The 58,838-nt window shown below is 38.9% G+C and overlaps 10 protein-coding genes across 10 annotated transcripts; 3 read left to right on the forward strand and 7 right to left on the reverse strand.

Moving 5' to 3' along the window:
* Positions 1–3,010: 3,010 nt before the first annotated feature.
* Positions 3,011–5,340, forward strand: CBG17633 (the record flags this gene model as incomplete). Its single annotated transcript, XM_045235970.1, has 9 exons — positions 3,011–3,014; positions 3,076–3,249; positions 3,308–3,362; positions 3,817–4,035; positions 4,082–4,212; positions 4,257–4,379; positions 4,426–4,538; positions 4,588–4,833; positions 5,152–5,340. The coding sequence occupies 9 exons, from the start codon at positions 3,011–3,013 to the stop codon at positions 5,338–5,340; spliced, it is 1,254 nt and encodes a 417-aa protein (XP_045096287.1).
* A 417-nt stretch (positions 5,341–5,757) lies between these two features.
* Positions 5,758–7,544, reverse strand: CBG17632 (the record flags this gene model as incomplete). Its single annotated transcript, XM_002634249.1, has 6 exons — positions 5,758–5,901; positions 5,954–6,052; positions 6,190–6,286; positions 6,336–6,609; positions 6,657–7,167; positions 7,215–7,544. 6 exons carry the CDS (start codon positions 7,542–7,544, stop codon positions 5,758–5,760), a joined length of 1,455 nt encoding a protein of 484 aa, XP_002634295.1.
* A 2,146-nt stretch (positions 7,545–9,690) lies between these two features.
* CBG17631 lies at positions 9,691–10,139 on the reverse strand (the record flags this gene model as incomplete). The annotated part of the gene is made up of 4 exons (XM_002634248.1): positions 9,691–9,810; positions 9,854–9,913; positions 9,971–10,012; positions 10,056–10,139. The coding sequence occupies 4 exons, from the start codon at positions 10,137–10,139 to the stop codon at positions 9,691–9,693; spliced, it is 306 nt and encodes a 101-aa protein (XP_002634294.1).
* Positions 10,140–10,248: 109 nt separating this feature from the next.
* Positions 10,249–11,290, reverse strand: CBG17630 (the record flags this gene model as incomplete). Its single annotated transcript, XM_002634247.2, has 4 exons — positions 10,249–10,332; positions 10,750–10,824; positions 11,149–11,208; positions 11,252–11,290. 4 exons carry the CDS (start codon positions 11,288–11,290, stop codon positions 10,249–10,251), a joined length of 258 nt encoding a protein of 85 aa, XP_002634293.2.
* Positions 11,291–11,458: 168 nt separating this feature from the next.
* On the reverse strand, positions 11,459–13,455 carry Cbr-ugt-54 (the record flags this gene model as incomplete). The annotated part of the gene is made up of 10 exons (XM_002634246.2): positions 11,459–11,623; positions 11,675–11,883; positions 11,940–12,065; positions 12,109–12,346; positions 12,400–12,576; positions 12,626–12,732; positions 12,777–12,851; positions 12,898–13,023; positions 13,069–13,267; positions 13,312–13,455. The coding sequence occupies 10 exons, from the start codon at positions 13,453–13,455 to the stop codon at positions 11,459–11,461; spliced, it is 1,566 nt and encodes a 521-aa protein (XP_002634292.2).
* Positions 13,456–15,959: 2,504 nt separating this feature from the next.
* Positions 15,960–18,295, forward strand: Cbr-npax-3 (the record flags this gene model as incomplete). Its single annotated transcript, XM_002634245.1, has 5 exons — positions 15,960–16,061; positions 17,249–17,482; positions 17,532–17,593; positions 18,027–18,147; positions 18,194–18,295. The coding sequence occupies 5 exons, from the start codon at positions 15,960–15,962 to the stop codon at positions 18,293–18,295; spliced, it is 621 nt and encodes a 206-aa protein (XP_002634291.1).
* Positions 18,296–19,400: 1,105 nt separating this feature from the next.
* Positions 19,401–31,735, reverse strand: CBG17627 (the record flags this gene model as incomplete). Its single annotated transcript, XM_002634244.2, has 13 exons — positions 19,401–19,538; positions 19,589–20,472; positions 20,522–20,835; positions 20,885–21,117; positions 21,171–21,255; positions 21,312–21,614; positions 25,478–25,487; positions 25,709–25,756; positions 29,925–29,926; positions 30,042–30,281; positions 31,224–31,333; positions 31,508–31,621; positions 31,670–31,735. The coding sequence occupies 13 exons, from the start codon at positions 31,733–31,735 to the stop codon at positions 19,401–19,403; spliced, it is 2,547 nt and encodes an 848-aa protein (XP_002634290.2).
* A 12,559-nt stretch (positions 31,736–44,294) lies between these two features.
* Positions 44,295–44,483, forward strand: CBG17621 (the record flags this gene model as incomplete). Its single annotated transcript, XM_002634242.2, has 1 exon — positions 44,295–44,483. The coding sequence occupies one exon, from the start codon at positions 44,295–44,297 to the stop codon at positions 44,481–44,483; it is 189 nt and encodes a 62-aa protein (XP_002634288.2).
* A 211-nt stretch (positions 44,484–44,694) lies between these two features.
* CBG17620 lies at positions 44,695–49,118 on the reverse strand (the record flags this gene model as incomplete). Its single annotated transcript, XM_045235972.1, has 14 exons — positions 44,695–45,078; positions 45,205–45,270; positions 45,535–45,638; positions 45,722–45,815; positions 46,129–46,207; positions 46,252–46,458; positions 46,512–46,660; positions 46,704–46,850; positions 46,898–46,993; positions 47,042–47,274; positions 47,320–47,486; positions 47,704–47,838; positions 47,884–47,966; positions 49,017–49,118. 14 exons carry the CDS (start codon positions 49,116–49,118, stop codon positions 44,695–44,697), a joined length of 2,046 nt encoding a protein of 681 aa, XP_045096288.1.
* A 3,203-nt stretch (positions 49,119–52,321) lies between these two features.
* On the reverse strand, positions 52,322–57,405 carry CBG26458 (the record flags this gene model as incomplete). Its single annotated transcript, XM_045235973.1, has 15 exons — positions 52,322–52,474; positions 52,593–52,927; positions 52,974–53,064; positions 53,111–53,290; positions 53,377–53,559; positions 53,606–53,813; positions 53,861–54,130; positions 54,185–55,044; positions 55,093–55,519; positions 55,568–55,803; positions 55,852–56,062; positions 56,110–56,232; positions 56,552–56,706; positions 56,750–57,091; positions 57,160–57,405. The coding sequence occupies 15 exons, from the start codon at positions 57,403–57,405 to the stop codon at positions 52,322–52,324; spliced, it is 4,020 nt and encodes a 1,339-aa protein (XP_045100034.1).
* Between the last annotated feature and the right edge of the window lie 1,433 nt (positions 57,406–58,838).

A 58,838-nucleotide genomic window follows, 5' to 3' on the forward strand; every position in this document is an offset into this window, starting at 1 on the left:
AGATATCCTTGAGGTGTGGCCGTGCTTCTAGATCTTCTTCTAGCAGCAACGATTGTCCATAACGAGCTTCTGAAGATAAAATTGCAATTTTTATTACTGATTACGAGTTTTCCCTGAATTTGCAAACAGATAAATTCCAGATTTTGTTTCCACCCACCAGGATTAACACAACATGATGCCATTCCGCCTTTTTTATAGATAAAATTTCCTTGCAAGGATATTTCATTTTCTTCTCGATCTTCCGGGGTACGCATACAATTTCCTAGTCAAAGACTATAATTTTCGTAGATGTTGTCTATATAAAATCCCCCGCACAGACTATCAGGAAGTTGCTATATAGTCGTTATTCATTTTATTTTCTAATTATGCCCAAAGAGAAAAAAAAAACAATCAAACGTCTGTGAAGGCTCTTCATCGTTTCCAATTTCCGCTTTTTTCTTCTTCTAATCAAAATGCGTATCAGCGGTGGGAAGGCGAAAAAAAGAAGAAAAAAGCGAAGAGGCGAGGGAATTGGCTCTCTCTGTCTACTAAAATTAGCAAGCTAGTCTCTCAAAGTAGACGCCATCGTCTGCTAGAAGAGTAGTAGTGAGTTTCTTCACTCCTTATTTTGAAATTTCCAATCGACTGGTTCTCTTTTTTTGTAAAAATTTGAGTTTGTCAGACAATTCTCGTCATCGTGACAGAGATTAAAACCCCCATAAATGTCTTTCTATTCCTCAAACAACCCATGACAATTCCATCCTAATCCGGTAAATGCTTCCTCTTGTCATTCTCTTTTTTCTTTCTATAAAGGTTTCCGTGTGCTGCTATTCGCATCTCATTTTGACATCCAGCTACCCTTTGATTCTCCGTTTCTACGAAGAGCCCAACATTTTTCTTCTCCAGATGTCTTCTTCTTCTTCTTTCTCTCGGGATTCGCCAAAACAATAAAAGCACCCTTCGTTTCGCTTTGTCTTTGAAGCGATAAACGTTTGGCAAGCGTTTGGAATTCTTCTGATACCAAGGTTTGAGGCTCGAGAGGCAAGATGAATACTCCAATGATGCGTCGTTTGTTCTTCAGAAGTTATACATTTGGTGAGTAATCACCCACAGTAGAAATTCGAACTGCAAATTCAAATTTGTTCTGCCATAAAAAAAGATTTGACGTGGCAGGTCTGGAGCATAATTTCAGCATTTTGAGAATCTAATCTTGTAGATACTCTAGAATCTAGAATGAAATTAATTAAAGGTGGTGTACGGTGAAATTTTTCATTGCATCAAAATGTGCAGAAATGCATGTAGATTGACATAAAAAATAAAGAAAACATTCAAAAAATTCCTTCATCGAGAAAAACGCATCGAAAAATACGATGAAAGCCCTTAGGAACGAGGTTTTTTCTAGGCCGCCCGGTGAGTCTATTTTTCCAAAAATGGTCATTAAAAATCGGTGAATTCTCTTTCAAAATGCATTTAAATCTGTCAATTTTACCAAAACTGAGCATGTTTTTGAGCAAAAAAGTGTTTCAACAAATTTCTGTGAAATTGTGAAATTTCCGGATTATTTTTTCCTGAAATCGTACGGAAATTTTTAAGTTCAAACCACTCATTCCGAAGGTGACCCTTCTATTTTCCAAACACCTCTTGGAGGGCCCTTCTATTAGAGGATCTCTTCTATTAAAGGGACCTTTCTAAAACAGGTCTTACGGTATTTTGAAGATTTGCCAAAAAATAAAAAGCCAGGCAGGATTATAGAATCATTAATTTATTTTTAAATGCATTGCATGTAGATTGAAATGCATGTAGATTGACTTAAAAATAAAGAAAAAGTTAAAAAAAAATTCCTTATTTTTTCAAGATTTGTTGAATGATGGAACATACAGGATTCTAGGATCACTAATTTGATTTCCAAAAACTTGTTTCATCTTGAATAATCATCTTGAATATTCACAAATTTCTATTGAAAATGATAAATTTGTCTCCAGACCTGACACACCAAATTATTCATTGTTGATTAAATCCAAATTTGTAGTTCCGATTTTAACAATCTACATCCATTATCAAACACTGTAGCGTCTTGTACAGCTCCGCGTCATCGCAAAATAACTACATAGCTACGCTCATAGCTACGCGTCATCCCCAACATCGCCATCTATTCTAAAATGCTCACTAACGGCTTCTTCTCCTTCCCCCCGAAACTCTTCCAAAATGCATCATCGCGCTCTTTTCAATTAGCCCATTTCTCTTCTCTTTTTCGAATATTCAATCATGCATGTTTGCGCCTATGCATATCTATAGGTATCTCATGACTTTGTTGCTCTGGCCCCACTTTTATTCTTTTTGATTTGATTCAGCCTTTTTCGTCTCCCACCGCTCTAGGGAGAGAGGGCTAGACCTTTCTGACATTCAATTCCGACTCCAAATTTTGAAGCTCCACTATACTTCTAGTGATACAAAATGTTCCGTGTCTTTCCTTGGAAAACTACACACTCATTTTATGGTGAGTCTTATTTTTTGATCCTTCTGATTTCAACAAAATACAAAGAGAGAGAAACTGGAGACGTCTGCCTTAGCAACAAATAACCAACAAACACACAACTTTAGAAATGATGAATTCAGAATACATACACTCCCTTTCACCTTTTTCCTTCTCTTTAGTTTCCCTAACTTCCTGCGTCTGGTTCCCTCTCTCTTCTATGTACTTCTCCCTTTTCCATGTGCACATTCAAAATCTACATATAACATTATATAGCACTCAAACAACACGAAAAGTGTGTGGCATCTACTAGCCAACGGGACTGTTCCTTTTAATTACTTCACCATTCTTTTTTGCTTTATCTACAACACTTCCATCCCTTCCACTTTTTCTCAAAGCCCTCCCAATCTCTCTTCTCCGTGACGAGAACGAGCGCCGGCCTTCGTCGCTGGGCGCTACAGCCTCGTTGTTTCTGTTCAATTTTCCCCCTGTCTCGAAAGAAAAAAAATAACAAGGCGTCTCCAATAAACCTTTCCTATTCTATGAACGCCATCAAAAATGGGTGAGAAATTTAGGGAAAAAATCACAATGTTCACTTCGAGTAGCAACCAAAATTATTTCAGATGCCAACTCGCCATCGGTCTCTTCCACATCATCTAACTCATCGTCCAATACTCCAGTCCGTCCACAGGCTTCCACTGAATCCACACAGGAGACTTCGTCACAAAAGCAAACAACCCGTCATCCAGCATGGAACCGCTCCTCTTCTCAACCTGCCGAGTTACGTAATGGCTCATGTAAGCTCATCTAATCCCTCCTAATCCTATAGTTCTTCTACTACCCCATTTTTTGCAGTCAACGAAATCAGCGACGGCAATTGGACATTCCTCATTGACACTCAACCCCCTCCGTAAGTGTTACATTGTATATTTTTCTGACCTGAATTATTTGATAGAAGCATATCCTTTACGTGCACTTTGAGCTCAATTATCTCGGTTCATTCAAAAGATATGAAAAATTTGTCAACTAGCAATGTGTTTACCATGATATGACCAGTATTTTATCAATTGACAAATTTTTTATATCTTTTGTAGGAACCTAGATAATTGAGCTCAAAGTGCACGTATAGGGTTGGCCTTTATTAGGAGAGACACAGAACTTTAAACTTTAAGTCAATTTATCTCAATTACTGTCGAAGATATCAAAAAGATGTCAACTGATAAATTGTTCATCATGATATCAAAAGTGTTTTATCAGTTGACAACTTTATGATATCTCTTGAAAGGACCCAGATAATTGTGTTCAAAATTCACATACAGCGTCGGCTTCTATTAGAGCACTTTTGGCATTACACCTCTTTCCAGAGCAGCTGTAAAGGGATTCGGAAATGTTCCGATTGTCAGCTACGATGTCGTTGAAACCATGGGAGATCGAAAACTGAAGGTGTGTGCGGTGACGTGGAATATCAACGAGAAGGGTGCCAAAGTGCTCAACCATCTTGCACAGAAAATTGTGGATCGAGGTGAAGAAATGGAGAGCGACTTGGTGTTCATTTCTCTTCAAGAAATCCCATCCACAGCTCCGTGAGTTTCATGGAACGGAATCTATGACAGATCATATATATTTCAGAACGTTCCACGAAGAAGCCCGTCGGATTCTGGAGCCACTTTTTAGTGGACATCGCATGTATCTCTCTCACCGTGCCTGGAGTCAAATGGTTATCGTTTTCATTCGACACAAACATATCGGTTATGCAATTCGTGAGCTATTATTCAAAATAAATAACAAAATCTACCGTTTTCAGAGCCACAAGTGTCTTTCATCGCTTCTGGAGCAATGGCAAAACCCGTCAGAACAAAAGGAGCAATTGCGATTTGTCTCCGTTTGTATCAACGATTCATAGTACTCATCGGATGTCATTTGTCCCGTAAGTGTCTTTGCTAAAATCTTCAAATTCCCATGTTTCTTTTTAGACGCCACACCACAGCTCCGTATCCAGGACTACGCGAAAGTGGTGCGCACTCTCCGTTTCCCTCAGCTCGCCAAGTTTCATGCGCATGCAAACGACGAGATTTTCGCCTCTGACGTAAGAGCCTTTTCCGGTAGTTGAGCCCTTCCTTTTTTCCTTTTTCCAGGCAGTTATATGGACTGGAGACTTGAATTTCCGAGTGACAGTTGAGAATACGGTGGATTGGAGTAAACCTGACAAGTTGACAGATACCGTATTCAATGAGGTTTTGGAGAGCGAAGAGTTGGCAAGTCATAAAATGAAGCAAGTCGCGTTCGCCGATTTTGCTGAACCTCCACTCAGATTCCCGCCAACTCATAAGTACGAACCGGAAACGGATTCATATGTGCCGAAAAAAATTCCATCATTCACAGTGAGTTTTTGATTTCCGGTCGGAGCTGTGGAATAAAAACCGGCAGCCGTGGCAAGAGGTCTTACAACGACAATTACCGTAACCTAGAAATATGTTTATTCTCTAGATTTATTATCTCGTTTTCATGGACTTGCATCGATTTTTCGGTTTTTTTTCCTCAAACAAGTCCGAAATTTAAAAAAAAATTGACTGAAAACGCCCGAAAATCGAGAAATTAAATTCTTAAATCATCAAATATTTTCAGCTTACGGTAATTGTCGTTGTGGGACACATCTCCGATCTTTTGTACCAGAATAATACATAATGATCATTTTCTAGGATCGCGTGCTCTTCTGGATGCGATGCCCAGAATATCTCGAACCGATCAAATACGACTGTATGCGAGGAACAACGCCTTCTGATCACAAAGCGGTCTTCGCGACGTTCTGGCTGAAAGTAATCAATAAACCAGTGCCAGAACGATACCGCTCTCAAAAATCCCTGGAAAATGGCACTAGCACCAACTAAAAGTGTTCTTGGTGTTTACTTGATAATCAATCTATCGTCATTTGTCTATTGCCCAGTGTTTCAAACAACCCAATGAATATTTGTTTTCTTTCCTCTCCTCCGGAAACTCCTAATATCAAAATTTTCGGTTGTGATGCTCATGAAGCCATCAGAGCAGTTCAAGTGATAACTATTTAGATAGAAAGAAGACAAACAATAGAACACTTTATTATTTCACACGAATACTGCAAAACTAGGGAAGTGGTGATGTTTATGGTGGGAATAAAACGATTAAAAAACTAATCAATCACAGAGGCAAAGAAAAATCTGAAAAAGTACTAAAAAGGAAAAGAATTCAGGGATTAATAACAGCAATCGAGTTTTTACGAAGAAGACGTTAACATAACGCATTGATAAAAATATAATAGGTTCTTCTGCTTATGCATTGTAGGTGTTTGAGGTGACACGTCCTCCTTTTCCAGTCCAGTTGGTATGGACCCAAGTGCCTGGTTGATCTAAAAGCTCGTAGGTGTGGGCTCCGAAGTAGTCTCTTAGAGCCTGAAGCAGGTTGGCTGGGAGGACCTGGAAAACAAGGATAGAGTTTAGATACTCGTATGCTATATAAAATCGCTACCTTTCTCTTGTACCCATCGTAGAATGCTAAAGCCGACGAGAAGGCTGGAACAGGGATTTCTAGACGAATGGCGGCACCGACCACGACGCGCCACGAATCCTGGAAATTTGAGATTACAAATGTGATTTGTGGCCTCAAAGAATCATAATTTTCTCTTGTTGGAATGCAATTTTTTTGTTTGCTACAACTTCTTTTTGTTTTTAGTGAAATCTTTCAAATTCATAGCAAATTCCTACATTCGCTTCAGAAATGGCCTTGGTGAAGAAAGCATCAAGAAGAAGGTTTGGAAGGTCCTTGTTGTTATCGAATGCCCGTTTGATGTCTCCGAGGAATCTGGAAGGTTCGGGCTTCATTTTTTATATCTTATACCTATATGTCTTACCTCGATCGAATGATGCATCCTCCTCTCCACATCAAGGCGATGGCTCCGAAATTCAAATCCCAGTTGAATTGCTTGGAAGTCTCGGCAAGGAGCATGAATCCTTGAGCGTAGCTGACGATTTTGGAAGCGTACAGAGCCTTGCTGATCTGCTTGATGAACACTCTCTTGTCCTGAATGACAGTTTCCGGGGCAACATGGGGACCTGAGAGATGCTCCGAAGCATAAACACGCTCTTCTTTGAGAGCAGAAAGACATCTGGCGAACACGGCTTCTCCTGGAGAAAAAATTTGATATATTTTGAAATTTTAAAGAGCTCCTTACCAATAAGAGTAACTGGAAGTCCATATTCCAACGCAGCGATACATGTCCACTTTCCGGTTCCTTTTTGTCCAGCAGAATCCCGAATCTTCGGCACAACTGGCTCTCCCTTCTCATCACGATACTTCAAAATATTGGCGGTGATTTCAATCAGGAATGACTCGAGTTCTCCCTTGTTCCAGTCATCCATCACTTCAGCCATTTGATCGTAATTGAGCTCGACAGCCTCGCTCAATAGATTGAAGGCCTCCGCAATCAGCTGCATATCTCCATACTCAATTCCGTTGTGGACCATCTTCACGAAATGTCCAGATCCGCCGTTTCCGACCCAATCACAGCATGGCTCTCCGTTCGATTTAGCAGCGATTTTCTGGAAGATATCCTTGATGTGTGGCCAGGCTTCTGGGTCGCCTCCTGGCATCAACGATGGTCCGAAACGAGCTCCTTCTTCTCCTCCGGAAACTCCGCATCCAACAAAACTAATTCCTTTTTCTTTGAGCTCTTGATAGCGTCTCTGCAAAATACTCGATTTAATTTAAAGCAGGAAAGCAAAGCTTTTACGTTCGAGTGATTATAATCGGAATTTCCTCCATCAATGATAATGTCGCCTTTCTCAAGGAATGGTAGAATCTGATTGATCATACTATCGACTGCGTCGCCGGCCTTGATGAGCATCATAACACGACGTGGTCTCTTCAACTTCTTGCACATCTCCTCGATCGAATGGGCTCCGATGATTTTGGTACCCTTCGCCTCGTTGGCAAGGAAGTCGTCGACCAACTTAGTGGTTCTGTTGAAGGCGCACACGGTGAATCCGTGATCATTCATGTTCAGAATCAGATTCTGGCCCATGACGGCCAATCCGATCACAGCGATGTCAGCCTCGGCCATTTTTCTGGAAGAACTAACGTGCGTGGGTAGGTATTGGGGAAAAAGTAAACAAAAAGAGCCGAAGAGAGGTTCGAAAGTTGGTGAAATCAGAGGAGAAAATTAGATTTAGCAATTTTTAAAGCTGTTAACCGCATTTTGTTAAAAGAAAAACACTGAAGCTGCCAGACGACATAAAACAAAAAGGTGAGAAAAGACGGAGCGCCTTTCCCGAAAAGAGACCTCCGTCTCGTTTTTTTTCATTTTCGGACAAACAAATCAATGTCATCATTTTCATTTTGTGGCCTACTCTCTCCTCCTCCTCTTCTGTCGCCGACTTATTTATATATTGCAGGAGCGTTTTTTTTATAGGTCGTTATATAAATATTCATATTACGGATAATTAGGTGAACACGAACTGGTTTCATCAAAGAAAAAACGGTATAAAGTGCAAGGGGGTTTTTATGCAAGAGACGATGTAGACAGCACTTGTGGTTTTTAGGAGAAAGCACAAGATCTAATGATGGTAATCTTGACCCAAGGAAACTGATGGCGGGTCAAGACCAAGATCTTATCAATTGGGTCGGAATAGATAGGAAATGTACCTTGACCCAAAGAAAACTTCTGGATACAAACGTCAAAAATCAATGAGAATGTGGTCTTTGAAGGGGACTCTGGCATTGAATTACTTTTTTTTCCGTACTCGTGTTACTTCTAGGCTGAGAGGCAAACATGTTTTAGGAAGAGAAAAAAGGTGATTTCTTTGCTTTTGTCAGCCTTTTTTTATTGAAACGATGACAATTGTATTAGAAATGGGTATAGACTTGGGACATACATTTGAGTGGGTTGGAAATTAGTTGCAAGTGTTAAAAAGAAGAGAAATCGAATTAATGGTTGATTTATTTGCCTGCCAAAGGACTAGGATGGAAAATTATGTTTATAGTTTTTAGTAAATATGTCATAATACAGAAAAAAATAAAGAATTTTGTTGTTTTTCAGTCAAAAAACAGCAAAAAAACAACTCTTTTTGAAAAATAATAGAACTCCTCGAGAAATACACGGCGCGGCGGCCACCGGATTTCTCGGTCGTCTCAGGAATCAAAGAAAAAAATGGGGTGTGCGCCTTTAAGATCGTAGTGAGAATCGACAGAAAAAGGCTAGTGGGGTTTTTCACCAACATGTAGAAAAATTCAGAGAAATGGAGAAAATTCCGCGAAACCGCGAAGAATGAACCAATCTAGCTGAAATTTCGGAGCAAATCGGAGAAAATTACAGAGAGAATATTCACAAAATTTGGGGTCGCAAAATTAATTTTGAAATTTTGGCTGGAATTTCAGACAAAATGGTCAAAGTGGATATTTTGACCCCAAATTTTGGGAATATGCTCTCTATAATTTTCTCCGAAAATTCAGCGAGATTGGTTCATTCTCCGCGGTTTTGCGAAATTTTCTCCATTTCTCCGGAATTTTCTACATTTTGGTGAATAACCCCATAGACAAAATTGAATGACAATTCAAGATAATTTTAAATGAAGAAATTTGATAAAATTCGGGAAAAAAAACGAACGAAGAATAGAATTATCAGCAATTTGAAGTCAAACAAGCGTTTTAGTACTAAAAGAAGGTTTTCGTTTATGCGCCTTTAATACAGTTGTTGCAATTTTTAGCAGAAAATACCAAAAAATCTGAACATTACGGATAATTAGGTGAACGAACTGGTTTTATTTTTTAAAAGTACAAAGTGCGAGGTTTCTTATGCAATAGACGATGTAGACAACACGGGTAGTCTTTATGGAGAAAGTACAAAAACTAAAGGGTTAGAAGAGATAGGAATCTTGACGCACAGGAAACTTCTGGATCAAGAACAAGATCTTATCAATTGGGTCGGAATAAATAATAAATGTCAGATTTTCAGCAGAAAATTACAATGAAATAGAAGGTTTGGAGACCAGGGAACTCTGAAAGAATCTCCCTGTACACAGTTCATTCACCGAATTCACGCCATGATCCCGAACATGCCATGAAGCAAGTGACAAAAAGTGACACGATGAATCGTGCCACCTTTTCTTATCAAACGAGACAAAGTTGCAAACACCGCAAAAATAAAACGAAAAAAACACATTTGAACATTGAGAATTGGAAAACGACTGGGCGGGCATCCCACAAAACGTTCATTCTTCTTCCTCTTCTTCTTTCTCCTCCTCTTTTTCATCTTTTTTCTTCTCCACATCAACGTTTTTCATCGTTTTCTGAACTGCCGAAATGCATTTGAAGATACTGTTCCAGTGACTCTGAAAGAAATTATTCAAATGAAGACTCTCCGATATTCCTTACCATTGCGAAACTTCGGTTACAGAATGGATCCTTCTTGTGGCATGTGCATTTCTCTTTCTCCTATAAAAATTTCAAGAATCTGAAAATGCTCTCTATTCAATTTCTCTATACTTTCACTTGATTGTGGCATTTTTCAATTGTCTCGATGCTGGGTTCATGCTGCAAAAAGACAGTGTTTTCTTCATTGAAAAGAATTCCTCACATATCCTCCTCCCGCCGCTCCAAAGACATTTTCAATCAACAAGAAGAAAATGCCGAGATTGCAAAAGAATATACTTGTTTTCATATAGAAAGAAGACAAAAAAATAGAATGGGTTGAAAATATAAAAACTCGATGTTATTGATGGTGATGATGATGAGGAAAAAAAAAGAATGTGCGGGGGCGACACAAATCCCTATAATTCTTCTGTGTGGGGAAGAGGAATCGTCCGGGGTCGACGGCTTCGCTCGATGCACGCATTCAGTTTGGGCATCATTTTCTGAAATTTTTAATTAACAGGAAACGGGAGAAAAAAACTCGAAAACAAGTTCGAAATTCGAGGTACCGTAAAACCGGTAATAGAATGGCCCCTATTTAACTTTTAACTTTGAGCAAATATATCTCGATTCCTATCAAAGATATGAAAAAGTTGCCAACAGATGAATTGTTTGGCGTATTATCACAAACGTTTGACACACTTTTGATATCTTGAATAGTAATTGAGATAAGTTAGCTCAAACTTGACAGCATGAGGACCCTTTCTATTACATGTTGGACGGTAATCAAATTTTTTTCAGGTTGTTAAAGTTAAGAAATTGGTAAAATATAGAAAAACACCAAATCTGTTTATTTTATCTTGAAAATTTACAGAAATTTACAGCATTTTTGCTTTTCAGAGCCTGCATTCTCCACCTACCTTTGTAAACTTTTCCACACATTCATCCTTTTCTTTTCCTAATTTTCCTTCACACATTTTCTTGAACTCCGGCTTCTGAAATACTCAAAGTCATCTTTATTATTCTGGTACGAAAAATCGAAGTCGTGGACCAGAAACGCCGGTGGCCGTTGCCAAAAGTCCCACAACGACAAATACCGTAACATAAAATATTTATATTTTTGGTTAATATTTTCTCGTTTTTCACTCCTTTTCCTCGAGTTTTCTGTTATTTTTCTCCCTAAAATTCAAAAAAAAAACTTTGACATTTGACCGAAAACCCACGAAAATCGAGATAAGAAATCCGGAAAATGAAAATATTTTTGGACGGTAGCTTCTACGGCTCCCATTTTTTGTACCAGAATAATACTAAATACTTACATCAATCAAATCAATACACTCCTTCAATCTTCGAATTGATTCAAAAGCTGTCATTCCACTCTGAAATGATTCAAAAAATTAGAAACAAAGTTCAAATAGTCACCTGCTCATCTTCTTGTCCAAATGTAGCTGATATCGTCATCAAAATACACAAAAAGCAAAATTTCATTTTTTCTCCAAGTTTGACAGTAATCCGTTTTCCTGTAGCTGTCATTCAGAGTAGACACTATCGAGAGGGATTAAACGATTTATTGAAAACAAAAAAGTTGTAACAGAAAACCCGATAAAACAACGAGAGGAGAAAAAGGAACTATTCAGATTTCGATTTGGAACGAATCGAGATTCGGCACCTCAAGAAATTTAAAATTCGCCAGAATATGAAAATTGAGAACATTGAGATAATGAAAATAACTACTAGAACATCACCGGAATAGTACCAGAATGGAGTGAGCTCTGCACCTGGAAGGTTGAGTATCTGAAAAAATAGGAACAAAAAAGATTTCTGGTACTCCCATTGCTAATTTACTTTATGAAGTCCCGGATTCCTTGCCGCATATTCCACCCAATCCACAAACAGCTTCTCAGACTGTTCTGGTTTTTCCAACATCATCTTCGATATCATTTTTGCATTTCTTTCGTATTTCGGATCAAATAACAGTTTTTGAAGAGCATCAACCATATTTTCCACAGTCACTTCATCCTTTTCTACGGTCACTCCTATTTCTCGGGCGGCTGCTGAAACATTCAAAACAAGATGTTCGATTTCAAAACAGGGAAAGCATAAGTCATACCGTTTAGTGCATTATGATGTTGATCAATGAATAGTGGAATTGAAAGAACTGGAACCCCAGCTGCGGCTAGTTCCAGGTAAGAATTGAGACCCATGTGACTGATGAAGGCTTTTACGCGGTGATCGCCTAAATTGGATTTTGAGAGCTATCAGAAAATCCAAAAACTCACCCAGCAAATCTGTCTGTGGCAACCACTCAACTCTATGAATATTCTGAACATTTTCGAACATTTCCGCATCATCCGTCAAATTATCATACTTCCAAAGAAACAGAAACTCTGGGAACTTTTTGAAAGCAGCTACACAATTTCTTCTAACCTCGATTGGAACTTTTTTCGTGGGCACTTGAGTTCCAAAAGAGAATAGAACCACTCCTTTCGGCGCAGAGTCCAGAATTCCGTTGAATTCCTGAAACTTGCTCTAGTGTACATTTGAGCATACTATGAACTTCAACAACTTGCCTTACTTAACGGTTGAGCCTTTTTCTTTCCCATCCCTCCAATATATTTGATTTTGTGAGAAATCGGACGAGGTTTTTCAATGATTTCATTACTATTCACTAGAACTAAATCCACATTTCTCTCGATTTCTTCAACTGTCGGAAACGTTGGACCAAATGTTTTAGAGAGTAAAGAATTCTGAGAATTCCAGAAATTATAAAAATTCATAAGAAGTAGAGAAACCTACATATCTGTTCATAAGTTTAGGAGTCACAAAGTAGATGTTGTAAGTGTGTCTTACAAGATGGAATAGTCGACTGAAGAAGGATTCGTCAGATTTTGGATACAGAACGGCTGAAAATAATTAGTTGAATTTATGGAGATCGGGAACAACTCACTTCCATAAAGACTAGCCAGGGTTGGAAGACCAGCACTATAGATTTGTGGTTGGAACATTGGAGTTGGTATCATGCCTCAAAATGAAGAGCAACATGAAGAAATTGTCTACCTAGAACTCACTAGCTTTGACTGGAACACCTCCCGCGTGCATGATAGTATTTGCACATGGATCATAGTCACTACTCAAGCCAATATCGTATTTCCCTTTTTTGATATACTCCAGCAAATTTGGATTCCTCACAACATCTGAATGGTTTATTTTAAAAACAAAATATAAACTAGAATTCTCACTTTCACAAAGTTGATAAGTCAAATCATCAAATGCCAAAAACTCCGCAATTGGTATGGGCTTTTTCTCAAAAATGTTGAATAAATGCAATGCATTTTTGCTCCAGAAATTGGGATCCTCATATCCAAAAGTGTAATTTTGACGGACTCCAGCAGGGAAATGTACTTTTACCATTTCGTTGAGATGAGCAACCACGAGGTCCTAAATGATAGTTTTGAAGAAGAAAGAGCAACAAAGCTTTATACCACAGTGTGTCCTCGATCCAATAAAATCTTGATGGCCGTATTATGAAACGGAATATGAGATTGTGCAATAACAGATACATAGAACAAGATGTTGAGACAATTTCCCAGAATGGGTAGTATCAAAAACAAAAGTGCTTTTTTCATGGTTCTGAAAATCACGAAATTGGGAAAGTATCAGTCAATCGGTGAGTTTTCGTCTCGTTATCAATTCTGATAATAATTGGAGCAAAATGAAAATAATATGGAGAAGATGTAGGCGGTGTTTATTTCAATTGATATGTGTGTTGTTGTACAAGTCACACGACCTGATCGTCATTATTTTTAGTCAAAACGGTATGTGCGGAAGTTTATTCTAATAAAAAAAGTTGGAAAACTCAATAGGTAAAATACATTCCTAAAATAAATTTAATTCTAGAATTCACAAATGGAAAACACTGTTTCCACAAAAAATTAAAGAGTTGCTTTATACACATTGTGGATTCATGTGAATAATTAAATGCAATATTACATAGTTTGAATAATTTATATCTAGACAATTCAAAAAGAAAAATCAATCAGAAAGACAACTTGGAGTGAGTCCAAAACTCATTTATCAGTATCAACCACTTTTATCAAGACAATTGTAGTTTGTAGTTCGGAATAGATAACAAGGCTGGAAGAAGTTCGAAGGTTGATTTCTGGTGTCTATAGGACTATTCGATAACTACTGAAACTACGAAACGTTTCTCAATTCTCACGCTTCTCGTCCAATTGTTTTCCTTACAATTAGAAGAGTAAAGACTACTTTGATGACGTCAGCACGATAATTTTATCACTTATCAGAGACTCACTTGCGCGGAGAATCGTCTGGAACTTTCAAGTGTACAAGAAGGAAAATATATGCACCCATTCTGCATCATACTCGATACATTCGTTGGTTCCCAAGTTTCATAGAACATGACGAGAACCTTATGACTGTGTAAAACTGTACAATGTTCTAGTATCACTTCAGTTTTTTGGCCAACTTGAGCTTCAATAATTCCGCTGCTGTCGGCTTGTAACTTTTGACCAGAAGTTGAGGGGAATTCGCCTTTCGGACTGGACAGATTCTGGTTGAAACTTGCCCAATGAGATTTTGGTCGGAGTTTGAAATTTGCAACATTACTAGGTCGGAACTTTGTCGGGGTATCCGAAACTATGCCTTCTGATTTCTGAAAAAATCTGCTTCCGGCTTCCAACTTTCGAAAAAAGGTGTTTCGAATTCCAACTACCGGCTTCCGAGATAAAAAATTGTTTCTTCTTCGAAATTTTGATTTCATGTTTACTATCATTAACTATTTCATTGAACAGAAGCACTGTTCAAACTTCTAATTGATATTCGTCAGGATACCGACCATTGACTAACACACAAGTTTGTTCTGATACATTGAGCATTTTTGAACTACAGTATTTGAACTTTAAATAATTGTAAACCACAGATCAGATATCTGATCGGAAAACTACGGTACTGTAAAAAAAGTACCATTTAAACGACTGGGAAGAGAAATACAAAGAAATCAATTTTTCTGAAACTCTTAAAATCAGAGAATGTGCATATTTCTTCCGATTTCTTCGTCGAACCAAAAGCTCCCAATAGTCTCCTGTTTTCCATAGGATCCCCTTACATACTCAGTTTAAACCTTTCATTTGAAATCTTTGTCTATTTGCTCAACTTGTCCTGATCATTAAATACTATTCAAATCAACTTTTATTATCCTTCCTTTGTTCTATTCCAAACTCAAATGTCATGTTTAGAGACTTTCATTGCCTTGTTATTGACCCACAAGACGATTTTTCAAAAGCTACAATAACCCAATATAGACACTTTCAAAAACGGTCATTCCAATTTTATAGACTTTTGCGTAATAGTCTAGCACGTGCAATAAGGTGTTCTTCGCCGTCGTCGTTTTCCCAGCTATCAGCTATTCCGTTGCGCAATTCCAACCCCTCCGTTCGTTCACTTTCTTTCTCTTCTCCTACCGACAATTATACCCTCTTTCGACCACTAAAAAATGGAAAAGAACTTTACAATTACTCTCAATTCTTATCGCCCTCTTCTTCTTTTCTATTTTTTTTTTCAGAGAAAAAGAAAAAGAAACACACACAAGTGATTTTCTTGTGTGGTGATGTCTCCTTTTCAGGTGTCCCATACTTGGCCGTTTTCATTTTCCAAAAGTCTTTCAAAAGGTCAAACTAGTGAACTTTTTCTTCTCCTGTTTCTCGATTTTGTTATTTTCTGATGCCATATTCATATTCAGATTTTCCCTTTTTTGCCACATCTTCAGAATTCCAGTTACAGTTCGGTCGGGGGTTGATGTTGCTTTCCCTTTTTTATTCAGAACCAAAGGGATCTGAAAAACAAGAAGCAACATTTGGAGGAAGCAGAAGGTGTATGTACAAATACATCTAGAATATATCTACTAATACCTTCGCTTTCATCTTCTATTCTCAAATCAAAACAACTTTCGATTTGTCGTTCTTCGTTCAGAACACATGAATCTCTATTCCCCTCCTTTTACTTCTTCATCTCATTTGAACCCCCCACCCGATGTTTCATTCGAGAATTTCAGTTTCATTTCGTTTTCATTCTCTTATTTTTTGGTTCCAGCTGAATCCAATAAGTTTTCAGAATGCTAGATGTACACTGTTGTGATCATGAGCAATGCGGATCCTCTGTCATTGATATTTCAACTCCACACACTTTACAAAGAGATTTCAATAATTGGTTGAATGTGAGTTTTTAACTATATACTCAACGAGATCTAAAATCTATAGCATTGTGTTGACATCGATTTTTAGAAGCTGTGAGCTAGAATATATGATATTTGACTTTAAATTTGTAGATTCTGACATTGAAAGAAATAAGAATCTCGTTGGGTGTGTTAATTTCTGAAGTAACTCTTGGGACATATTCTAAAGATCTACGTAATTTATGATGTTTGAATTCAATCATACTTTTCAACGGGCCGATTCCGGGCCGGCACGGACCGGCTGATAACTCTCTTCAAGATTGAAACGTGGGCAAAACATCATACCAGATGATGCTCTACATCTTCCAACAAGAGCTCTACAACTTCCAACAAGAATCAATCATCGTTAAAAACTAACCGAGCGTGATCCGACATTTAAGAGCCGACACGGGCAAAAATGTTTGGCCCGGACCACAATACCTATTTCGAAGCCGGTCAATTTTTATTGGAGGTTGTAGAGCTCGCCGAGCTCTATCATCTGGTATGCTTTCCTGCCCACAATTTCAATTCGGAAGCGAGTTATGAGCAGGCCCGTCGACAAGTAGGAATTTAACAAGATATGATAAGAATCCTTCGTACCAACAACTTCCGAAATCTTTGAACTCTTTCAAAATCTCCATAGATCAAAAACCAGTGTAGTTGTTCTAAAATCGTACTGTTACCCTTCATAAACCGCCGTATCCAATAAACTGCTATATGGCCACCGACCTCTGGTTTCGAGTGAAAAATTCTGCATTTTACGGTTTCCAATTTTTAGCTTCACACGTAAGCAATCTGGGTTCTTGAACATTGTGTTTTAGTTATCATGAATAGCTGAAAACTATATACAGTGATGTCATGTGATTCATGGCTTCAGTCAAGAGCAAAAACTAGTTTCAGAGTAGTCCTTTGACCTCATCATGACTCATTAATTGTGGAGGGACAGGAAGAAAATAACTGTTTCGAAATATGGTTCATATAAGCCCCTAGAGGAGTTGAGCTAGTAGGCCGAATATTGAAGGTTCGGCGCCGCATCCGACTAAGCCACGCGGGCGAAGCTATTCCCGTTGGCATACATGAAAGCATTGTACACTTTTACGTCTGAATGCATGCATACCGTAATTCCAAAATATCTCTGAAATTCTTTCCCCCCCCCCCCCCTCCTTTAATACAGAATAGTGCAATTTTAGGGCATCGAAGTTCCGAACTCCTATGAATCCCAACAAAGTGATTCTTCATCTTCTAACGAAGATTCCGGATCAAAGGCATCCTCTCCGAATACCATGCGACCCAATCCATCTCAAGATGGTCGGAAGAACAGGAAAAAAGGCACAAATCTCTATGGGCGACCGTATTGTCCTGGTCGACCGTTATCAATGGAAGAACGGACCCGAATTATTCAATTGCATAACAGTGGAATGAAAGTTAGTAGATGTGTGACCTGACAGCGTGCCCAGTTTTTCTTAATTTCAGGTCAACGCCATCTCGAAGTCTCTGTGCATATCTCATGGCTGTGTTAGCAAGATTATCAGCCGGTAAGGGGTCTAGCCTCGATGTTTCGTCATTTCTAAGAATAAGAATAAATCTTGTGATGTTCCTTTAAAAAAGAACATCAGTGAATTGCACTTGATTAGGTATTCAAAATGGAATGTCTGAATGATGTTCTTTGAAAAAAAAACGAATGTATTCAGCAAAAAAACCTACAAGTTTTGTATGGTTGGAGGTTAGATTGCAATAGGGCAGCAAAATGTATTTTTTTAGGTGAAAAGGGGTTTTGAGGAAAATATAGATTTAAAGGGGGCATCAAAATGCATCAAAATTTTGGAAACTCAAATCCTCGTTCCTCTTTCCACCTTTTTTCTAATTTTCACCGGCGTTTTTTGGGGATTTCAGATTTTTTTTCTGGAATTTTCCGCATTAATACAAGGAAAATGGACCACTTAAGAACTTGTTGAAAACTTTTTTCAGATTTCGAGCTACCGGAGTCCTCCTACCTGCGTGTTCTCCTGAGCAGCGGAAATCTCGAAAACGAAAATCATCAATGGAAGGATCTTCAATGGATCAGAGTTTCATACCAGTTTATGTGGCGGTGAGTTGAGGGAATTTTCGGAAAATGTATGGTTGTAAATTTTCAGATGCAAGACGCAAATGGAAATGAATATCTCAACGAATACTATAGCCTTCCAGTCGTTGTCAAATCCGAACCTTCAAGCTACGACTACACAGTTTCAATCTGAAAAGTTTCCTTTCTTTAAACTCATTGATCTCCAAAATTGTCACTTCATTTCTAGACCGGTGTTTTTGTGTTATCTTTAAAAATTACCACCAAATGAAAATTTAATATTTTTATTGTATTTTAGTCAGGATTTTGTTGTTGTGGTTGTGTATAAATGGGTAAACGAGGACCAAGATCAATTGGAAATGGGAGTTTTTGTGGGGTGGGTTGAAAGTGAGTGAGAAACGGAGAGAAAAGAAACATAAAGATTCGGGGGAGATGCTCCATAATATACATATAGAGTCTGGCCCAGCCAGACAGTTTATTTCACAGGTGCGTTCTGAAAATGATGGCCTAAAAAAAGAATTCTAGGTCAGCACATTTAGAATGGAGAGGAGAGGGCACAATTAAAAAGGAGGAGGGATTTGTTTGTATTTCAATCATTATTGTTTTTCAATGTAAAATCTACCCTACGCGAAAACTGGGAACGACAACGTTTGTGAGATGATGAATTGGGGTGGTTGGACGGAAAAAATACGGGATATTTTAGTGTTCTATTGGTTAAAAAGGGAGGACTCACTCGGGAAACAGGTACGAGGAGGCCACGTGGATTGGGGGTCAAAAGCAAATGGATGGGGGATCAACAGCGAAACAATGGAAAGGCTCAGCCTTGATGGGGATTCAAATTTTGATTATAAAAAAAACATTAATTATAGTTTTTGAGATGGATTGGAGGAGGGAAACTGGAAACAGATATAGATAGTACTATTGCATTTTTCCGAGTGAGAGATAGTGAATTTGGGGTGAGAGTAGAGATAATTTTATGGGGCGTCTAATCACAATGTAACGAGAAACAAGCATGATGACTACTGTAGATGACGTGGCAGAGGGAAAACGAACAAATGACTAGCGATTTTTGGGGGTGTGGAAGCAATATGGGTCAAACACTTGGCTGAAGAAAAAAACGAGAACGAGATTAACAAAAATTAATAATTGGGAATCGACAAGAATCGGTGTATGGTTTTTTGAAAAGAAGAGAAGAAGTCCAGTTTAGTATCATCCGGGATGGAGTTGAGTTGGGCACGGTATTCGTAAGGCACGCTATCAAAGAAAAAGAAGAGAATCATCTAATGAGATGGACGGTTTCCGAGATGAATATCATCAAATGGAGGTGTGAATGTTGAAGCATTCGATGAAGACGTGCTTCCTGGAGCCAGTAGAGTATGGGTATTCTCAGAGGGTTGAACCTCTTTTGGGGAGTTTTCCTGAAAAGAAAAATCAATAATATTAATAATCGAAACAATTTGAAACTTACAACTTCGTAAACCAGAATATCCTCAAAAATGACTTCCTTCGTTCCCTCGACATAGTGTGGGTACAGACGTGGATCATCAATAATGTTCTGTTCCGTAATGTACAATCCTTCAATGTTCATCAACAACTCATCGTTCTTATCATTTTTCACTGATTCCGGAGTGTATGGAGCGGATCCGGATCTCATGTGCATCGATGGATCGTGTGGAGGCATCATTGGATGATGTGGTGGAAGCATTGTTCCCCGTGGCGACGACATATTCAACATGGATCCAGCGGATGCGGGATTCTGGAACACCATTCCTGGAGTGGCTGGAGTGGCTGGTCCGAGTTGAATCTTATTTGGACTTTGCATTGAGAACGATGGACTTTGCAGTCTTGTCCAGTCTGGAGGAACACTTCCGGGCATTGGCATCGGACTGAATGGGATATTCCGTCCGTGCATATCAGGGAACATTCCTGGTTCTTGTTTCACATGACTCTCCGACTTGATTCTCTTGATCGGATGAGCTCCTCCGTCCATGGCGACCGCCGCCGCTGCTTCAGCCTTCTTCTTTCCTCTTTTTGGCTTGACCTCTTCAACATCTCCTGGTCGACATGCTCCATTCTTGTCCACAATGATTTCATTAACTCCGGCGGGACAAGCGGTGGTAAAGTTCATCAAGAACCAATCGATATTGATATCATCCAATTTGAAGTGTGCTTGACAAGATTGGCAGTAGTATCTCGTCTTGTTCTTGTTGATATTGATCAATTGAGCAAAGTCGAAAACGCATTTTTTGCAATCATGATGACGTGCAGGAGTGAGCATTCTCTTCTTCGTCAGGCCGCAGTTCAAACCGACAGTAACGATTCCAGCGTTCTTCTTGAGGGCGCTTTGTTGATCTAAAATGTGTTGCTTTGCATTTCTGAACTGATAATTTTCAAGACTTACGGATATTTTTCTGTTGATTGGCCAATAGATTTGCCTCAGCTCCTCTCTTCCTCATCACAAAACTTCGCATCTCACTAATACCTCTTTTGGTGACGAATTCACAAGCGAAACTGTGTATTTGTTGTGGTCCAGAGTATCCGAATTGAATCCTATTCGGACCAGATCTCAGGAGTGCTTTGACAGATACTACTTTGACTGGAGCCTCATCATTGAGCACGCATACATTGTTAACGTAGACTTGGAATCGAGTTTCTTGCTCATTTCCTCCTTTCACCGATGGCCAAACCGAAAGAATCACATCAGCCATTGGGTTTCTGGAAATGTATTGGTTTTGGAAAGATATATTAAAACTAGGAAACTTACGTTTCCAAAAATCCAAAGGCATCTGGAGTGATTATTGCATCTACACCAGTCGTTCCGAATGGAATCATTCCTTCTGAGCATAAATCCCTCTCAACCAAATATCCACATCCAGTTTCGTATAACGCTCGAACTTCTGGTAAAATGAACGGCGTGGCTGGATTCGGATGAGCCGTCACTGCGTACTGTTGAGCGTGTTGCATCTGACCGTATACCGAGACTGGTGGAGCTCTCATCTGAAACTAGTTGAATCGGGATTTAAAATGTTCTACTGAAGCCATCAACTTACCATTTGTCCGTATTGCATTTGGGGGTGTCCTGGCATTTGGGGGTGTCCAGGAGGATATTGAACTGGCATTCTCATCATTTGATTTCTGAAAAAACTTTGAAAATGGGTTAAGTGCTGATCTATCGGATGAGTGCAACTTACGGATTCTGTCCCATCGGCATTTGTGGATAATCAGGAGGCATCATGCCTTGAGGCCGTCCAGCGGCAGCAGCGGCAGCCGCAGCTCTTTGATTCGCCATCGCTCGTTGATCGTACATGGCATGGTTGCCTTCCATCTGTCCGTAAGGCAATTGCATCTGTCCAGCAGAATAAGCAGCGGGCATTCCTGGATGTGGCCCTTGGCCTTGTTGTCCAGGGTTCATTGGTCCCGGATAGGGAGTGGCGCCTCCCGGTTGCATGTGACCGGCTGAAGAGCCAGGGACCCCTGGTGGTGCCCACATTGATCTGACAAAAAAACGGAAGTTAAGAGAGATTTCGAGATAATTGTTGAGGTTAGAAAAAAAGAAAACACACAACATCTAGGACAGGTGGAAAAAAAAGAGGGAGGTTTACATAAGATAGGTTATTGATTTTTTTTAGGCCAAAAAATATTAGGACAGAGAATTTGATAATCAAGACCTGTTTCTAGTTTTTAAAATTTTTAATCAATACTCGAAAAAATTTCGTTGTCCACCGATTGTCCAAAAAATATATTTTTGTAGATCAAAACTTTTTTTTTGAAAAATTTTAGGTCCAAAAACTTCTAGAGTCTTTTTTTCGGTTCGTTGTAATTTTCAGTCCTAAAAGACAAGAATGACGTTTTAGGCCCAAAGATCATATGTGGCCTTTCTACAGTAGAAGGTTCTGATCCTAAAAAAAACGAGTGAGCAAAAAGGATACGTGAGGACTCTCACTCAGACTGACTAACACACTTTCTAGGTCAGTAGTGCATGAGCGTTCGGGCTCCGCCCCTCGAATGCCCTTGAGGCGCAGAGAAAAACGAAAAAAAAAGATACGGAGGGAAAAGAGAAAAGAGCATGGAAAGAAGAACATGGGGCGCGGGTGGAAAGGAAAAAAAACGAACAGGTGAGAAGTTATATATCAGAAAAAGGCGTCTTTTGCGGATTTGTGTGATAGGATAGTAAGGGCATATTGGAAGAGTAGTAGAATAAGAAGAAGGAGTAGGAGGAAAAGGAGGAGGAGTAAAGGGGAGAAGACGACGATGATGATGGTGACGATGGAGAAGAGATCAGGGAAAAAGAAGAGGGTGATGAGAAGTGTTGAGACAGTGTTGCAGTGCATCAGAGACGCAGAGAGTCGCACACTCAGATCCAATACAAGGGAAAAGAGAGAAAAGAGTGCCTGCGCGCGCACTCTCTGTCCCTCTACACACACACACACAACACAGCAAAAAGACTCGGGGTGGAAGAAGAAGAAGAAGAAGAAGAAGACATGTCTCTTCTTCTTCTACTGTCTCCCTGTTACCCCTTTCCCTTAAAACACGAGGAGGGAAGAGACCCCCAACGAGAGGCATATACTGGACGACGACGATGCTGGAGAATAGGAGGGTGGTGGTATGGTGTGGCGTCGTGCCTTCGTCTGTAGAAGTAGAAGTAGAAGAAGAAGACAAAATAAGTCACCCCTTTTTCTCCTTATTTTCGGAGCCAAAGTGCACAAGGAGATGGAGAGAGCGTCTTCGCGCATCTCGTGATACCGTTTTTTGCCATCCTCCTTCAAGAAGACGAATCCAGAAAATAAAAAAAAAACAGCAGCAGAAGAGACTCTTCTCTCTATGGGTCACATGGCTTTGGGTCAGTCGGTTAGTTGGAACAGAGAACAGGAGAGGGGGAAAAATATTTGGGAATGTTGTTCGTCAACAACGATGTGTTTGGGGATGTTGACGATCGATTCAAAGTTCCAGATGGTTCTAGAGTTTAGGGGAAAACTAGACTCAAATGAAGTTTGGACTTACGATACCTGGAATCAGTATTCATCCTAAAGATCGTAATCGACTTTGTTCTTCGAAAAGAGCATGCACCAAAAATTGACCCCGGTACCGTAATCTCACAAGGAACGCTTAGATAAAAATCTTTGTGTGGGAATTCTTGAGGAGTCGTGGGAGAACACGATGTTTCTGACAAGAATCTTCTCACGAAGGGTGACGGAAAAACCCTTGTGGACTAGGACCAGAACATGGTCTAGGAAAAATGATATGGATTTCAAAAAAGTAGGAATGCAGTGATACCTAGATTTTTATATAAAAACGAAAGTGCTAGTAGCCCAATAAATTCCCGATACCATGTTGTTATCCTAAAAATCCATCTAAAAGATCACACAGAATATTTTTTGGGCTTTTCGGGAGAAATGGAAATTCCGACGGTGTCTCTTCTAGTCTTCTCCACGTCTTCTTCATCTTTCGACCGGATAAATGTCATGTTCATTAGCGAAAGTCAAGTCATCGGCTGCGTGTCTTCCCCTCTCAAATGTGTTCTTTTTTTGTGGAATTCATACAGAGAAAAGAATTCCATTCCTTGTGTTTTTGCTTCTTCTCCATATACTGAATAAACTATTCTTATGCACTTTATGTGATCGTTGGAGAAGAGGAGAAGCTACAAACCAGAAAAAAGATAGTTTCGTTCAATTTTTTTCCATCTGGGAAATACTCCATATGATAAGAAAAGGAAAAAAAAAGAAGAGGAGGAAGACAGTTCGATTTGCGTAGGTCGCAGAGAGAGCAATTGATTATTGGAAAACGAAACAGAAAAGGAGAAGGCGAAAATACATATAAGAAAAAAATGAGTTGTGTGGATTTTCTAATTCCAATATTTTGAGTGTGTTTCTCTCTCGCTCCTTTTCTTTTTAGGTTTATTGCTGCTTCGAGTCTTTTTTTTTCCCGGTGTGTCCCCAGTCTTCTAGAAGTGGGCGGAGTCTTGGTCATATGGATGGAAAAGGCTAAGAACTAATATAGTTTCAGAACGATCGTAGTTAGAAAGGGAAACCAGTTTCAGAAGGTTGTGACCTCTCTGTATGTGGCCGTTTATGGTACAAAAAGTGAAATTTGGGGCAGACGGTCAAAAGATGGAAAAGGTAGATAGGGGATTCTGGGTTAGAAGGAACGCTTATTTTGAACTAAAACGTCTAGAAAATCCTAATTTAAAACTTTTAGGTCAACAAAAATAGACAGGGAAATAAGAACATCCCCACCCCATTCTTAGAATTTGGCTTCTGCTTGTCCGGATGACGTGGTGGCACAATACATACATATTACTTCTGAGACAACTGGACTAAGGAGGAAATGAAAAAAAATTGATTTGAGTCACACAATGTGTGTAAAACATGCTTTCAGCTGGCTGGTGGAGCCACGCCTCCTCTTCTCGAATGACATCCATTCCATCACGATTCCAAGAGTCTCCTAAACGGCAGAAGGCGTCGTCGTCGTGGTGGTGGTGTCTCCGGGATGACGTCACCATTAACGTCTTCTAGCACACCCTCTCCTTCAACGTCTTCTACTACGTGCGTTCTTCATTTTCAGCTCCAGCCGGCTGGCGGTCATGGAGAAAAGAAGTAAAAAAAGAAGAACGCTCTGAAGGAATAAAAAGCAAAAAAAGAAGGAAGAAGAAGAAGGCTTTTGCTTCTTGTTCAGCCCCGCACACCCAGTGAGAAAAAAACAAGTAAAATGGGAGACAAAGAAGCGGAAGATGATGACGACGGGATGAAAAAAAAAACACAAACATTCGGAAAAAAAAGAACTGGAGAAAGAGAGATAAAATTTATTGATTTGTGTAGCTTACTAAAAAGTCAAGATTCTTTCACATCGTCAGAATCAAAATCAGAAACAAAGAAGTTTCAATTTTCAGTCTTCTTACCTGAAAGCCTTTTTTGTCTGTCACAATGAGAACAATGAAGAACTGAACCCTCGCTCCTCACAGATAACAAAAGAGTGTATGAGATGAAGAGGATTAGAGAAAGCAGAAACACAAAACCAAAAAAGGGCAAAAAAAGGAGAAGAGTTTTGTTGGAGGCATGCATGCAGGGCGGGCATCAGAAAAAGGACGATCCGAGTGCGGATGCTCTTTTTGTTTTTTTTTTCTAGCTTTGGAAATGGAATCCGAAGGATCTGAGGAAGCTTCTGGAGATGTATACAAGGGAATGGGAGAGCAAATAGTTATCAATCAAAAAACCGGGTGTTAGAAGAACAGTGTGTACCCAAAAGTGGTCAAATACAGGACAGGTGGAAAGTAAGTCACTGCCCGAGGTAGCTTTGAAAAAAATTGAGTAGGCGGTAAATTCGAAATCTCTGGTAGGAACTAGAAGATAGGGCTGGGAACTGATAGCGAGCTTCAAGCTCCAACGCTCCCCCAGGTTTTCTAGGATTTAGGCAATAAAAGTTAGGCCAGTGTGAACATGAAGCCCACTACCTTAAGCTTCTGGAACTAGCCTAGCGGAATTCGTAATACATTCAACACATTAACCAAAGCTGTATAATAGTATAGTGGACCTGGCAATAAGTTAGATGCCAACCAAAAAAAAAGAAGCAAATGGACGAACAACACGCCAGCCGGGGGCTGAAAACGTGGGTTCCTTTGTATATTCAGGGTTCTCGTCCTCTACTCTTCCACATACTCACACCGCTTCTTCCTCTTCCCATTATTTACCGAATTCGGTTAGTGAGAAGACACAACTTCTGGCGAATGTCTTCTGGTGTGCTCTTCAGGAAGAAAAAGAAAGAGCACATAAACAAAAAAAGAAAGAAGCAAACACACAGATGATTTGGAGAAAATGGTGGCTGCTGCTGGAAGGATGGATAGAAAGGATATAGAAGAGGAAGAGGAAGAACACAAAATAGAAAAAGAGAAAAAAAACAAATCGAATGTCGAGACTGAAAATGTTGGGGAGGGATATATGTTGTCTGTAATCAAAAAAGGATCCAGTTAGTGTCAAACTATAGGATAGATAGAAAAAAGAGAGTCATAATATTAGGCTTTTTCGAAAAAGAGAAATGGATGAGGAATGTTTGGAGGAGGACAGGACACCGATGGACGAGAAGACGACCCAGCCATCCCACCCGAAAGCAATTCGGATGGAAACAGACACAAGATGAGGGAGGGAAGGAGAGTATGATCCGGACTAGAGAAGCAGACAATCTACTATCTGGAGTCTCTGTGTTGCGGGTCGTCGGGAGAGAGTGAGAGAGGAAAGCAAGAAGAAGAAGAGAAAGGAGAGGAGAGCTTTTGGGAGTGTTGTGCCCTCCTTGGACTGCTGTTGCCCGTGCGCGCGCGCGGTTGCGTTCAGAGGGGAGGTTGACAGTACGCGCTCTGCGTCTCCGACGAACTGTACGCTATTTTCGGCGTTGGGGCGAGTGAGGCTAGGCGAGAATGAAGAAGACAATTTTCCGTCGTGTTGAGAGGAGAAGGTGGAGAAAGAAACGGGTAGTGACAGGCATAGACCCACACCGGCTCATTCGAATCATGTTTATCTCGCCCGGGTCGTCGCGGATGCCAATAGAGGGGTGAATGAATTCGCTCTGGGAAGAACAGGGCATGAACGGTTAATCTGGGACTGCGAGAAAACGGGGTATCTGGAAGAGAGGGATGTAAGTGACTCAAGATACAGTAATCCCAAAGGTACATTGATCCCAGATATACAGCCATCTCAGAGGCATTTTAACTTCAGAAGTGATATCTGCATTTTTTCGTGATGATGCTCGCAACAACCCTAATAAGTTCGAATACCACTACAAAACCGTAATGTCAATTTTTAATTCAAGATAAAAGTGCAAGAAGCAAAATTATACTCAAATCTGAATCATCATCATTTTTATCATAAATAAAGGAAGTTGCGTCTCTTCATCAGTTTATCTATTCGCACAATTTTCGATAAGATTTGAAATAAACCAATCGCGCCAGAGGCGCGCCAGAGGCGAGGCAGATAAGATGGTTCATTATGAAAAACGAGAGAAATCAATTTTCAAGAGACTGTACTATTCCAGAAAAATCCGATTTTCCATGTTACAGTCAAAGAGAAAAGCGCTTTTTATCCAGCATACAAAATATGCTCATCTGTGATAATTTACTCTTTTCAACTTCTTACTGTACATAGCGAGATCTAGATCCTGGATGCCTACGTCAACCCAATCCAAAACACGAATAGCTGGTCACGGCTTCTCTACCATGCAACACCTTCTCATCCGTGCAACCAACTAGTCGTCAGAAGTGAAGAACATGATCAACGGAATGCATAAACCAGATTCTCAGGTATCCTCTATCGTCATCGATTTTCACTCGACTGGTAGATTTTCACCTTGTCCAGAAGAATTTTGTAGTGATCATTGATCAAGGTTATATGATCAATGAAACTAAAGGAAGCATGGCCTAGAAAACCCCAACTGTAAAAAGTTAGGCCAGTCACCCAAACTACAAACTCCGTCAAGACGAGAAGTGAAAGTGTTTCCTCTGTGACTTAGTTACTTTTGTCAGTTTAACCTTGAACCACGGTACATAGGCCAACGTCTTCTTCTCGGAACATTTCGGCGCGAAACTGAACTGTCTAATGGCTGTCAAGAAGGAATCGAAAGACAACGATGCGGTTATAAAACCAATTGTATTGGTACCCCTCTATATTCGGACACCTGGTTGTCTTCCTCTTTTCCTTCCGCTCAACGAAAACTATCGAAGAAGACGGATCAGAATGACCTTACACAGAAAAGGTGTGTTCCGTCGTCTTGTCATTCAATTATTCAATGTTCATATTTTTTGTGGGGAAGCCTATGTGCAGAAAACGTTTGGGTGTACTTTGTATGATTATGAGGAAATGGATACTTAACACTTTCCCGTGTTTTACTGTTTGCTCATGATCAGATCACTGTTTCTTCTGATCTGTGCCCATGGATTTAGAAGGAGAGCGAAAACAATAGGGGGATTAGATTGTGCTGAAAAAGATGTATGATGATGGACTCACTCATGATAATCTGGAATGAATTCTTCAGGAAAATCAGGAAAGGGAATAGAGGAATACATGTTTCGATTCCAGAGATTCGATTTCTAGCTTTTATACTTTTCGGGAGAAACGCAATAAAACTGTTTCGGTAAGTTAAACGATGGTGCTACCCGTGACGTAGAGAGCAGTGACAAAACGGAAAACAGTTTTCGCGGTTTAAAAAAAAAATTATATTTTCGAGCAAAATACAGTTGAGCTGCGATTATGTAGTCCCGAGGGTTTTTCGTTTCGAAATTCGAAATCTAATCTAGGTTTAACATTCATAAGCCATTTGCAAAACGGAGTATCATGTGAGAACTGGAAATCTTAAAGTTCCGAATTTAGAATTTTAGAGTTCTGAACTAAAAAGTGGCACATCTTCTAGATTGCGAAAAAAAAATTAAGATCCTGGTTGATTGGTCCTAGACACTAATCTTAAGGAGAGACCTAATATTTGACTGCTTGCAAAGATTATGACGTTTTGTGGATTTCCTCGTCTAGGAGGGTGTGTCGAATGTTCTAATCTATGGTTTTTTGGTACGAAATCTGGAAATAGAAGAAAAGTAAATTTTTCGGTTATAAAAACATCAGTTAGTTAATTTTAGAAAGGAATACACAAAAGCTTAGTATACCGCAAAACCTGTTATAAAAGAGCCAACTGACGAATTGTTCATCATAATATCAGAAACACTTTGTCAGTTGATACATTTTTCATATCTTACATAGGAATTTAAATAATTGAACTCAAAGCCAGTGAATGGGGCCCTTCTATTACAGGTTTTACGGGAAACTCAACCTATTTGAGTCCAAAAACAGGAACGCTTCAACTCGAAACTAGATTATTACATTTCTTGGCCCTTAATATCTCCATAAATGAGTCATTCTAGTTTCCAACTTCCTCCTTCGACCTCTGACTCCGCCCACAAAAAACCCACCGCAGTCTTAAATTTCCCACTTGAAAAATGAAAAATGGAATATCAGGTTATGACAGATCACGTGCTTCTCGTTTGCTCTCCAACGCCTTTCTTTTTTTTTTTAAAGACGGGACCACAACAAACACACACAAAATGTGAGGGACCTTCGTATTTTCTCTGTTTCTCCATGCCCATTTTTGCCTACCCTAATTGATGAAGAAACGGGCGCCAAGAGCAGCGAAAATTCGCCTGGTCCTTCTCCTCCTCGACTCGAAAATGCACACATATATACACACATATGTGCTCTTTTGGCTCTTATTCCATCGGTGAGCTCACTCTCTAAAATGGGGTGGAGTTCAGAAACGAATATGAACATGGAAGAATAAAAAGAAGAAGAAGAAGAAGAAGAAAGAGAAGGAAAATGAGAAAGAATCCAAGATGGAAAGAAAAACAAGAAGAAGGCTGATGTGATGCCGTCTCATGTATGCCCAAATTTGAGAGTGGAAGAAGTAAGAAAGAAAAGGGAGCATCGAGAATATGGAGCAGATATATTCAAGACACAAAAGTAACTATGTTTTGTGACATGAGGGATCTAGATGATGTTGGGTTAAGGAAACGGATTATGAGGGAGATAAGACTTATGGGTTACTGTAGCTACGTATTGTCAGGAAGGAAGCGTCTGCATCCTTGAATTTACTTCAAAAAAGTGAACATGGAATAAGGATGTGAAAATGTAGTCCATACTATTCTAGAAGAAGACTACTGAAGTTTCCAAACCAAAACTGAAAAAAAAATGATATCCACATTCTAGTTTTTTTCCATATCCTTTTCTAGATTTTAATCTAAATAACAAGACCCCTGCCCACCCCGATTAGAATCTAAACACCGCTAAAACACATACAAATATCCATAAAACCGAGTTAAGAAAAAAGAAGGAGAGCAGCTCACAAATCTGACTGGTTAATCAAAAATTACGGAGCGCGCAAACAAAACCAAAACTAACCCGTCAGAATTTGTTGGCGAGAACATGTTGTTTTCAGCAGCACTCGGCTGTCCTGCTCCATTCTGTTGGGGAGCAGCCGATGAAGGACCACCGCATGGTGACGTGAGCACTGGAAGTGCTCCATTTGTCTGCTGCACTGGAACGACTACAATCGGTTCTTTGGGTTTCGGTGGAGCGCGTTTTCGTTTTCCACCGTTCTTCTTCAACCGACGCATTTGTTCGTACCAGCGACGATGCGAGCTGAAAATGGAAGAAATTAGAGAAAAGTTTTTTGTGGGGCAAATTATTTGCTGGTACAAAAATTAGAGCACTGGAAGAGAAATGTCGGTAGCCGTGGCCAAAGATCCCACAACGACAACTACCGTAACCTAAAAATACTTTTGTTTACAGAGTTATTTTTCTCGATTTTTGTTATTTTTCCGTCAATATTTTTTCCCTATCAAAATTTTGCATTTGCTTACAATACGAAAATCGACGAAAATCCGTAAAAACGAGAAGATAACTACCTGAAAATCAAACTATTTTTAGGTTACTGTAGTTGTCGTTGTGGGACCTTCGGCAACGGCCACCGGCGTTTCTCTTCCACATCCCGATTTTTGTAAAAGTGTAATACAGGTTTGAGATTACTTCATTTTCAGGATTTTTCATTTGCTATGATTTGTGATTTTCAGATAAAACTGGGTCCAATTTCAATTTCAGCAATTATGTAGATTTTTCGAGATACTGTTCAACAAAAGTATCATTCCCTAACCTTCCGGTTTGTTCCATTCTTACTTTCGCTATTTTTTTTCCATATTTGCTTTGAATAAAAAGTTTAAAAACTAGAATTTCGTTTCTTTTCTTTTAAGACCTTTTTTCACCTTTCTTCCTTTCTCTTTTTATGCAAAGAAATGTGATTTATGAACTCTTCGAAACGTTCAGGTGTACTATGTTTTGTGCAGTTGGAGAAAAAAAAGGAAATTGATAAAGTCACAAAAAATAGTCGGAAAGAGAAAGGTGTGGAGAAATTGATAAGTGATATATAATCAATATTTTGTATGGGAGGGAGTTCCGGTTGAATGGGAGTTTGGCACATTTCATTTTCGAACTTTCATCTGCACTAAAGTCATTTCCGGTATGAAAGTTCTATTCCCATTCTGACTAAGTTCCAGACAGATCATCCCGTCCGGAAATTGAGAAAACTTACTGGCCGAATTTTTAGAAAGGTGCTTCCGATGAGTGAAACATGCTCCGACTAGTCCATGCGTCAGCATGTAGTCGTAGTTTTCCCGAGTTCCATAGTCCATTGCGCACTGAAAAATTCCTCAGATTAGAGGTCAGTATGCTTGGTTCAAATAGTTTCAAATACCGTAAAACCTGTATTAGAAGGCGGCAAGCCTTTCTATGGTTCCAAGATACCTCTGGAAGGCCTTTCTATCAAGAGAACCCTTTTAATACAGGTTTTACGAGTTGTTCTTTGCTTTTACCTCAAGTGCGGCCATCAGATTATCCTCGAAATTGGCGGTGAATGCACGTTGATCTGTGCACCATTTCGTCAATTCACTACATGCTTCCGGAAACGTCATCGGATCAACTAGGTTCTGAACATTTGTAAATTTCCGATGAAGCTCCAAAAAATCCTAACTTACACATCTCAGGGAAGCTAGTCGAGTATTGGTGGTTGCCACGTGTTCAGCGAAGGTTGAATCAGCCATTTCATCGGATGAGTCTAGAAATGTGGAGGACCTGAACATAAGGATGAAAGTGAAACTGAAATTTGAAAGAAAAGGTTCAGAAGGAAGGACTACAAGAAGGAAAAGAAGAGAACACATTGTTGAATAGATAGAAAAACAGAGGAAAAAGGTGTGAAGGAGAGAAAAGGGATATGATAAGACATGTTCCGAATTGTAACAGTTTGAGGTGACAGATTGAGGGAAGATTATAATGAACGATGTTTTGAAAAAATAAAGTAGATTTTCAAAATTGAAGTGTAGATCGCTCGGAGGAAGCTGTTCAAACACAAGTTGGTCAGTTTTTTCGAATCAATACTTACGCACATTCATATTTAATCAAGTTCTGACAACAGTTGGATGGAAGAGATAGATAGAAAAAAGACAGCTGCTACTGCTGGACATTGGAGAGCCAGGCACCAAGAAGGACAAATGTTCTAGAGAGGTCAAATCTTGGAGGGCGGAGAAGTTGTGGACAAACAGATAAATAGATTTAACTGATTCTCAGAAGATATGATAATTGAAAAAAATGGAAGGAGGGTTTTGAAAATACGAGAATAACTCAGTTTTTAAAATATTCTGGTAAAGGGAAGGATACAATTGCCGGGCAGATTTGTGTAACATTAGTAATCCATTACAAGGTGACCGGACTAATAAAAACGGGTATATCCTTAGACATAGGCATATTGAAAGCACGAGAATTTGTAGAAATATAATTTTAAGTTTGATTCAAAGTTACTGAAAACTTCACAGCAATTCCTCAAGGTTCTTTTATATTGTCCAAAAATGAACGGTGTTATGTTTCTTGTGATTTCCATGAGACGAAGCAACTTTGACAAGTGATAACTCCTCCCAAAGTTGATCAAATAATTTTAAACTCGGTCAATTTACTGATGAATTATTTGAATTTTCGCTTTCCTAATTTGAGCCTGGTACAGCGGATCACTCAAACTTTATACTAGTACAAACTTTAGTCCTGGTAATTATGCTTCACACTGTACAGCTAGATGATAATTCAATCGAAAAAATGAATGAAGGAATCAAAGTTCGGGGTGCTCCAAAGAATGTGCTGGAGGAAAAAGTATGTAGTCTGTATTGGCAAATAAATAGAGAACGTAAAACAAATATCATCTTATACTATACAGTACTTTGGTGATCTTCCGGATATGCAAGTTCCAAAAATCGTGTTTTTTTTTGAAAAAAAAAGGAGGACGAATTTATTTCAATTGTGTAACCCAGACAAGGCCTAACAATAGAGAAGTCAAAAGATTATGTGCGGAATTATGTTTTTCGAACTTTTAAAAGACATGTTGGAAGTCTTTGGTTGAAAGTGTTATGTATCAGGTTCTGACTAATTTAAAGTTTCAGATTCAAAGGTACATGTGGAATGGGTCCTAATCAAATGATGGTACTGTATTCTGAACAGAGAATTCCTGAAAAATCAGGTGACTCGATGTATTCATTCATTCACAGCATAAAACGTGCCAAGAAAAATGGATCGGTTGACGGAAGGCAACGGGCGCCCGTGTGGCCGGAAAACACGTAAGCTCACACTCCACGCGGAGCCAATGACGCGGTGCGCGGAGCCAACAATCCGTTGCCTCGAACCGGAACACACGTAAAAATAAATACACATAAACAAGCGAGAGACGACTGATCAGAGAGAGCGGTAGAGAACAACGGTGAGAAATGATTTCTACGAGCCAAATGTCTTCGGCATGGCTCCGTGGACTATGAGAGAGATTGAGAGACATAGAGAAGTAGAAGGATCATTTACATATGAGACAAGAAGATGAGGGAAAAGTCCGGAGGAAAAGAGGAACATCATTTCGAAGAATTGGAACAAATTGCACTTTTCTCTGGGTCTCTCATTCTGTTAAAAGAAGTTCAAATGCCCTTTGGGTCTCTCTTCCTCTTATCATTTGTTTTTAATTTGTTTGCTCTCAAGAACATTCCTTCGAAACACCTCTATTCAAAAGTTCAGGCAGTAGAAAGTGTCATATGATACGATTTTGGCGGAAAAAATCAGCAATCGATATGATTGATGACGTGATAAGAGACGATAAAAATTTTGCAAAAGCTTGGTCCACTGCGGCTAGCTAGCACGAAAAAAAATATTTTGGAACTGTTCTCCAAGCTAATTTTGAAAGGAATGCATAAGGAAGAAATAGGCGGAGCTTTTCCTCGTTCTATTTGCATTCGGTTTTTTTTGGAATGAGGTATTGTGGTAGGTTTCGTAACAAAACAAGCCGTGTTTCAAGACGAGAAAAGCGTGACGCAACTTTTCGAAGCATATTAGGAATTTCAAAACTGTTTCAGGGATTCTGGTTGATGCAAAACGGAATATCGTATTTCCTCTAATAGAAGACCACCGTAACCGTTAACTTTGAGCTCATATATCTTTGTTCCTATGAAAGATTTTGAAAATTGGTCAAGTAATAAAATGTTTACCATAATATCAAAATCATTTTGTCACTTGACAACTTTTTCATATCTTTTATATAAAATGAGATATATGGGCCTAACAAAGATTATCCCAAAACTGAGATGAGCAGAATGACATGATATTAATGAAAAATTAACAAGGACCAAGGTTTCCTTTTGATAGAAAATATCTAAAAATATCCTTGGCTAATCTATTTTTAGCCTCCACACAATTATTTGTATCTTTTTCAGCACCCCCGCCTTGTGATTGTTTTGTTTTTCAGTTGCTTTTCTCTGCAAACAACTGTTTCGTTATGTTTTCGAAACTCCCTCTTTCCTCCTGATTGTTGATAAGAAAGATCATGATTCTATCGTTCAAAAGTCAGTAGGACTTATATAAACAGAATAAAAATCAACAGATAATATTAGAAGAAGTAAATATGACAAGTTCGGTTTTAGTGTGTGTTCATCTCGGTTTACAATTTTTGAAAGATCGTTCTGAGGTATAAAAAAAGCCAAGGAGGCGAAAATGGCCCAGTAATTCGTTGAAAATGCAATTGTGCTTTATTTTGAGCCGACTATAGTAAATAAATATTTACAAAAAGCTGTTTAGAAGAATGGCAAGATACAAAAATCAGATGGTCTGGAATTTTCTGAAAAGAGTGAAAAATAATTCCGATCGAAGGTGGAACTACTCCGGATAGAACAATCTCAAAATTTTCAGATTTAATCGTACAGTACCCCTCAAAAAAAGTTGCAAAGAACATCAAAATTTTCGTAGTTCGTATCCATGTTTACATTTATCGAATAATTTTTGGGGAAAAGTGTGAATAAATATGATCTTTTCTCAGAAACTAAGATTCGGAAGGAGGAAGATGGTGTGGAGGGATTTGATGGCAAACGATAATAGCCCCCGCCGACCGACCGGTGGAAAAAAGGAGAAAAAGAAGTCGAAAAATATGAAGAAAAGCTAATAAATTGCTAGTGCCGTCTTCTTCGTTATCTTCAGAACGTATCGGCGATACAGAAAAGTGTTGACGTTGTCCGATTAGAAGAGAAGGAAAAGAATAATACAAAAGCAGAAGAAGTAAGATGAGCGGGGGATCCGGAGAAAACAGTATCATTTGTAAAAGACTGAAAATGAAGGGGGAGGAGTAAGAATAGGAGAGAGAAAAGGACTGTAAAATCGATTCGTTTATTATTTGATCAAGAAATGACTCATTTTGTATATTGAGGTAAGGAGGGAATCGGAATAGAGAGAAAGTAATGTTGTCTAAAAAAGGCGGGGGAGTTTAAACTTGGGAAGGATTGAATAATGTGGATCAGCGAGATTTGCATGATTTTTCCTGGATTACTCATAGGAAGAGTTGTTGAAATTGCAAGTCAATAATTTGAAATTAGACAAAGACTGCAGTTTGCTCAGATAGCTGAAACTTCTAATACACTGAAGAAAAAGCAAATAATTCGGATGGTGCAGCAATTTTGGGGTCATTGGGGTATAAAGTTATTTAGGTTTTCAAAATCTACAATTACTGAAAAAAAATTAATTTAATACACCAATGACCCCAAGTTTGCTGTGCCCTCCGAACTATTTCCCATGTAGTTTAGCCATGAATCTAGACCAAGCTCTTTACTATGAATCGATGGACGTTCAAATCGGTACTGTGATAATAAGAATTTTGAGCATCAAATGAAACTTTTATGAAAATTAATCTATAAAAATTTAATTAGAAACTTTTAATAAAATTAAAATTGTTATCACTGCTTTTTGGTACAAACATATTTTACCGATGAAATCTCTAACTGATATCAGGATATATGCAAACTTTATAAATTAAACAACCTATAGTTGATATTTTCATTAGAAATCACAAAATAAAATCCTGCTCATGTCGAGCTCATGTGAAAACAATATTATCATAACTCCCAATGATTAAAACGTTTTCAACTTACCGTACTCACTCTAATAGAAGCCCACCCTATTGGTGCACTTCAAGCTCAATTATCTCGTTTCCTATGAGAGATAGCAAAACAATTTAACTGGTAAACTGTCTATCATAATATCAACAATATTTTCCCAGTTGTTAAATTTTTGATATCTCTCCTAAGACCTGAGATAATTGATCTCAAAGTACGGGTATAGGGTAGGATTTTATGAGAGGAAATACGGTAACTGCATTCTAATGTTCAGTTTCTCAAACGTTCGAATTCGGAACGCAGCTTGAGATAATGGCAATCAATTTAAAGATCAAATCTGCATCGTTTCGGATATGCTTGTCAGTAGAATTGCTTCCCCTTTTTTGATATGGGAAAAAGATAATGGACTTTGTACATTTGAACTGTCGTCTACGCAACCCAGAAGCAACATGATCGTTTTTTGATGTAGCGAAAAAATTTGACAAGGCGTCGTTCTCTTATAAATTTGTAATAGTGTCAGAATGAATAGTTGATACGGGCCCGAATGGAAGTGAATGAAATATAAATGGAGAAAGAGTTACACACTTGCTCATTCTAGAAGTAAAATTTCAGCATCTCCTGCTGCACAGTAAATATAACAAGTGTTGCGTATGTGACGTTTTGGGAACAAAAAAGTCATCATGATATCACAATCAATGATAATGGGGTTTCAGCCCCCTTACTATCAATAGCGAGGAACATATACCAAAACTTTCTTATCGAAGCTACTAAAAATATCTGACTTTCAACACAAGTTCTGCACAAGATGACCAATTTTGAAATCGGAGATTTTATTTATTTTTAAACCTGAAATCAAAAATTCAGAATTTGATTTAAAAAAAAGTACCCCTGCTGCCTACGTGCATGGTTTAGGACTATAGAAAATACACGTTTCCAAGTAAGAAGAGCAGAAATGCAGACAGAGTTGTTATGTGTGCTATCAGTCGAAATGAAACTGTTATCAATTGGAAAAATCAGAGACCCAGAAATCAGCTGACACAATCAGACTATGGAATACTATTCTGGATTATCATGGAACAGAGGGAAGAAGATATAAGACAAAAAAAGAGAGAGAGAGAGAGATCAAAACAATTAATCGATTGGTTTTTTAGAGGGGGGCGGAGCCTATTTAGGCTTATCCGTGAAAAAAAGATGAAGCCTACGCAGGCGAAAAAAAAGGGATTGGGGGGAGAAGGAGAAGAGTGGCCGATGGCGATTCGAAAACCAAGCAAAAATGTGGAGGAGGAAAAGTGCGCGAATCGACGAAAAGCTTGCTTATTGCTGTCTGTCGTCTCCTCGGATCAACGGATCCCTAGCGATACGAACGAGTTTACAGTCTCCGTCTGCGTCTTGCGTTAGCCTCCAGAATACACGACGACGACACTCGAGAAGAGAGAATGAAGGGCACCTCTGATGCTTCTACTTCCCGAGAACAGAACCATTGTCCATTGGAAAGAAGAACAGACGAGGCTTACCGATTTCGAACAATCAGAGACCACAACGAATGAAAAAAATGGATGTAGAAAGGGATGAAGGCGTTCGTTTCTGAACGTTTCGGGAGGGGGATGAAGCCGTTTTCGGGAAAGATAAAAGAGATAAAGGGAATGAAAATCAAAAGCTTTTCGAACAGAAATAGAGAGAGAGAGAGAGAGAGAGAGAGAGAGAGAGAGGGATAGAGAGAGATAGAGAGAGAGAGAGAGAGAGAGAGAGAAGCTAGAATATGGTAGGCTTATATAGTTGGAGAAGGTATGATTTTTGGATGGACCAGCTAGTCAGGATGCATATTTTCGGAGTATTAGAACAAAGTGATTTTTATTTTCATTAGATTTGAGGTCCGCAGTGCCTAATTACCGTAAATCCTGTAATAGTAGGGCCCTCATACTGTCAAGTTTGAGCTCAATTATCACGATCCCTGTAAATGGTATCTAAAATTTGTCAACTGGTAAAACGTTGGTGATAATTTGATAAATAATTTATCAGTTAACAATCAAGATGATTATGCGCAAAGTTGGCGATTTGAGTAGGCCTATCTCTGCTGAATAGTTCCAAAAAATGTTGTCTAAAAACTCAAAACTCGAACATTCCGAAAAATATAATGTTCCAGCTGATTGAACAGTCCAGAAATTTTTTGTTTCCACAGCCATCAACTTTATACAAACAATTAAAAATATACATGCAACACTACCGGCAGCTTGATCCTCTTCCGAAAAGTCACGTGGATTCTGAGAAGAGGCCAAAGGTGTATTTACATGTTGTTGATGATGTCATGGTATTTGAACAAGCACCACACATACCGGTTCTCTTGGAATGTTTCTCAATTGTTTTTTCTATTGTTCATGTGAATGTACTAGAATATTCTTATGATGAGGCACTAGACAATCTTGAAATTAATCAAGAGTGATCTTTTAATTTTTGATAAAATGTTCTAGAATCACTTCTGCGCAAACTTCCAAGCAGCATTCCTAACTATTAAGAAAAGCCAGACAGAATACGGTCGAGTGACGTTGCGTATTCCCAATTAGGGTCATCAGCAGAGAACTCGATGATGAAATGAAGCGAAGAAACATTCGTCTAACAGAGAAAACAACTAGAACTATTAGAGAATCAGGAAGACATTTTTTAACTTTTTACAAATAATATAAAATACCATAAACACTCTAATAGAAGACCATCCAAACCACCAAGTTTGAGCCCATATACATACGTTACTGTGAAAGATATCAGAAGGTAATTAACGACAAATTATTTTTGATAATATTATAAACGTTTTATCAGTTGACAACGTTCTGATAGCTAATATAGGAATCGAGGTATGTCGGCTCAAAGTTGGGTTGCCTTCTATTATAGTGTTTTGTTTTATTAACTTGTAGTAGAGAGGTTAGAGGTCTAGGACTACGACTATCCTCAATTTTTCGGGCTCAAACATCGACTATTTGGAACATCAAAAAACACAGTCTCCAAGAGTGCTCAATGAGCTCACAGTTTGCATTGTTTGGAAACTGGCAAGCTTTTTTGTTTCCGAGTGGGAGATTACCGATGGGAGGAGAGAAGCAGGTAAAGAGTGTGCGAAACGGCACGGTCAAATTTACAAAGGCACATAAATCATATAGTCATGAGGAGGTAAATACAAAATAGGAAAAAATCTGATTGGGACATACCGTAAACAATCTAATAGAGTGCCACCCAGACTGTCATCTTCGAGCCGGGAATCCTAGTCGCTGACTTTATACAACTTTGGCATTTGGAATCCTTAACCCAAAAACAAAAGAACTTGAAAACAATATGAATGAGAATAGCTCAGAGAATCTGCGATGATTTATGGGGTGGTGCTCCTCTTTGAAAAAAATGCCCTCTTCTTTTTTTCGAAAAAGAATGAAAGTGTTCAAATTACGAAACGAATGGGTTAGCAAATGACACGCGATTTGAGGGAATTAGAAGAAAAAAAGATGAGGAATGAGTCGTCACAATGGTCTTATAAGCTGGGTGCTCCCAAAAAGTGCATAGGGGATAATTTTAGAGAGGATTCAAAAGGTGAATGATTCTTTCATCCATAAGATTAGCTTAAGCGGATTTTAATGTCAGGATCTTCTTTCGTACTTTCGGAACAAAAAACTAAATCGGGTTAGTAGTTTTATCAGAGTTTTGGAGGTTTAGGCAAAACTGAGAAAAGGTTGAACCTAGAAAAATTCAAAGGGTTAAGCTTTCGATATTTTCAGACTCTTTTGCAAAAAATAATTTAAGCTTTTCCTCATTGATCTCCAAAAACCTTTAAGCATCGGGCTATAAGACTAGATAAACATAGGATAGAAAGAAAAGAAAATCAAAGTGCACAGAGTTCAATGTCATATAACTGGATTATTTTGCAGATAATTCGGCATTGAGGCCAAGAGACGAAAGAATGAAAATTCCGAGAAAGACTTTATTTGAAAGAAATTTGAAATTGTCTTTATGGTTCCACCAAAATCTAAAACACAATGACTAAATTTTGAAAGCAAAGAGTTCCGAAACTGCTATTTTTTTAATTGAAGAAACTCTTTGTCAATACTATTATTCAAAAATAGTGGACGGAATACGGTAAACCAAGGAAATGACTTCACAATAGATATTGGAACTACAAACGGAATTCGATTTTGACGTAAAAGAAGATAATGTTGAGGAGACTAGACTTTCCATAAATCAATCAAATTTATAGGATGATAAACGAAAAAGGAAGACAAATAATTTGATAATTTGTCAAGCGGAACTTGAAGATAATTTTTAATAAAATTTTCAAAAATGTAGACTTAAATTTCTCTGGAAACATTCCAAATACTTTTTTCCCAATGCTTAAGACCCTAATCTTGTTGAGAAACAAGTGTTCGAAATTGACCTAATAATACTTTAATGTCTACTCAATCTCTGTCTTGGTTGTTTTCCTTCAGACATCCCAAAAAAGAAACAAGAAAATTATTTATGAATCTGCTGCAGGTTACCTTCACCAAATGCTTTTCAAAACCGGTTTCGAAACCGATCGATAATGGTAATAAAACGCCGCACGGAGCAATGAAAAATTGGATGAAAAACGATTTGAAGAGAGAGAAAGAGGACGAAGAGAAGAGTCTTAAAACAGATGACGAACATCTGGAGTCGACGTGGCGGTGAGAGGGAGTGAAGAAGGAAACACAACATATGGTCATTTGTCGAATTATCTCCTCGTTTTAGTTTTTACATTCAGGAACGCGGGGAGTTCAGAAAATGTTCATGTGGAGATTGTAAAGTTGACATTTTCTGAATAATTTTTAAAATGAATTATTTGGAAAATCTAAGTTGGAGGTAGCCAACACCTCCTGACTGAAAATGGAAAGGCTGCTTTTCAGAAGACGTTGAACTCGGAATTCCCTAAGCTCCTCATTAGGAAGAATTTTTCAATTCAATAACTTTTTTCAAGCAATTTCGGAATGTAAATATTGTCTCGGTTTCTTGGTTGACTTTGAGCTAAGTTATGCCCTTTTAAACGTTGAGGAGGGTGCCAGACAACGAGAGCACTCTCTCTTCTCTTCGTCTCTCCCAAATTTTCAAAGCACATATCTTGCTTCGAAGGAAAGCTAGAATTATGAAAATTTTGTAGATTTTTTGGAAATTTTGAGGGCTTTCTGGTGATACACAGCACTTTTAGAAAATCAGAACAAAATTTGGAACTTTTTTTGGAAATCCCAGAATATAGGTAGATACGATAAACGCAAAAAAAGACTTTCTGGGAAGTTTAAAGTTAAAATTTGATATGGTTTTGGTTATCGATTTCTAGAGATACCGTTGTTATAAAAAATAATTGTATTTAATAAATATTCTGAATCTTAACTTTTTCCTAAATTATTTCAACTAAAATTACAAAAAATAAGAAGGCATTTTTCGGAATGGTCATTCAGTTAGCCCCGCTCCGCCTCCTGCTCTTCCCATGGAATGAAAAAAGAGCGAAACACTTTGTTTGTTTGGGAAGGTGAGCCCCACCAATTGAGTGTCGAACAGCTCAAAATAGAAATTCCCTTGAGTTCCATTAAAATATTCAACAATTTCACAGCTTTCAACAATATTTTAAAATGAGATATATCCTGAAATTGAGTATCTCCAAAGAAATTATCTAGTAAAAAATGGCTATGAGCCGCCCGTGCTGCTTGTCCCCCTCTCTCTCTCAGCGCCCGAATGGAACATCTCGAGCATTTTTGTGTTTCTTTCTGTCTGTTTTCTCTGCTCCTCCCGTACTGTCTCTATTTTTCGATCGCACGCGCGGCCAATAAAACAGAGCAAATATCTCGACGAAAGAAAAGTGCATCGGTGTCTGTCGTCTCTTCACGAGAACCTACTCTCTCGTCCAAACATGCACTGTCCACCACGATTTTTTGTGCACGAGCCAGCGCCATCCATAGAAAAAGAGATGCTAAAGGGAGCTACAGGATGTGACAGACAATGGTTGGAAACTGAGGTACTAGAACAGAGATTCATAGAATTTCTTGGGATACAGAATATCACATTTTCAATGTCAGCTAAATCAGAATTTGAAACAAAAAACTATAATTTCACAGATGAATTTTTTATGAATGAAATTTTCAGCTAATCGGAGATGTGAACGAGTAACACCGGTGGCCGCGAGCTAAGGTCCCACAACAAAAACTACCGTAACCTCAAAATTATTTCAATTCGATTTTTCATGCATTACTTTCACTGTCAAAAATTTTAAAATTTCAACCTTTCTAGAGGAAAACGAGAAATACCGTAAAACCTGTATCAGAAGATTCCAAGGTGCCTCCGGATGGCCCTTCTATTACAGGGACTCTTCAATTAGAGAAGGTCCTTCTATTTGTCCGGACATTTTTTTTTTGAAATTTTTCATCGGAAAATTCGGCCAATTCCAGTTCAAATTTCATATAAATCTATTTATTTTGCTGAAATTGGAACAAAAAAAGTGTTTCAACAAGTTTGTGGGGAATTATGGCATTTCCGGAATATTTTTTACTGAAAACGTACAGAAATTCTCATTTTAAAGCAACACGTTTGAAGGAGGCTCTTCTATTTCTGCAAAATTCCAGATTCTACAGTAGCCTAGACTTTCATAGCCAAGACTTGTTTCTCGAAAAATCCAAAAAAAGTGAAAATCGGGCTACGGGCTACATTTGAAAAAAAGGGAGAATGGAACACACATAATGACATCCAGGCATGCCAAGGTTACATTTTTCAATTGAGTGCTCCCTTTCTTCAGACAACAAGAATATACATATAATTAAATTCTTGTGCAAAATCGCATGTCTTTTCATAATTATAAACTTGAGCAGGCATTAACAATTTGGGAAAGCGATACAAGAACGTAATTTTAGCTCAAGTTGAAACTCTCAATTCAAAAATAGAATAGGCAACATTTCTGTGTTTGTTTTCGAAATAATTCCCAGCAGAGCTTTGTTAGCTTAAAATAAGATTTGTTTTTTGATCTGATGACCTGTTTTTGTTCTAGATAAATCACATCTGAAAACCAAAATATACGCGAATGCATACCAAAAACCAAAATAAATATTTTTGAATTTGTAAACTTCAAAATTCTAAGAATTCGAAAAAAAAACCTCAAATCGAGAAAAGAGGAAGCTATTAATAAAATGCTTGATACAAGGGGGAATATAGAGGGAGAGAAAGATGATTTTCTGTTCCTTCTCATTTTGTGTAATATTCATTCTTAAGATCAGCTGTATATTTTCAATTCGTCGGAAGGATATGACGGACCTCACATAACATTTCATTTCACACATCTTGTTGAAAACTTCATACATCTTGAAATTTTTAAACGGAAAATTTGAAATTGGATTTTGAGTTTTTCAAATAATGATTTTTAAAAAACTTCCTTTTTTTGAAATACCAAAACCACACAACCGTCCCAAAGCCTTGGTCAGAAATGGCGCTCAAACGAACGGGATATTTTGCCACGTAGATAAATCTCCCGTTCGCTAGGGCGCCATTTTTGATCAAAGTTTTTGGAACCCTGTGGCCTTATAGTTATCTGGGTTTTTCTGAACAAGCATCTCTCTGAAACCACAAAACCATCTAACAATAGTTTTGGAATCTCTGAGTCTGAAAAATAAAACTGAAAAAAAGAAGAACAGGTTTATTGCACATTCATGAAATCAAAAAAAAAATTTAAACAGACAAACAATCCAAAAACAACAAAAAAATGGAGGAAATTATATTTAGAGCTCAAAATTTGGCTCAAAAATACCGGATTTTTGATACTGGGCCTTCCGTGCCCGCCCGGGTCTTCAAAATTTCCTCAGGCCCGGTCCGGACCGGACCAGGAGTTTTACAGGTATGGTGGTTTGGAAACTTCGAAAGTCTAAAAAACTGAAGTTCTGAGGTTCGGAAGTTTCAAAAGTCTAAAAATCTGAAATTCTGAGATACGGAAATTTCAAAAGTATAAAAAACTTAAATTGTGAGATTCGGAAATTTCAAGTCTAAAAATCTAAATTACTGAGATTTGAAAATTTTTAAATTTTAAAAATTGGAAATTCTGATATTTGGAAACTTCAAAACTATACAAATCAGAAATCCTGAGATTCGAAAGTCAAAAAAGGTAGAAAAATCTGAAATTATTGAAGTCTGGAAATCTTTACGAATTTTTCAATCAATCAATTTTTAATTGTATTTTCAGATGCGATTCGTCTTCAAAGCTAGTCGAGAAGAAATCGTCAATGCAACCAGTCTGCAAGACGTCAAAACTTCGATGGCTGACGAATACAAAAAGATGTCAAATCTTGTAATTCGAGTTGGAGTTCGCCGAATGGTTTATGAAACGATGGGTATGTTTATGAACATGACAGATGAAATTCGATTGAGGTAAAAGAGAAGAAAATAAATTCAGCAAAATTTTCATTCCACGGGTACGTTAATGAGAGATTCAGATTTTTGAATGTTAGTTGTACGTCTGTGAGGCCTGTCTGTTCCTCTCTATAGAGGTTGGGAAACCGGTTGGCGCGGGAAGACACTATAAGCTTCCCTCCTGGACTCTCCTGTATCCTGGAAATCATTTGTTTAGTGTTTTTTGAGAAAAATTAGGTAACCCACTTTGAACGGCTCACTTTTGGAGTGGTCCGACGGTTCGAAAGTCTTGAGACGCTTCTCCTTGCTGAACGGCGAGAAGATGGTCGACGGGACGAGGAACGATTTCTGCTTCTGCTTCTGTCACAACGACTGGCTTTGGAGGCACGTCGAACACGGCGGCGGCTTGATTCTCTGGCAGTGGACACTGATCGAGATCGAGAGCGGGAGGATCTGCGGGATCGCTTTGAATTTGAACGACGACCGCGTGAAGTCGAGCGTGCAGAACGGAGCGCCTTCTGCCCCCCCCCCCCCCCTTGGATGAACGTCGAAAAACGACTGCTAGATTTGGAGCGTCCAGAACGGGAGCCGCTTTCTCTGGTTCGTCGCTTCGACGGCTGGAAAACGAGCGGTATGTGCTGACACTACGGCTCCTGCTTCTTCTTCTTTCAGCAGGCATCCTTTTCAAGTAGAGATTGTAAAAACTAACTGGCTAGCTGTCTTCGCTTCTTTTATGCAGACGCGATCGTATCCCCACACCAGGGGGCATTTCCCGTATTTTGTTCACGATTAACCCCGATTACTCTACTCTGACAAAAACCACTAGGCTCTGGGGCCACAGGTAGAGGGGGACTGCTAAAAAAACTGGAAGAAGAGAATAACAATTTTATTGCACATTTAAAAAACCAAAGCTTTGGTACCAAAGTTACAAGTTTTGAGTTGAGAAAAAAACAAAATTAGGGAAAAGAAATACTAGCAACAGGGAAACAAATTAAGGAAGAAAAACCGGTCATAAATAAAACTGAAGATCTGAAAACATAATGCTAACGATGTCATGGGAAAACATCCTATACGAACTTTGTCTTGTCCTTTTCCAGCATCTTTGATCTCTCTTCGTCCTCTTCCAGAACAATCGGAAGGACTTCTGCCGACAGTTTGTGTTGCTCTTCGGCCACATCTGAATTGGTTACTATCAAAGATCGATTTCAGAAGAAAGTATGTTAGATCCAAAAAATAAACTGGTTAATTCGTCTAACATACTGAGGAAGCAGTGATTCGACTCACTAGTAGACCCCAGTTTTCCCGTAGACGTCTTCCGTTTAGGTGCCGTCATTTCGAGAGTGGATAGGTTGATCTGAAGTTTTTCAAAGATATTTTCGTTTAGAAATGTATATCTGAAAATGTCTATTTGAATCTATCTGAACAGTTACGAAAAATATAATGCATTGGGCAAATACCATATTTTCTCTAATAGAAGTCCACCGAGCTCAACTATCTCGATTACTGTGAAAGATATCGAAATTTTGTTTGCTGATAATATCATCAATTTTTTATTAACTGTCACATTTTCGATTAATTTCAAAGAAACCAAGATAATTGAGCTCAAAATTGACGGTTTGGTGGGCTTCTATTAACCGAAATACCGTATTTTGGGAAGTAATACTCACTTCACTGGGTGCTTGGGATTCAAAGTTGTAGTGAAGGGTCGCCTGGGACGCTGAATTTTGGAACATGTTGTTTCGGTTTCTGGAAATTTCCATCTGTTTACTTATAATTTTTTCAAGTCGTACTGTTTCTTTGCCATTCTTCCTCTCAATTGATCAAACATCATGCTTCGCTTTCTGGATGCCAAACTGGCTCGACTTCCAAATGGACGTTGAATGGAGATCACAGAGAACGTCTTTCGTGGAATTAGGTGATTGGTAGACTCGAAATCGAACATATCCACGTCATCCATATGCGGCATCATCATCACTTCTTCCTCGTCGGTTTTTACTCTGAAATGAAACACATTTTAGGAATCAATCCTAAATTTATCAAATGGTCTTACTCATAGTTGGCTGCTGATCCAATCTGTGGATTCTTGGGGATCATTGCAGTGTCTACTGAATAGAGAGGCTCTACATCGGAACACCAGAACACATCCTTCTCCACTGTTGGAATCTGATTGTAGCAGTCATCTACGATGATCAGGCCGATCTAGAATTCCAAAAATCAGGAGAAAATGTTTTGGTAATCTTACCGCCAAATTTCTGTCCAGCAAGAAATTGCACTCAAAATCATCGTCATCCTCTCCCAACGGATTGATCATGCTCTCTGCCACTTTCATCCACCCAACGACAAAAATAAACTGAAGAACGGACATGACGAATGGAACTATTGGATAGAGCTGCAAATTCTATTTTTAGAAAAAAAAATCAATTTTTCTCAACTAACAATACTGGGTTGTTCTGGATCTTTGCCATCGAGAAGCACCGATTGACGAGCAATGAGAGCCATGAAAAAGTAGGAACGTACAGCGAGGAACACAACCTGAAATTCATTAAATCTATAATCCATATTTCCTATGGATTACCGTACCTGCGGATACGCCAACGGAATAGGAACCCAATCGTAGTTGCTCAACAAAGCTAATCCCTTTCTGAACTCGATAATATTCTTTCCGATCTCATTCATGAGAAGGTCAGCTGCAATTTTTCCTTCTGTGCGTGCTTCGACCAGGAGTCCAGTGCTCCATTGGATTGGGACAAAGTACTTGGAATACTTGCAAGCCACGTTGCAGAGCATCTCTTTTTCATGTTCTAGCATAAATCCTGAAAGAGACATCTGGATGTACGAATTTACAGATAGACACTTACCTGCTAAAACGATTGATTCCAAAGTTGGAAAGCGACGACGGACTTGAAGAGAGATGTCACGAAATACCAGTACTTGAGTGAGTACCATGTATCGAATGACGTTGCGACGAATCATTCTGGTACGATCATCGGTTCCTCTGATGTAATTAGCAATGGTGATGGCTGTGCTGAAATATTCAAAGATGTTGGAAGTATCGTTAAATCTCTGATAGAAGGGCCCCGCACGGAAAAATTGAGCTAAATTATCTCAATTCCTAAGAGGGATATCAAAAAGTGGTAAACTGAGTTGACAACTTTTTATATCTCTGACAGGAATCGATAAAAGCTGTCCTCAAGTTAGAGGATCCCTGCCACAGGTTTTACTGTATATCGTTTGAAACAAACTTATCAACCCATCCAAGATTAGCGAAAATATCATTCCATCGTCTAACAATGATTGTTACAAAGAATCCGAGCATGAAAGTAAGTGGAATGAACTCCATGGTTTGATCGAACAGAGCAGCAAAGTTGTCCCATATTCTGAAACTGGGTTGTTTGCGATTTGAATTATCCAGAAAAACTTACTTCCGTGTATTTTCTCCAATTATCAGATTGCTTCTGTAGACTCCAGAGACGACTCCGAATGCCAGGATGAAGAAGAATAGTTCCTGAAATAAACAATTTTAATGGGTTATTGGACCTTTAGAATGTCTGAAACACGAAAAGTGTTGTTTGGATCGAAAACACCTAATAATAGGTTATTGCATTGTCAAAAATGTCGGATTTGTCTATCTAGGCTTCACACACCCCGGTTTCATGTGAGGAATAAGGTGGCCTGACTTTCTTAACATGATATTTCTAGGCTACCGTTATGATGATTCACAATGGGTCTAACATGCGTCTGATGTGATTTAAACGTCGTTTAACATAATGACCCAACTTTTTCAAATTGAGTTTTTTAGGCCACCGACTTCTATTGTCTAGAAATGATCTGATATTTACCTGGTGGGTTTCCTAGGCCATTTTGGCATAGTGGCCTAAATGGCCCTGAAAACACACCAGGTGATCACCAAGCCTTTACTTGTCCGTTCCATGGTGATCTAGAAAACTCATTTTGCAAAAGTTTGGCCCCCATGATAAAATCGGCTAGAACGCACAGTTTAGTGGTTCGAACTTTTGAAAGAAATTTCAAAATAAGCCGTTTTCGAAAAGTGTGTTTGGAAAAACAGAATACTGCTCAAAATTCAGTTCCATTGGTCCATAGAAGCAGGATTCTATTCAACACTAAATATCAATCTCTGTCGAAAATTGAGAAACAGTTCGTGATAACGATAAAGCCCCACTACTAATTAATCTTCTAATGGCATTCAGCTAATCTGTACGTTTTCCCAATATTCATATTCTTCAAAAGTCCTTGCACCCATCTTTTCAAAACACAACTCATTTCACCTTGCGCGGTACACTTTGTATGACTCACTCTCTGTGGGTGCAAAGTGACCGACAAAGTGGAACTTTTGCAAGATCTTTTAGTCGAACAAACACCATGTGTCTGGAAGCATCTCTAGATTTCCAGCTTCTTCCTTTGACCAACTATACGAATGGTCAGTTTTATTGATTTAATGATGTGTATCGAATGGCAAAATTAATCCTATTATCGCCTAATTATTGTTCTTTGTTAAATAGTTTTGAAAATATTCAAATTTCCTGAATATACAAACCTTGAGAAGATACTTCCAAATTGAGCCCTTCCATCTCAACTGCAAACGAAGAAACGAAAAGATGGATGCAGATGAGACATCCAAGTTGTAGGATACTGTCATGGGTGCCTGGAAATCTGAAAATTCAAAAAATAACTCAAAAATAACGAAAATCAAAATGGTTCTGAACATTTCTATACAAAGGGAAAGTTTGAATGCTCATCGAACAGTTATCAATAAAAAATCGTGGGTCGGAAAAGGTGAGAAAGTCGACAGGAAGAAGAAGAAAATAGAGGAAACAGTGCTGCATGTATTCATTTTTCTGTACGAATGGGACAAGTACGAGATAGAAAGAGAAGAGGAAGAGGAAAGAGGACAGTGACGAAGCTCTGCGTCTCGTTTGGAAAAGCATTCCGATGGGGTCGAGTTGGGAGGATTGATTGGGAAATGGAATGGAATGGAGGAGGCGGGGACAATAATAACATTAAGAAAGTTTCTGGAATCGGAGAAGATGAGACAAGGGAAAGATAAAGCGAGTATGAAAATGCCTAGCTTCATGTTGAGCCTCGCCACGAAAACTACAGTAATCCGAGCGGGACCACCTGAAAATCAAAATGGAGAAAAATGGGGCATGGTTATACTCATTTTGAAGCTTTTCCTACAGGAATGCTAAAAATGTGCTTTTCATAAAGAAATCATAGAAATCCAAAAAGTTCGAGGGGGTTTAAATCTTGCGAATCTTTTGGTTTTGCTACAAGTCTGATTTTATGAGTTTTGAGTTTGTGATGTCAAGAGCTTCAAAATGAGTGTACGCATGACCTACTTCCTTCGATTTGAATTTTCAGTGGTCCGCGTGGGATTACTGTAGTTTTCGCGGCGAGAACCACTTTGAATCCAAACTAGCCATGATAACCCTCGTTTTGAAGCTCTCAATGCACCTAATTCAAGATTTTAGTTTGCAAATCAGCTGTTCCGTTGAGAAAAAAATGTCTCGTTATGTTAAAGATAGCGAACCGTCAGCTTTCAGCATACTTGTAAAATTCCGGGCCCGGGCCGGAAGGCCCGGTGTCAAAAATTCTGCATTTTTGAGCCAAATTTTGAGCTCTCAATATAATTTTTCCCATTTTTTCGTCATTTTTTGGATTGTTTGTCTGTCTGATCAAAAAAGATCTAAAAAACTCGAAAAAAATTTTTTTGATCGAAAAAAAAATCACATAAGGGTCCCCCCTTATGTGTTTTTTGAAAATTTCGAAACTAGTGAAATGACAGGCCCGCCGGGCCGGGCCTCCGAAATTCCGGAAAAAGCCCGGCTCGGCCCGTTACAAGTAAGAAAACAGAAAGGCTTGAAACAGAAGGGCTCCCACTCTGTCATGTTGGAGCTCATTCATCTCAATTCCTATGCTAGATATCAAAAAATTTTAACTGATAAATTATTTATCATGATATCACAAATAGTTCATCAGTTGATAAGTTTTTGATATCTCCCACAGGAATCGAGATAATTGAACTCAAAGTTAAATGCCAATGGGGGGGGGGGGGGGGTGGGGTGAGGAACAAGCTACAAAAAGCGAACTTTTTTTTGTTGAATTCTTTTTTAACTTTTTAACTATCCGAGGAATCCACCCGAGGAATTCGGGTTATTTCTCCAAGATCTCAAGATAGCTACCGTAAAACCTGTAAGAGAGATATCAAAAGGTCGTCAACTAACAAAACGTTTATCATTATACCAAACATATTTTGTGAGTTAACCACTTTTCGATATATTTTACAGGAACCTAGATATATGGCCACAAAGTTTAAATGAGAGGTGCTCATTGTATTGGAGTGTTAATGGTACTTTTCCAAGACCCTAAAGCTAGCTATAATCCTCTGAAAACTTCAAAATATCAGACATTTTTCAATTCATCAAAACTGGCATTCGAAAAAAGAACTCAAAAATAACTCTTATTATAATTCGTCTTTTTCGTTTTGGGGGCGGTACCTAAAATTTGACATTCGAAATCTGACATTTGAATTCGAAACGAAACAAAGGCAATAACTTTTATTACGAAACTGTGCATGTACGGTAATCAAAAGTGTTTACGATTTGAGAATGATGAACGAAAACCCTGAGCAAACACATCAGAAAGAACAAGTGAAAAGAGGTTCGAAAGTTCAGGTGAATTTGAGTTACGGTAGTTTTAGGATAATCTTCCTCGGTAGAGGTGGTTCAGTAGACGATTACGGTGGCTGATCTATTACAATAACGGAAAAACTATTAAATGGAATTTCTGAATAATTACTTATATAACATTTCTAGTCAAAAAATGTCGTCTGTTAAAAGAACTTTTCCAGGAACCGAGAAAAATTGGCTCACCCCATATGTGCAGTTTAAGCTTAATTATCTCGGTCCCTTTAAGAGCTATCAAAAATCCGTCAACTGATGAAATATAGGTGATATTATGATGATTAATTTATCAGTTGGAAACTTTTTGATATCTTTCACAGGAATTGTGATAATTGAGTTCAAAGTAGACGTGTGGGGTTTCAGTGACGAAAAGCAATGAATGCCTCTTTCCCACTCATCACTTTTCCCCACATCAGTTTTTTTTCCAAATATCAAAAAGTTTCAAATTTAACAAAGAACTCCTCTACTCATTCTTATTCTCACCAATCAATCATAGATCACAAAGAGGCGCGAAAAAAGAAAAGAGTAATGCGCCTAACAGTAGACTCTATCTTTCTCTCTGATGAAGAAGAAGACGACGAAGAGCCGTCGTCAACAGATTAGCAACAGTTCGCAGTGCAAATAGCTTCTTCTTCTTTCTCTTCTTTTCAAGGTAGAAAAAGGGGGGGGGTGAAATAGGAAACAAACAAACACCGGACGTTTTCGCACTTTAATTATTATTACTCTTCTTCTACTCTTCTCGAAGCATCGGTAGTGTTCGCAATGCTAATTTTTTTGGTTCCAAGTTTTCTTTGAAAAAATTCGAAAATGTTGTTTTTGATTCTACCCAGACAGTGACACCTTAACAAAAGTGTTTACTTTTACAAAACAAAAATAGAGAAGAACAAGAGAAAAAGCGTTACAGGTAAACTTGAAAAATGAGGAATGGAATTTTTTGGAATTTAAAAACTGGGTTCACAGTAGCTCAACGGAAGAATTCTGTATAAAAATGACATGGGGGAGAGAATAGTGCACGGGGGGTTTAGGTATGAAAAGGATATGCTCTGTAGCTAAAAAGAAAGAGTTCCCTGAGGGTAAGAATGACTTGTACTAAATATGAAAATGGTGCCAAAGATGAGCTACAATTTGAGATAAAGTGAAATAAAGCATCACTGAGATTTTATGTTTTTAGAGTATCTTCAATCATCTGTAGAACTTGACGGATGTTTCGAACTTTGATACCTCTTTCGGTGTAGCTGCGTCCTGCCAATGAATCTTCAGGGAAATCTAAAATCATTAATATAAATTGAAACTGATAATCAGCTTCAAAAAACTCACTGTGGGTTAAAAAAATCACTTCGTTTCCTCCAATGGTATTATGAATATCAGAAATACAGTTGACGAGTCCCTGAAAATACAAATACTATAAATTTTTCGATAGCTTTAGATACCGCTGTGACTCTATCAATATTGGATTCTCGATCGCATTTGTGTTCTGGAAGAGTCTTAATGACTTGGGCGGCTCCGTTCTTCAGACGATCGATTTTCTCGTGGAAATCCCTCAATGTCGTTGTCCTCTTTTTCCATATTTCCTTGTCCAGACAGCTATGAATGTAGATTGTGGCCCTTATGCGTGGTGTTATCGGTTTCGAAACTCGATTTTGTTGAAGTATTTCATTCATCAACGAGTACAACTCGTTTGCCGAGACGTTATCAGAGCCAAACTTCCAGTCCGGATCGAGAAAAATGCACATGCCTATGACACTTGGATCGGAGAACGGTATCACTGAAAAATTAATGATTTTGTTTATCGAAGAAGAAGTTATAGTTACATTTATTGACCCAGTCTCTCGATTCCTGTCTTATATCTTGATTACGGATAATAGTACGCCAGTTGTTTGGAGGATTACTAAATTGTCTATTCTGAAAAAATCAGAGTTTTGAATAATTACAATGACTGTTCGGAAACCTGCAATGGAGACGAGTTCCCTTGTTGATAACGAGAAGTGATACCAGGTGGTGCATCAGCTGCCTTTCGGACATTTTTAGCAGGGATGATCACCTTTCCACCATTCGGCTGGTTATTAATTTTAACTTCACCGTCAAAAATAATATCATCATCACTAATCGAAGACAGTTGCGAGGTATTCTGAAACCGTCATCACAATGGAGATTGCTTCTGACTTTTGATGAAAATTAAACATAATCTAGTCAGTATTTAATCAAGCAACTAACCGATTGCTCTGAACACTTCTGGCTAGGTTCAGAAGATACAGTTTTCGGTATTCCCAGTCCTTCAGCAGTGAGATTAGCATTACTCAATAATGGAAACAGTGCTGCAAGACTATTCGATGGGGATGCTGCTTCTTGTTGTGACGGCTGCGGAGTCGGTGTCAATTGAGCCAATCTACTTACATACTACAAAATTCTCAAATTTATACTCAATTGAACACATGACGCTTACCGCAAGATGCTCATTTACATTTTGAACCTTGCTCTCTGAATCTTTGTTGATGGCCCGAAGCTTGCCTTGAAAGTTGTTAATCAATCTCATCGCTTGCTCTGATTGTGGCGTTCCACGAGGAAGGGAAATATCTGCGAGTCGATCGTTGAGCGGATTGTCGTCATTGCTGTTTCTAGAACTATGGCGAGATGTCGAGGGTTCAGTCTTTCTGAAATGCAGTTTTGATGATTAGATAACTGAATTCAAACAGCTCACCTGTAATCTATATCCTTAGGAGTGTCGCTCTTTTTTACTTTCGAACCTTCTACAACGCCTTCATCCTGATCACTGTCGTTTAACACATTCGGCGCAGTTATGGTTGTGGGTGGTTTTGACTTGGTGATAGCGAACGCCAATTTATTGATGGGAAGTTTGCGAAAGTCAGTGTCTTGAGCTTTCGAATCAGCAGCTGAGGACGAGGATGGTTCTTCGTTCTTTTTAGTGAGCAACTTCATTATGTTTGGCGAATCACGAATTGAGTTTAACCTGAATTTGACACAGCCAAGGATGTATATCATGTTTCAAGGAAAATGAACTTACACACTATCCTGGAACTTTTCAACAGCTGTTGTCATCTCATCGGGTTTCGACGTACTCACTGAAGAGTCTGATGTGAAGCATTTCATTAGAATGTCATTATCTTCTGAAGGATCTCTAGACTTTGATATTTTTCCAGCACATTCTTCCGTTCCATTATCTTCGTCCACTTCCATCATAGAATCTTCTTCCTCCAAATCCATCGATTCTTCTCCCGGTTCTTCTTCTTCCAACGGAGTTGGCAACACCGGCGGCGCAACAGGAAAGTTCGGTGGTGGCTTGCTGATGTCTGGCAGCGGTATAGTGGGTTTCGTTCTGGGATCTTGTGGAAGTCCGATTACTGGAATGAGACACTCTGGACGGGCGTAGGGAGTGCTTAATTTTGGTTGAACATATAACGCTGGTGGAGCGATTGATCCCATCGGCGCAGGATTATTTTTAGTAGTATTTCCCGGTGGTGGTGGAATGAGAGCTCCCGGTGATGGCAGAACAGGTGGAGGGACACCAGTCGGAGAAGATGGCTTCGGAGCCGATGAGGCAATTCGAGGAGGTGGTGGGATGACATACGAAATAGGTGGAGGTACACCAGTTGGAAATGCAGGCTTTGGAGCCGATGAGGTAGTTTGAAGATGTGGAGGAAGCAAAGGGAGCGACGGAATCGGAGGAGGAGGAACCGAAAAGTTTGGTAACGGTGGAGGAGGTAAATTCCATATGAAAGCAGGCGGAGGTGGCGTAGGAGGCAGGATGAATGCATTTTGAGCAGGCTTCGTGGCGAAAGTAATGTTTTCTGGTGACGGAGTCGGATGATTTCCAGGAGACACTGCATTGCTGCTTCCCGGAGATCCACTCAATGGAGACTGAGCCTGCAACTAACATGAACACTTTTAGTTTGCACTTGTACGTTAACTTACGATAGTTAGTGGAGACTGTGCATTTTCTACACGATTCGCAGCCAATGCGTTTTTGAAAAGTTCGTCTGTTTTTTGCTGGCTCTCTGGATCCACTTTCTCCTCTTTCTTTCGTTTCTCATCGAATGATAAACTGGCGTCTTCATGATACTCGGGAGAAACAGAATTCCTTTCGAAGTAATGAATATTCACTAAGTCAGTTTTGAATGTAACCACCTTATCTTTGCGTCTTCCATCATCATAACGAAGACTTATACATCCTTTCAAATTGGGATCGATCGGACTACTAATGAACTCGTAATTCGCTGATGTGACAAGCTCGTCCTTCTCTTCTCCTTCTTCCTGATGTATTGCTTCTTCTCGCCGTTGGTCAGCTTCTTCCTCATCGTAATCGTCTTCATAAACCTCAGAACCGAATTCATCGATTTCTCTGAAAACAAGCTGAAAATATATGAAATTACTAATGTTTTGGACATACACTATCTCGTTCGAGTACTCTTGTCCAGCACTCCAAAACTGAGAAAACCCGGCCGGTTCTTCTTCGTAACAGAATAAGCTCGACGTCTTAGATGCTACGTCTTCAGGGTATGGAATTTGTGATCGCTGAACAATCAAATGCATGTGATTCTCAATATGTGGCAGCCCAAATTCCGCAGAAACGTCTCCCGATGGTATATAGAAGATTGTGAATGGCGAAGAAGTCCACACCAACATCTGCAAAAATGAATATTCAGCCAGAGGGTCAGAGTCTAATATTCTTACATATTTTCCTTTTCTGAAAAGGTCCACGAAATATTTATGCTCAGAAGTGAACCGAAGCACATAATGAGTAAGCAAACTCTCATCAGCTATTTTCACTGAATCCATTAGAAGGATCTTTCCGAAATATTCTGGACTCCGAAGTGCTTCAAGTTCGGGGAATAAACTAAGATCATTCAAACTGTAAGCAACAGGCTCGGATCTGGTCTCGTGTCTGAAATATTGATAATGAGACTATTTTTTAATATATTTTACACATACAGAACATAGGGGACTTCTGTCAAAATCGATGGAAGACAGACCATAGCCGGAATCTCTTTAGAGTTGAAAACGAGAGTATGTGCACAAATTTCATCGGAGCGGAATATGAGCAAAGGGCGGTGGCTGAAAATATATGTCTCATGCTCTTTACATTTAGATATTTTGCGTTTTCAGTGGAATTCAAACCGATCTCAAGGGGTACACCCGTAACGAGGCCCCTCAAATTTCGAAGAAAGAATTTTCCCGGAAAATGGGCGGAGTCGAGCCCGAAGTCATAATCGTAAGTTGCGCACGGCATGGCAGCACATTTGCATACGGTCATTAGAGAAACCATGTGCAGCTTGCGTTTTAGGCTCCCCTCCCAGACTCCGCCCATTCTTTCACAAGGATTTTAAACGCCCGAATTTTTTCTGCTCTGTATTAAACTGTTTAAGATATTCACATTTTACTAAGTTTCTGTGGTGAAGTAGTCGAAGTAGCCGTGTCAGGTAGCCTGTATGTGATGACGGCATACGGTAGGATCATCGAAGGATACTTGTAAATGTCGGTCATGTTGGGCAAGTACTCATAATGAAAGACACCGCCTAGATAGTGTTCCTGAAAAGAATCCTAGAGGAAAATTCAAAATGATGGATATTACAAGTAGATATCGATGGAATTTGAGAGACGCTCCTTCAGTGTTCATTGTAACATGCGCCGTGTGATTCTTTGATGGAGGTATTCTATCTGTACTCATTGGAACTTCGAACGATTTTCCGCTAGTTGCTGTGCGAAACATGACTACTGTGATTGGAATGTTTGAATATAGAAATCTTCCAGAGTGAGCGGTCGCTGGTGTAGAATAGAGCATCACTCCTTGACGTGGGTCTCCTATGCCTATAATTCCATCACTGTCCACACCTAAACCGTCGGAAGCAATGCTTCTGATTTCCTCTTCGTTGTAAACCACTCGATACTCCATTTGTTCCTGCTCGATGTTATTCTTCCGTTTGTAGTTTTCGAACTGAAAAGAATGCATATTTTCGTTTAAAAAACTGAGTTGAAACAAACAGAATATTGTAATCTTCGATTCCGGATCAATTGCACTTTCTCTACTGTCATCTGCTTCCAACATTCTTCTGACCATGATTTCCCGGGACTTCTCATCTGAGCTTCTTTGGTAACTTCCGATGTTTCTTCTTCATTGGCATCCACGATTTCATATCCTTCTGAAGCTATGAATGGGTTAGTTCGGAGTAAGATGCAAAAGAATGATGCAAAACGCCCTACAGTAATAACTTTCGCAGTATTCACCATGCGTCATTTACATTAGCATACTGTAGGCCTTTGAAATTTAAAAAAAAACGATTTTTGGGGATTTCAGAAACGCTCTCGATGAGAAGCAATTCAGAAGATAGTTATGAATTGAAGACACAAGCAAGAACGGTTTGATATCTTTAAAAACATATGAGAGACCCGTTACTTTCTCTTTCCGTATCGCATGGTCTGCACTTTTCGGTACTGTCTAGGTGTTTTGTGATGAACAGAAGGTTATCAACGTTATCAATGAAAAGTTGAGAGAACGGACATCCAGTTTATAGTTTATATCAATTGGATAATCATCGCAAGCGGTTCGAACGAAGTTGCGACACTGAATTCTTCAAAGAGCTAGTAATGAGACACCTTCGACCAAGAAAACCGGGGCGGAGCCAACTGTGCATCTGCCGCAGAGTTAAGTGAAAGTCGAGACTCTGTCCCGATTTCCTTGGAATTCGTTCCTCAGAGACAACGTCTTCCTCGCAACCTGAGGTGTCTAGTAATATCAGATGTCGGTCTAAAAACATTAGTGGAAGTAATATGCCGGTTGTCAAGGCATTTTTTTTCAAAAATTTGGCAGTGAAATCGCCTGAACAGGCAGGATGAAACTGTCAAGAGCTATCATATGAAAACAAGCAAAACCTGATGAAACCAAGTGTTAAATAGACTGAAGCAAAAATATTAGGTTGAAATGAATGTATTGCCTTTTTTTTATTTATGGCATTTCAATATTTAAAGTCAGAAATGAACCAGAAGACATCCTTGAGACCCAAAATTGGTGCAGCAAATTGCATACAGTTATCTGAATCGCCATTTCGACATGTTCTATTGCGCAATACGTACCAATAAAAAGCGAACTACGAACCTGGTATAGTGGAAGGACATTCGAATAATGATTCTTCCACGGCATCATCCGATGGCTGATCCAACTTTCGCTTTTTCGGAATTACAAAGCTTGCCCTCTTTTCCATTCCCGAGCTTCTGTAAGAAACTTGGGATAGAGAAAAAAGGTGTTTTTAGTAATTTTCAGGAGACACAAATTCGAAAAATAAAGAAAAAAGAAACAAATATTATATTGAGGTGTATTTCATATCGAGTATCGGATGACAATTCTGAAACAACGGAAAAATTAGTGTGGGAACTTTGAAAAAAGAAACAAACGATTTCCACTGTTTTGTTGCCTCGTCTTCTGTCGGCGCCCGAAGCATTCTTGTTTCTTAGCGCGATGCGCTGATTAGCGTTTGAATCGATAAAATCGCTTTACTCAAGATGTGTTTTGGTTCAGGAAAAAATTTCAAGCTTTCACAAATTTAACTGGCACCAGCTTCTTCTTCTTCTTTTGCAATGCACCCCCTCGTGCTTTCGCGCCTTGTTTTTATATCGACCGCAATCGTGCGTCAAATATGGCGGCTGCAGACGTTTGGCAACCGTAA

The sequence above is a fragment of the Caenorhabditis briggsae genome (genome assembly GCF_000004555.2).
Source record: "Caenorhabditis briggsae complete genome, chrIV, whole genome shotgun sequence".
NCBI lineage: Eukaryota > Metazoa > Nematoda > Chromadorea > Rhabditida > Rhabditidae > Caenorhabditis > Caenorhabditis briggsae.